The sequence below is a fragment of the Ascaphus truei genome, chromosome 20 (assembly GCF_040206685.1).
Source record: "Ascaphus truei isolate aAscTru1 chromosome 20, aAscTru1.hap1, whole genome shotgun sequence".
NCBI classification, from domain to species: domain Eukaryota; kingdom Metazoa; phylum Chordata; class Amphibia; order Anura; family Ascaphidae; genus Ascaphus; species Ascaphus truei.
The window spans coordinates 30,826,028-30,898,116 of NC_134502.1; the positions used below are offsets into that span (position 1 = coordinate 30,826,028).

At 42.1% G+C, this 72,089-nt stretch overlaps 4 protein-coding genes across 4 annotated transcripts; all 4 read right to left on the minus strand.

Annotated features, from left to right (window-relative positions):
* Positions 1-10,509: 10,509 nt before the first annotated feature.
* Positions 10,510-11,498, minus strand: LOC142471419 (olfactory receptor 6B1-like). The gene has a single exon (XM_075578225.1). The coding sequence runs from the start codon at positions 11,496-11,498 to the stop codon at positions 10,542-10,544; it is 957 nt and encodes a 318-aa protein (XP_075434340.1). The 3' UTR covers positions 10,510-10,541.
* A 14,787-nt stretch (positions 11,499-26,285) lies between these two features.
* On the minus strand, positions 26,286-27,242 carry LOC142471170 (olfactory receptor 11A1-like). Its single transcript, XM_075577957.1, has one exon. It carries the CDS (start codon positions 27,240-27,242, stop codon positions 26,286-26,288), a length of 957 nt encoding a protein of 318 aa, XP_075434072.1.
* Positions 27,243-38,950: 11,708 nt separating this feature from the next.
* On the minus strand, positions 38,951-39,907 carry LOC142471171 (olfactory receptor 6B1-like). Its single transcript, XM_075577958.1, has one exon. The coding sequence runs from the start codon at positions 39,905-39,907 to the stop codon at positions 38,951-38,953; it is 957 nt and encodes a 318-aa protein (XP_075434073.1).
* A 29,938-nt stretch (positions 39,908-69,845) lies between these two features.
* Positions 69,846-70,802, minus strand: LOC142471172 (olfactory receptor 11A1-like). Its single transcript, XM_075577960.1, has one exon. It carries the CDS (start codon positions 70,800-70,802, stop codon positions 69,846-69,848), a length of 957 nt encoding a protein of 318 aa, XP_075434075.1.
* Between the last annotated feature and the right edge of the window lie 1,287 nt (positions 70,803-72,089).

Genomic DNA, 72,089 nt, shown 5'->3' on the forward strand with positions numbered 1-72,089 from the left:
CATGAATAACTGTTCAGTCTTAAAAAAACATCTACTAGATAGAAAAGGTCAACATTCTGGAATAATGAGTACAGATGCAGAAGGCTTCATTGTTCCTCCCGATAACACAAAGTGTCTTATGATAACTCATAATATAAGTTTCCATATGGTTTAACTGCAGTGTTTGTGCATAATATCCAAACGTATCCCACAATATCCAACACAGAGGGGACAATAAAGCCTTTCTGTATCTGTATATCTCCTCATAAACACTGTGGCAGTTACTAACCATCTAGGTGGGCTCTGATACACACTGATCTCCTGCTGTATCTGTAAGTTTCCCCAAACATAACATACTAATACCTGATAAATGGGTTATTTGCCTTTAAGAAAACTGTGAGAAAATAATGATACACAGAATCAAAGCAAATTTTTTTGTGTTGTTTCATAGATCCCAATGTAATATCAACACAGCTATTTTTTTAATAAAGGTTAGATACTTCAATTTTTCCTTATATCCCCAATTTGCCACCATGCAAATCAGTTTAATGTTACTTCCCTCTGTATCCCACACTTACCATCACTTATAACCACCACAGATATGATCAGACTCAGTCAGTATCAGGCTCAGCTTTCTCAGGGAATCAAATTCAGCTTCACTTGTAAACGTCCTCAGTGAGATGTATGTATCAAAGTGATACGTCTTTGTGATATAATTCTCTGTGTTTCATGTTGACCCTACAACATGGGAGCTTCTCCTAACGCCGGGCAGCGTGTCTGACAATGGCAGGCTGTAATGTTAACTACACCCAGATTGATAGAGGTTTTTATACTCTTCACACAGTAGAGAGAACAGTCCCTGTGATACTCATTGTACAGAATCCCATGGAGACTCCATCTGGATGATGAAAGACATTGCAGGAGGAAAACACCAACTCCCATCCCAATCAGTAACTTACAGAACTTTGCTGAAGTTTGGTATCTCCACCTTGCAGATAATTTAACCTTTCCCCTGCTAGATTATTGTGATACTGTAAAGACCTGAGATGATTTAAAAGCTCCGTACATAATAATATAATTGATGAAGAACCAGTTTCTTGTCTTTGTATTACTTATATTGTGTTGATGTCTTTCTTGTGTTGAAGTAACCTCCAGATGTAGAAACTATGGACCATATTCACTGAGTGGTGTTATTCCGTAAGACACCTGGGGCTTGATTAAGAGTTGGTTATGTGACGCAATAATAGGTGGGATAATATTACCCCTGTGCCTACATTATTTAAATATGTATGACTTCGTTTGAGGTCACTAGCTTGTGGTCGAAAATGATGAATATTAGGACATCTCAAATGTGCGACAGCATACTGTACAAGAATTACATATGTCTTATCATCATCCCATACACACTAACTCAAGCCCTACAAATCCAAGCCCCCGAGCACATGGGTGAAGGGAAACATGACTGCCGGCCGAGTGATGGGGAGGAGGGACTAATTGTTGCTAGTTGTGGAATTAAGCTGAGGGGGTAGAAACTCTTATTAGTGCGTTGTGCACCTTGATCCTTCCTCTTGATTTCTGGACCGATACAGAAGATTTGGGATTCCGGGATCATGGTCCAGGAGAGGAGTTGCAGAAATCGGTCGAGAGCTCTGGTGGAAGATGCAGTCATGGAAGATGCCTGGCTGACCAACGTGAGAGAAGAGATGGCAAGACGAGGTTTTGCTATAATATCAATGGTCGTGGGTTGGCAGCAATAGAGGTAAGCAAAGGTGGAGAGATAGCGGAGGTGATAGGAGCGCCGGAGGTCCCATTTTTGCAGTACCGGGCAGAGGGAGCAAGAGACTCTTTCATGAGTGGTAGCATCGGCCTCTAGTCAGCTATAGGTGGTGGATGGGAGGGTGAGCAGCGGATGGTGGGGGCATGGCTGGAAGTGGGGTGGGGGCATAGGTCATCCCATCCCCCAGAGAGACAGCCCCTTGGATGGGAAGATGACAGCGAGGGACAGGACAGACCAGGCTATGTGAAAGAGGAGTGTAGGCAATCACCCAGGTCGGCCTTAGTGAGGCAGACCATAGCGGTAGAAGTATGCAGGATTTGACCAAAAGGGGAGCAGTTAGGGAGAGGGGGGCTGTTAGGAGAAGGATAGCTGCTGCTGGCAGACATCAGGAACAGAGGCAGAACCTATCTGGGAGTACTTACAGAAATGGGTCTCCAGGCTCTTCTTCTGGGGATGAAGGTCACAGTGTTGCACTTGGTTGGAGTACAAGGGAGGGAGGGATATTACTTTCCATGCTCCTCATTATAAGGAGGTAAGGGGCGGTGGTCAGGACACGGGGTCAGCGGAATGTCAAAAGCAGCTTGTCAGAGGCCGGAGCAGAGGAATTATGGGAAAGCGGTGGAGCAGTGGAATCTGGTGGTAGGTCTTTGGCGCGAACCCCTGAGGTGAGGTATCAGGGCCATGGGGTTGATGATCCAGGAGCAGTGTGTGGCTAGATTCATCACTAGGGAATTGATGGAATTGATGGCCAATTGGGGTCAAGGGGGGCAGTGTAGCGATCCCATCGAATGGTGTGTTTTGTGAGAAAGTGATAAATACCGGGGGCATGAGGTTGCCCGGTGGGGGGCAGGATGTGTCTCGCTTGTGGGTTTGCAAGGATGGAAAATTCCGGGCTTGGGACAGTGCCAACAGAAGGTTTGGTCAGTGCTGGAGGAACCGGGAGTGCAGAGCACACAGGGGCAGTGTCTTCAATGGCTGGAAGAATTGGGCTGGCTGGGGCAACCCTAGGTGAAGCGAGGGGGAGCACAGGACATTTCTGAAAGCTGGGGCATTGAGAAGATCAAGGAAGGGACGGTTAAAGTGACATTAAGGATGCATATTTTTGAGTCACAAGCCCCTTGGGGATGCCTCTTTCACAAGCGGTGAAGCAGAAGATATGGAAAGGGGTTGGAGAATGTGGACATTTTCTCATTTCTCCCCGATTATATGAAACCCCCATGGCCGAAAGAAGAGAATGCAGAGGAGGAGGAGAGGGAGAGAAGGCAGAGGAGGAGGAGAAGGAGAGAAGGCAGGCTAACACTGTAAGTTCTTTGGGGATTTTTTTCAAGCGTTCGCGAACTAAGCTAGCTTGATTCGGGACAAGGCGCCTTTTAGGGGTCTTTTACGTACGTAGCTCCTATGCTAAAACAGACACTTTTAGCATGTAGACTATGATAGATGATGGCAGTGAAAGGGTTAATCAGCTTGCACACTGCTAGTATTCAGCTCACGTGAAGGGTTAAGTTACAATGTTGCAGCTTCCAGGCACAAGCTTGCTTGAGTCCGAGCAAGGAAGGTTCTGGCGGGTCATGTGCCTGGTGGTGTGATGCTGTGCAACAGGGTGTGTTCTGCCCAGAGTCTGGGAGTGGAAAGGGTTACACCCCCTGGGTACATAAGTTGGGACCCTCCCCTTTTTAACAGAAGAGATTCTAGGGAGCTCCTGAGTTCAAGGGTCCTGATTCCTGGGGAGTCTTGTCCTGTCCAGGGAGAGAAGGATACGCCTGGGTTAGGATACTGGAGATTGAGAACTACCTGCCCAGGAAGGGGTGGGTGTCCTAAGGCCTGACAGTGAGTAATTGTGCATCTGCCCAAGTGAGTGGGTGGATCTGTATTGCTGTGTGCAGGATTCTACAAGGCTACAGTAAATCCCTGTTGCAATGGTCCTGGACTCTGCATTGTGTTTATGATCTACAAGTTCCTGTAAGGGATAACCCCTGCCGCTGGCCGGGCCCTTGCCGGTGGAGGCGCTGCACCAGACTCTATATCTACCCTCCAAGCTCCCTGTATGCAGAGGCCCAGGCTCTTGGGAACCCACAGATGAGCACCCTAACACCCTATTTACCAACATTCTCACTTACGGGGGGGAAGGGGCGTTGTTACACATATGTAGATAAGATCTGGGGGGCATGTAAGCTATATAAGGGCTCTGCCTGGTTGAAGTACAGTAGCAGTGGTCAATGGGTTTTTGGCTTTGTCCCATATCCAGTGGTTAGGCTTCTTGTGCATTTATTTTTTACTGCATGGAACATAATATTTGCTTGAAGGCAAAACTTGGACTGTTGGTTGAGAACAAGGTTTCAAGTGCATTGTCTCATTTCCAGTTAAGATGCATTTCTATATTAAGAAGTCATTAAATACATTCTAATGTCGCAAATCTCCAGCTGGGCAGCACGGCTCCATGATCCAAAGGAGAGGACTGAGATCAGTAAGACAACAGTAAACAACACATCCAAATAAAAAACAGGAATCACCTACGCGTTTCACACATGTCGTTGCTCTCTCAAGGAGCGCCAACATCATCACTGAAGTGATCTTTATATACACATACATAATTAGTTCTCATTAGAAACAGCTGTGAGTTTCAATTAATATATCCAATATTGTATGGATAAAAATAATATACTCCAACTTTGTTCCCTTCAGGTACTGAAAAGGTTAAAGCACTATATGCCAGCTTTATTTTTCACAGGGACCGAAATGGTTAATATAATATGCTAGCTTTGTCAGTTTTAGATAAACTGTTTCAGTGTGTCTCAAACACGGGAAGTAAAACCACAGAACTTCCTGTCACCCAGCTAACAACTGTCTTACTTTTCAGGAATGGCATTTCCAGACAGGATATGCAACCACAAATGTCTACTCTGTATGGGTGGTATGCACTAAGCTCAATGGCTTTGCGTTCTGATGTTCAAAAAAAGCACGTCCGTTAAAATGTGAGGCCAGGGACGCGATTCACTACGGCCTTGAGCTCATTTTTTAACGTACCTGCTCAAAACACCCACAGCGTTTGTGTTGCTTTATTTCCCCCTGCTAGCGTTCTGAAACTTCACGTACGCTAGCTGATAGAAAAAAAAGCAGCATGTAAAATTTGCATGGAGATTTGCCATCTCCATTCAAGGCTGTTACAGGCGATCGTACACTAAATAAATACATAAATACATAAATACAATTCCACACTCTGATTGGCTGAAATACCATGTGACGCCGGCCATCTTGGATTTAGTGACGTCATCTTAAAGGGAAATGAAGCATAGCCATTCTGATTGGCTGGCATCATTCCCTTTAAGTGACGTCATGTAAAAAAAAAACAATTAAAGTCGGAACATGGTTTGAACAGCCAATCAGGTTAACCATTTTGAGGCTAAATGTGACGTCACAAGCCCTATTTAAGGCCGTGACGCCTCATTTGAGCCCAAGAAGACGACAAGACATCGGTTGGGATTTACCATGTGGCTTTTTGGATTGACAGATGAAGAAAGAAGATACAGAAGATCATGAAATGGTGACAGATGAAGATAGAAGAAGGTGATTAAAGAAAGAAAAAAGAAGATTGGGGTACCTGATCCGGATCTTCATGGCGGATGGCATCGGATGCTGTTGGAGGCCTCCAAGGTACGTGAGCTTCCTGTTTCCCCGGGAGTCAGAGGGCCACCGCTTCTAATGGTAAGTAAGATATTCAATGTTTGTAAATGTCTCTTTTTACAGGTTTATTCTTTGGATGTGTTTTTTGATTTTTTGGGGGAGGCACATTGACTGATAATATATTAATCTGTACCACTTTAGGGTACAGATTAATACATTATTAACAATATTTGGGGGGCATTTGTGGCTTGGTATTGCTGTTGGTGTTTTTAATGTCAGTTTTTTATGTGGATGTCATTGTTTGTTTTTTTCCTGCTTAATGTAATAAAATGTTTGCGATTGGTGTTCGTTTGTAGTTAATGTATTCTGTTAGCTAATGCGTTTTATGGTTACTTCAGAGATTGTTTGAATGTATTTCTTTGTCTGTTAGTGTTTACATTCATTAATGTTGTATTAATTCATTGTTTTGATTGTTTAGTGTTACTATTCATTTTGAGTTGGTTTAGGAATTAATTGGTTTGATTGGTTAATGGTTTAATTAATTCATTGTTGATGTTGTTACTGCTTATATTCATTGGATTAGCTGGCTACTGTTTTTATTTAGTGAAGTGTGTTTTTTTGGAGTTTAGTTTTATTATTGTGTATCTGGTGCATTAAAGTATTGTAATTAGGGTGCCCATTGAGTGCTATAGAGGCTTATCATGCCCATATTATTATTATATGGGTATGATGTACCACTATACTACTCAATGGGTACAGGGTGGGTATAGTCAGTTCAGGGTGGGTGCTTATTGTACTTTATGTGTTAGGGGGGTGTATTTAGTTAGAAACAAATGTTTATTATTTTTGGAGGCACAACATTGGTACCGCAGGACCGCGGGTACTCCGGGACGGCCGCGGGGTCAGCCGGGGACACCCGCGCGACCCCCGGCCTCCCTCGGGGACCCCCACGGGGTCAGCCGGGGACACCCGCCGGCCTGTTGTAAGGGTGTAGCGCATGCAAAAATGTAAAGCAAGAAATTTTTCGAAGTCCAGCTTTTTTTGCGTCTACTTTGAGCTGATGTGTTCTGTTGAACGCAACTTTCGCGTACGCTAAGGTTGCGTTGCTTAGAGCATCCCGCTTAAGGGCAGAATTTAACACAAACGGTAACGAACGAGCATAGTTGGACTTATGAAAAATTCCTGAAAAAGTCAGTTTTAGAGCGCAAAGTGCCTGTTTGCGTGGCTTAGTGCATCGTGTTCAGCGCAACATCACGTTCTAAGAGCACTTTGCGCTCTAAAAACGACTTAACGGAGCTTAGTGCATGAACCCCTATGACTCAATTTAGCTTGTAACTGCAGATGTATAGAACTGATAATGTTTTTTCTGCCTTTCTGTATAAATATACCGCTCGCCCAATCATCAAACAGATGTAAGAAACCAGCAGCTTTTGTGTTTCTGTGTTATTACTCTCAGAGCTCGTGCCGTCATATCCGAGAAACCGAGAATATTCAGTGCCAGGGTAAAATCTCCCCCGGTGGAGTTTAGTGTGCGGTGTGCCTGCCCTACGGATCGATCAGTTGGATCGGATCTAACAAATATACATTTAGGTAGATAATAAACCTTCTGAATCCCATCTGAAAACATATACTCTACTAAATACATATTATCATAGAAGATCTCGACTGATATATATATATATATATATATATATATATATATATATATATATATATATATATATAAACACACACAAAGAGTGTGTCAGGATTTAGTTACTATTCATTAATCTGTGACTGTTTGTATAATAACCATGCAGATTTTAAATTCTTCTTTAATCATATATTAATTTACAAGCTACAACATAGGGGATACGTGAGGAGAATTACAGAACTAAAAATAAACCTCCAGTCATATTCAGATCCCACAATATTCTCAATGTAAAAAAATGTTTAAGATCCCGTTCCATATTTTAACCCTTTAGGGAATCAACGTCCTTAGATTAAAGATGCTTCTCTTAGTAATCGGACTCAGTCACACCCTCTATTTAAAGGGACAATGTATTCCACACCCAAAGGGAAAAGCTTTGTTAAATTACCTTCCAAACATGGAGGAAAGGGTTTAGACACTGGATGGATTAGATCTTTTTGCTTAATTACTTCCTCGTGATCCGAACGTTTAACATCTTACTCGTCAGCCCCAAAATAAAGTTTGGAACATCCACATCGCAAAACATATGTATCCCACATTGTGAGTTACGGTTAATATATGATCTCATTTTATATACTGTATGTTCTGTCGATTATAATGAAGCTTTTAATGGCTTTTGCATACTGTATACTGTAGACACATCTTTCATCTTCCAAGGGGAATGACCCCGCAAAGCTGATCTCTCTCATTATCCAAGTTTTTGAGACAACGCGGTTCAATTATATGAGTGAGTGTAATTACTTCATTTATAAAAATACTTTATTTATATTTATACACATTTATAAAACCCCTTTAAGTTCACAATTTGCAATGTGCATTAGATCTGGGTCCAAAGTGAGTCTGTCCCAATGATTCCTTAATATAGACACAATTTGCATGCATTGCATATATTTGCATATGTTTATTATACTGTGTAATAAAAAGAGGATTTGTATTCTTTGAATCGTGACTTGTTGTCTCTACAACGTGGTCCCCTGTGGTCTACTTTATGTGAGCAATGTCTCTCTATCGAGGATGGGGTCTTGGTCAAACACTGGTCTCAATGTCTCACCTGGAAATCCTCTCTGTTTAAAACATTGCTGTAAATCCTCTGATCTTAATTGGAAATCTACGTAAATTGCGGGGCAGACACAAGAATTGTCCATTCGTTGCTCCCTTCACTACTGCTCCTGGGTGACAACTGTCCGCTCTTAGCAGTGGTTTCTGAGAATTAGGTTTCAGGCAATTATCTGTTTGAACCTCCAGTGATGTGTCACATACAGTTCCAAGTCCAAGAAACGTATGTGATGGCAATTGTATCCGTACGTACATGACAATCCCAGGGTATAACGCCAATAGTGGTTCAACCCCACCATGCCAGATGATAAGTATGATTTCAGTATGTGTGTGCCAGACGGCACAGTGGAAATGTATTTTTGTAGATAGCCGCGGGGAGGTTGTGGCACGGCATAAGTACTTTAAAGCACATTGTAATATTCAATTACAATTGCGTTTGGATATACACACAGATATGTTTAATGCTCTGTGGCTGTTGTAGAGCTCATTCTAAGATAATAAAACTTCTCTTAAGAGAGCGGAAACATATATTACACCCTATATAGTGTACATAAACACCGTATGTATAGTACATATAGTACATCTGAATGCTTTCAGTTTCAGCCTCGGCCTAAAGACATTTTAAAACATTAACAGTCACAGCAATGTGGCATTCACAATGATTTATTTTTACTTATGTTTGTGTGTACATATAATCTATATTTATATAATGCACACACAGTGTTCTGTGCGCCACACCAACGATACAGAACAGGGAATTCTAATACAATAAGTGCAATAACACTGACACTACCTGTGAATATTTACCTCTACAGTGGAGGGAGAAATGTCTCAATAGGCCAGTCTTCCACAGGTGCACGAAATAAGCAGCTACTTAAAAAGTGGGGAGGGGTGAGCTTAAACCCTGGGAGGAGGGAGGGGTCAGCAACCTCCAAACACCTGATACCAGGTGACAATTAACAAACACACAAACCCTGCAAGCTGTAACCGCAACACGCACCACATCATATCATATACTGATGCAGCCACCAACATCCGACCACATCTCGGGATGAAAACGGCAACTATGCAGCAATATCCCGAGAGGAGGACCGAAGCAGACTGGAGTGGCCCATCGGATTAAATCAGCAGGGGTCGCTGCTTTGTGAATTTATTTCATTTTAACATTACAGTATTGTAACCGGGGGGTCTCCGGAGCTGAACCGCATTGATTTCAGCCTTGGGGACCCCCCGCTTCCCGAGATACAGGCCCCCGCCATGTTAACAGCCTCCGGTCACGTGACGCAGAGGATACCGGGGCCTGTATCACGGAAAGCATAGGGTCCCCGAGACTGAAATCAACTTGGTTCAGCTCAGGAGACCCCCTGCTCACGCACACTATTAATAAAAATACAATTTAAGCAGCTTCATTACCTTAGCAGCTAACCGCTAAGGCAATGAAAGGGCTAAGGCAGACTACCAGGTTTACTGGGGGCAGAGGGGGTGAGTGAAGGGGGTAATAGCCCCAGAGTGGGTGGTTAGGCCTACCGGCAAGGTTGCAGGAGGGGTTAGCCCCTTCATTACCTTTTATTGTAGTAACCGTTATGGTAATTAAAATGCTATCCCCTCCCACTACCCACCCGAGGCCTAACCACCCACCCTGTGGCAACTACCCCCTTCACTCTATCCCTTTACCCACAATAAACATAAAAATACCTACTACCTACTGTACCAATACACAACCCACCCCCTGTACCCCCAACAACCCCCCTAACACATACAGTACAGTAATGGGCAAAAGTACTATTATCCAGATATGGATCATAGTGCCTTTGCCCATTTAAAATAAATCATTAGTTTGTCTTTATCTTTTGTGTCAGTATGTCTTGTTAGTTTAAGTATTTGCTATCAGTATACACTTTGACTTTTCTATTTGCTATCTCACACATGTCCTGAGACCTTCTCCGAGGCCATTTGAAGCACATCAAGATCTTCCAAACTGGACTTTACTCTATGGTTTGACCATTTTTTTATATTCTTGATACCTGGACAATTTTGAGGCGCCGGAATATATTTGTAGCAATAATACAGATGGACTACAAAGCATGGAATAAACAAGTCATACAATTAAGAAGAGTTTCCACAGGAATTAATGGCAGTGATAACGCAGAATATAACAAAATATCCCACCCTAATGTGCCAGTGAGAGTAATAACTCTTTCTACATCTGTACATGTACCGGTACCAGCACACAGCTTTCTGATCATCTAACTATACAGTGACTCTTCCCATTGGGGAAACAGGACATCCTGAGTCAAATCTTATCAGGAAGAGGTCATCTTTCATCATACTAAGCAGTGACTACTCCTGAGGTCCCTACACAAATTCAATATCAATAATCTTACCATCTATATTGAACAAAGAGGTTCATATGTTGGTTTATCTCCTTCTACTTTCATGCCAGAAACCTGTTGAATACTGAAACCTTCTCCTCAGAGCTGCCCCGATCTCCTTGTTCCTCAGACTGTATATTAAGGGGTTGAAGAATGGAGTTACCACCGTGTACAGCAGAGATAGGACCTTGTTTATGGCAAATGAGTGTTCCCTGGATGGAACAACATAAATAATAATCAGAGTCCCATAATATGTGCAAACAACTATGAGATGGGAGCTGCAGGTGGAGAAGGCTTTCTGTTTCCCAGTGGTGGAGGGGATCCTGAGGATGGTGAGGAAGATACATATGTAGGTCACAATGATGAACACAAAGGGAAAGAGGGCGACAGGGAAGGATAGCACAAAGTCTTCAATTACTATGAAGGAGGTGTCTGAGCATGAGTGTTTTAGAAGAGGAGCAAAATCACAGAAGATATGGTCAATGACATTAGGGCCACAGAACTGTAACTGACTGATCGGAAGAATAAAGAGTAATACAATCATAAAACCCAAGAGCCAAGACCAGATAACCAGCTGCAGGCAAAGATTAAAATTCATAATGGTGGTGTAACGCAACGGGTGACAGATGGCCAGATATCGGTCGTAGGACATAGCTGTTAGGAGGAGACTCTCTGTTGCCACAGAGGAAGCAAAGAAGTTAAGTTGAGCGATGCAGCCAGCAACAGATATGGTGCCACCATCTCCCCATATGAGGCGTAGCACGTTTGGGACAATAACCGTGGTGAGCAGGATGTCAGAAAAGGACAAGTGAGCAAGGAAGAAGTACATGGGCGAGTGGAGTTGGTGACTGGTTAACACCAATGCGATAATCATGAGATTACAAATTATGGTCAGAATGTAAGTCACGAGGAACACAGTGAAGAGTAAAATCTTGAAGTTGTGAAGATTCTGGAATCCCAGAAGCAGGAATTCTGTGACTATTGTTTGATTCTTCCCCAGCATCGCCTAGTCATGGAGTAAACACAAATTAATTATTTGATACATGTGATATCCTCAGATGAGATGTGGTTAAAGGCTGTAAAAGAACCCTCTCCTCTGTCCCTCCATTTATGCCTTTGCTTCACCTTCACTCTACTCCCACCTGTCTCCTTTATACTCATTCTAGATAGAATTTACATCTTCTAGAAAGAACAGGTCAATATTCGGAAATAATGAGTACAGATGCAGAAGGCTTCATTGTTCCTTCCGATAACACAAACTATAATATGATTACTCATAATAAGTTTCCATAGAGTTGAACGGCAGTGTTAGTGCAGAATATCCCAATGTATCCCACAATATCCAACACAGAGGGGACAATAAAGCCTTCTACATCTGTACATCTCCTCATAAACACTGTGGCAGTTAATAACCATCTTGGCCAGACTCTGATACCCACTAACCTCCTGCTTTATCTGTATGTTTCCCCAAACATAGCATACCAATACCTGATAAATGTTTTTTTTGCCTTTAACAAAACTATGAGAAAAAAATGAGACAGAATCAAAGCTATTTTTTTTTCATGTTGGTACATAGATCCCAAATGTAAAAGCAACACAGCTATTTTTTAATAAAGGTCATACATTATAATTCATATTTTCCTTATAATATTGCCAATTCTCCACCCTAGAAATCAGATATAATATGCCTTCCCTCAGTATCCCACACTTACCATCACTTATAACCACCACAGCAATGATCAGACTCAGTCAGTATCAGGCTCGGCTTTCTCAGGGAACCACATTAGCCTTCCCTTGTACTGTAAACGTCCTCAGTGAGATGTATGCAGCATCGTGATAAGTCTTTGTGGTATAATTCTCTGTGCTTCTTGTTGACCCTACAACATGGGAGCTTCTCCTAACGCCGGGCAGCGTGTCTGACAATGGCAGGCTGTAATGTTTTCCACACCCAGGTTGATAGAGGTTTTTATACTCTTCACACAGTAGACAGAACAGTCCCTGTGATACTCGGTCTACAGAATCCCATGGAGACTTCATCAGGAGTTTGAAAATAATTCCGGGAGGAAAATACCAACTCCCATCCCAATCAGCAACTTACACAACTTTGCTGAAGTTTGGTATCTCCACCTTGCAGATAATTTAACCTTTCCCCTGCTAGATTCACTTCAGGTGGGGATACTGAAGAGACCTGAGATGATTTAAAATCTCTGTACATAATAATATAATTTATGAAGAACCAGTTATATTTTGTTGATGTCTTTCTTGTGTTTATGTGTCCTCTAGATGTAGACGCTATGACCCATATTTACTTGGTCATGCTTTTCCCTAAGACACCAGTGTGACGTTGGGATAAATATGGCTGCTATTAATAAAGGTAGTCTGCCATTACCCCTACCTGTCAGTAATACATTGGTATTGTATTATATGTTATGTATGTGTGCAGTCCTTGACAAATGCGTTTGCCCAGTTTTCCGGGGCAACTGCATTTTACCTGCTCGCGAAGTGTTGCTGTGGCAGCTGGGTATTGCGGGTGCGGCAGCGGGGTATTGCGGCAGCAGTGGGGTGGTGAGTAACGACATTTTCAGCATTGTAAATGGCCACGTGGCGCCAAATAATGCCACATCGCCATGCCAACGTGGACGGGGGGAGTAGGAGCTAAAGTAGTTGTATGGGTGGAAGGAGGAGAGGAAGCGCGGTAGGCTTCTTTTGGGTGTACCAAGTTGGTGGAATTGCTGCTGCACCGCTTGGTGGAGGAGTAGCCCTCAGGTTACAGGGAGCTACTGCCATAATAGTCACCGCATCGCCGGGGAGGTTATTGAGGAACGAGAGGGTTGCCAGCAAAGCAAGAGTAATAGACCGATGCTTTAAGTGTTCCCTCCGCAGCTATGCTTCGTCTGTGCCTGAGACTCGCGGCCCGGCCCGCCCCGTACTTCTGGGGAAGGGGGACAGCAGTTGCGCAGCTCCGGGGGTATGACATGGCAGGAGAACCAGGGTGCCAACTGAAGGCTTTGACAGGGACCCCAGCCAGGCCTGCGGTGAGAGGGGGTAGCTGGGGAACCCCCGCAGGGAGGAGGTGGTATAGTCTGCCACCCCATCAGAACGTGAGAGTGTATGGCAGGCAAACGTGAAGGAAATAAGGGTGTGGGGGTAAAGGGAGAGACCAATGAGAGTAACAATGGGAAAGGAGGGTGAGGAGTAAGATTCACCCACACAGACACCCACCCTGTCAATCAGTCAGTCAGTCAGTCACCTGCCCAGTCAGTCAGTCACCCACCCATTAAGTAACCCACCCAGTCAGTAAGTCAGTCACCCACCCAGTCAGTCACCCATGCAGTCAGTCAGTCAGTCACCCACCCAGTCAGTCAGTCAAGTCACCCACCCAGCCAGTCCGTCACCCACCCAGTCAGTCACTGGGCATTGATTAAGAGTTGGTTATGTGAAGCAATAATAGTTGGGAAAATATTAACTCTGTGCCTATGTTATTTAAGTATGTTTGACCTCATTTGAAGTCACTAGCTTGTGATCAAAAATAATGAAAATTAGGACATCTCAAATATGCGACAGCATATAATAATTCAGTGTGTCTCATTATCATTCCAAACACACTGAGTCAAGCCCTATAAAGCCAGCCCTGGAGCACATGGGTGAAGGGAAACATGACTACCAGACGAGTGGTGGGGAGAGGTCCTAATTGTTGATAGTGGGGAAAAGAGGTAAGAGGTTGGTGAGGGGGTATAAAGTTAGAAAAAGCAGCTTCAGTATAGTTTGAATTACGGGATCATCGCCCGGGAGTGGAGTTGCAGAAAATGGTCGGGAGCTCTGGTTGAAGATGCGTTCATGGAAGATGCCTGGCTGACCAACGTGAGGGAAGAGATGGAAAGAAGAGGTTTTGCCTGGCTGCTGGAAAGTATCAATGGTCGTGGGGAGGCAGCCATGGAGGTAAACAAGGATGGATTGATAGCAGAGGTGAGAAGAGCACTGAAGGTCCCTTGCTGCAGTGCCAGCCAGAGGGAGAAAGGGGCATGTGAGGAGTGGTGTCATCGGCCTGCAGCTAACTGTAGGCGGTGGATGTGAGGGTGAGCAGTGGACTGTGGGATCATCGCTGAAGGAGAGGTGGTGGAGTAGGCCTTCCCATCCCACAGAGAGACTTAGCCCATCGGGTTGGCAGAGGGCAGTGAAGGACAGGACGGATCCATCGAGGGGAAGGAGGAGTGCAGGAAATCACCCAGGTTGGCCTTAGTGAGACAGTCTGTAGGGGTAGAAGTATGCAGGACTTTACCAAAGTGGAGCAGTTAGGGAGCCGGGGGCTGTTGGGAGAAGGATAGCTGATGCTGGCAGGGAGCAGGCAGACAGGCAGACCCTACCTGGGAGTATTTGCAGAGAGGGGTCTCCAGGATATTCTTCTGGGGATGAAGGTTGCAGTGTTGCACATTGTTGAAGTACATGGGGGAGGATTATTACTTTTCCTGCTACTCATTATAATGGGGTAAGGGGCCAGTGGTCAGGGCACTGGGCCAGCAGGATGTCAGGGGTGGATTGTCAACGGCAGTAACTGAGGAATTTGGATGTGAGGTGGAGTAGTGGAAACTGCTTGTACAGTATTTTTTTGGCAGGAAGCCCTGGGGTGAGGTATCAAGACCCAGAGGTTGGTGTTGTAGGAGCTGTGAGGGTGTCTCAATTAGTTGCTAGTGAATCATACATGTTGCATTGATAGAATTGATTGCCAATTAGGATCAAGGGGGGCAGTGTAGCGATACCATTGAATAGTGGGTTTTCGAAGAAAGACATGAGTGCCAGGGTCATTGGGGGTGCCCAGTGGGGGCAGGATGTGTCTCACTTGTGGGTTTTATGGGGTTGAAAGCTCTGGGTTGTGCATGGCAAAGCCAGAAGGTTTGGTCAGTGCTGGAGGAACTGGTAGTGCAGAGCACACAGGGGCAGTTTCTTCAATGGCTGGCAGAAGTGGTCTGGCTGGGGCAGCCGGAGGTGAAGCGAGAGTGGCACGGGATACATTGTTGAAAGCTGGGGCATGGGATAAGATCAAGGAAGGGTCAGTTAAGGTTACATTACGGATGCATAGTTTTGTGTCAAAAGCCCCTTGGGGATGAATCTGTCACAATGGGTGAAGGAGAAGGTGTGGAAAGGGGTGGGAGCATATGGACATTTTTTCTTTGCTCCCTAACTATAAGAAACCTCCATGGCCAAAGGATGTGAATGCAGAGGAGGTTGAGAGGGAGAGTAGGTGGGTTCCTAAATTATTTGTGGATTGGATTCAGGCGTTCGCCATTTTAGCTATCTTGATTCAGGAGAACTCTTGTGTAGGTTGAGAACCTGAGAACTCTTTGTGTAGGTTCGATATGGGGGGCATGTAATTTATATAAGGGCTCTGCCTGGTGGAAGAATAGTAGTGGCAGGCAATGTGTTTCGGCTTTGTCCCATCCAGTGGTTAGACTTCTTTGTGCGTTTGTACTTTACTGCATGGAACATAATATTTCATGAAGGCAAACATGGACCGTTGGTTGAGAACAAGGTTGGAGATGCATTGTCTCATTTCCAGTTTAGAGAATTCTGGGTCCTTGTTCCAGGAGCAGAGCCGGTGGGGGAACCATGCCCATCGTTCCTGAGGGAATCAGCGCAGGACCAGTGATGGATCTGGTGTGAAGTTCACTAGCTCTGGGTATATGGTTAGCTTTTGCGCCGGCAATTGGGTTTCATAGCATCAGCTAATAGTGGCTACTGTACTGTAGCTTGAGCTGAATTGCAGCAGTGAAGGCACAAGGGAGCAACTAATGATATTTTTGGGGGGCTTATTGTTATAGGGGCTGATTTGGCAGCTTTGGTGAAAAGGTTTCTGGAGGGTTTTTCTTTAGGTTGTTTGAGTTGCGGGATTTGTCAAACGATTTTCTGGTACGGGTGGTTGTAGTGGGATAAAGGTGGCAGCCCGGAAGGGCAGAAGATAGGGTGCCAGTATTTGCCAAGATGTTGGTCAGGCTATGGAAGATTACTGAGGTAGTTTCGAGGAGAAATAATTTGGTGTTGCCTTCTCCTTTGCCTTTTATGGGGCAATGAGGGAGTTGGTTAGTGCCTCTAATAGAGGGGAAGGATATTGTATTGGATTACGGTCAGTTATTTCTTTAATAAGGTGGTCAAAAATAGACCAGCAGAGTAAAGGTAGCTGTGCGGGACCCTTATTTGTCTGGTAAGATTAGTGGGGGTTTATTGGGGTGTCAAGCCAAAGTTGGGAGGCCCATTGTTGCTGCATGAGGATGGGTCTGCTCTGTTACGCTTCCAACTTCCAGAGGTTCTGAAGTGGTGGTCAGCAGAGTTGTAGTTGCGGCATCTAAGGGTGACTTATAATTCCTTAAGAATGTCAGAGGCAGCAAGGATGGGTAGAAGAAGTGAAGAAGCCATTAATGAAGATGGCTCCTTTGTGGAGGTGTAGGGTACCCCCAATAGTTATTGTGGCAGAAGGACGCCGGTATGGGACATTCCTTTATGTGAAACCTAGTTGCTGTTCTGTAAATTTGCTGCTACACTGAGGTTGAACACAACGGAGGCATGAAGGCAGATAGCTGAGTCTGGCTTCTACATACGGGTGAAGCGGACCAGGAAGCAAGAGAACAGCACCGACAAACAGCTGATCCCAGAACACGGACGAGCTGTGGGAGACCAGCCCTGCTCCAAGCATCTCAACTACTAAGTGAACAGGCATTACGGACGTTTTGTACATCAATCCAAAGAACTACAGATTTCTGAATTGTAAGTGTGCACTTACCATTTGTTTTCTGTTGTAATATACTTCATTCTTACCTCCGGTGCGCTCTAGGTCTGTTTTTCTTGTCTTGTCCATGGAGTTTGTCTTCAGTGGATCTTGTGGGAGCTGGGAAGGCTCCCACGCACAGTAGCTGTAAGGAGGTGAAGCTGATAACATCTACCATACAACACTTTGAAGGCACGAGCGAGGATCAAACCCCCTTGCTTTCTGAACTTGTGTTTGTTTAATCAAGTGGCCTGGGTGACTATTGGCATATAGAGGTACAATCCAGGGGTATTCGTCAGGGCTATATGTTATGGACAGTGGCACTTAGTGGGGTACCTTAGTAATTATTTTTATATTGTGTGTATTAATAAAGCTGCAACCAGTTTTTCTTCCATGTTGTTGCATGTGTGCTATTTAAATGATGGTTCTGTGGAAGTGCCACAAATATCACCCACCATATCGAGGACTGGATAAGGTAAGTCTTTCCTATCTTCTACTGTCTCTAAGCATTTGATCCTGCAAACTGGACCATACCAGGTGACAACTGTGCAATTACAGGTATGCAGAAACCAAGGCAGATCTCATCAATATCCATGCTAATACTCATGTGTTCCTAACATCTTGTAGTGTAGAATGACTTGGATCTGGTCCACATTGGCTCACAAGTAAGATGCATGTCTAAATTAAGAAGTCATTACATAAACACTGAAAATCTCCAGCGGGGTTCCACTGCTCCATGATCCAAAGGAGAAGACTGAGATTATTAAAAGCAAGAATTTATTGGTCAGATTCTAAACAAAGATCCAAAAATAGCACAGGAATTTCTTATGCGTTTCACACCTGTCGTTGCTTTCTCATGGTGCGCTGACATCATCTCTGAAGAGATCTTTATATACACATACATAATAAGATCTCATTAAAAAAAGATGTAATATTTAATTTTTATTTATTTATTTATAAAATGTTTTTCCAGGAAGTAATACATTGAGAGTTAACTCTCGTTTTCAAGTATGTCCTGGACATAGTTAATATGACAAATAATACATGGTTACAAATACAGTTACATAAATGAACAGGGTATACATTATATACAATACATTGCATGCACAATTAGACAAGATGTATATTATAGGCTTATGTAACAGTTACAGACCAGAATAAAATGTGAGACAGCCTTAGTTTTGAAAGAACTTAAACTGGTGGTGGATGTGAGAGTTTCCGGTAGGTTGTTCCAGTTTTGGGGTGCACGGTAAGAGAAGGAGGAGCGGCCGGATACTTTGTTGAGCCTTGGGACCATGAACAGTCTTTTGGAGTCAGATCTCAGATGATAAGTGCTGCATGTGGTAGGGGTGAGGAGCTTGTTCAGGTAGCCGGGTAGCTTGCCTATAAAGAATTTAAAGGCAAGACAGGAAAGGTGAACTTTGCGCCTAGACTCGAGTGATGACCAATCTAGTTCTTTGAGAATTTCGCAGTGATGTGTGTTGTAGTTGCATAGGAGAACAAAACAACAAATTGAATTGTAGAGGGTGTCAAGTTTGCCAAGGTGGGTTTGAGGTGCCAAGCCATATACTAAGTCTCCATAGTCGATAATTGGCATTAGCATCTGCTCTGCAATACGCTTTCTGACCAGCAGGCTTAGGGAGGATTTGTTGCTATAAAGTACACCTAGTTTGGCATAGGTTTTGGATGTCAGGGCATCAATGTGCATTCCGAATATTAAGTGGGAGTCAAACTATATGCCCAGGTATTTAAAACTAGTGACAGGAGTTAGCTTTGGTTCTGATCTGGAGCTCAGTCACTGGAAGCTTTAAAAATTTAGTCTTGGTCCCAAATACCATTGTTACAGTCTTGTCAGTGTTTAAAAACAGTTTGTTTTGGGAAATCCAATTTTCGAGTCTCAAAAAGTCAGATTGAAGTACGTGTTCAAGGTCGGAGAGGCTATGGCTGTGTGCATATAGGATTGTGTCATCTGCATACATGTGTATTGAAGCTTCCTTACAAGCTGTGGGAAGATCATTGATGAACACTGAGAAGAGTAGGGGCCCGAGAACAGAGCCTTGCGGGACGCCACATGTGATATCCAGGGGGTTGGAGTTAGAGCCTGAGATGGACACATGTTGGGATCTACCTGATAGGTAGGACTGAAACCAGTTTAAAGCATGCTTCCCTATTCCAGAGCTCTGGAGTTTATTAAGCATGATAGCATGATCAACAGTATCAAAAGCCTTTGCAAAATCTAGGAATATTGCACCAGTGAGTTGACCACGTTCCATTCCACACTGGATCTCATTGCAAACTTTTAGCAGGGTGTTTGGGGCGAAAGCCAGATTGGAATGGGCTAGGGAACTTTGTCTTGGTATAGTAATCGCTTAGTTGGGAGTGGACACATTTTTCCATGACTTTGGATAGGATTGGGAGAAGGGGGATTGGACTGTAGTTTGAGACAGTGTTTTCCCCCCACTTTTGAAGATTGGGACAACTCTAGCAGTTTTCCAGGTCTTAGGGATATGGCCAGCAGACAGGATAGCGTTGACTATGGAAGCAATTGGTTTGGCAATTGCTGGGGCACCAAGTCTTAGGAACCTAGATTGTAGTAAGTCAGGTCTACATTGGCTGCTTAGTTTTAATTTGAGGAGCGCTTGTGTAATCTCCTCTTCAGATACTGGGCCAAATTGAAAATTGTGGGCAGTGTTGGGAGGGGGTGGGGCTATATGGGTGCTCCCAGGATGACATTCAGGTTTGTGGATTGGGTTGCGTTTCGCTAATAAGTTAGTAGCACACCCCACAAAGTAATCATTGAATGCATTTTCAATGTCAGTGGGGATTGTCAGAGTAATATCCCCCTTAGTGATGTTACTTGGTGGTTGATGGCGAGAAGGCTGGAATATATTGTTGATAACCTTCCTGAAGTTAGCTGGGTTTGATGTGTTCTAGAGGAGATTGTCAGAGTAATATTGTGTTTTTGCGTGCCTTGTTTGCCTTGTGCACATGTTCTGCAGGCATCTGTAGTGATTGAGATCCTTGGTAGTGCCAGTTACTTTGTGGCTTTTCCACAAGGCATCCCTGAGCTGGGAGAGTGCTATAAGGTCAGATGTAACCCATGGAAGGTGGGCACACCGTACCCTTATTCTGCGTAGTGGAGCATGGGTATCGCAGAGTTTTAAGAACTCGGATTGGAAATTAAACCTCTTCGGCATACATTTAGATAGAGAATAAACCTTCTGAATCCCCTTGTCTTTACATCAGTAATGAAGAATAAAACATACAGTATACAACACTTAATACACATAATCATAGAATATCTTCACTGATATAAATAAAATAAATAAATAAATATATATATATATATATATATATATATATATATATATATATATATCAAACAAAAACAAAAAAATCCAAAGTAGCGCCTCTATAGTATCCTGACAACTGTGATATAGTTTACCTAATTGTGAAGTACAATCAATGGGGTGGCAGAGTTGGGAAATAAATTTAAAAAACCTATGTAATCTTAAGGTATAACAGTAAATATGTTAATACTTTAATAGTAAAAAGTGTAAAAAATAAAAATAAAAGTTTAAAATATGTAAAAGTATTGGAAAAAGTCCATAAAAAACCTTAAAAAACCTTAAAAAACCTTAAAAACCTGTTCCAAATAAGTGCATCCAGGTATTAGGCAGCCCGTTAGGAAGGGATCACTACCCCCTGTTGATACCTATGAGAAAGAAAAGAAAGAAACAGGCGCACACATAGTGCATTAAAGTATAACAATTCGGTTTATGGAACAATAAAAACAGCCAAATTCCCACTCACAAGTGTACACGGTAAATAGGCAGGTATGAGATAGGCTCTCGTTAGCCAGTACAGCCGTCCGACTCAGCAATGGTGTCCTTCCTCTGTATGTTCTCCGTGTGGTCTCCTGCAACCCGAAATGACGTCCACCCAGTCGAGTGCCCTGCACAGGAAGTCCCTCCGGGAACCAAAACCTTCAGCTGCCTGCCTCTGGTAACTGCTCCACCGGGGGAAGGAAGGAACCAAGTCTCCGCTCTGCCTCTCAATGCCTGCAACAGCTCTCAGACCGCAATGAAGGAATTGGAGTACTTGGGAGTGGAACTCGGGCCTCCGGACCCGCGCACAGATGCAGGCCCGACTTTCTGCCAGGCCGAATTTCCGGTGCCAGGCCGAATTTCCGGTGCCAGGCCGAACTTCCGGCGAAGACGCAGAGCAGCAGAGAAGCTGGGCCTGCAGCAGCTAGGTTACTTACTCCAGCAGTTCAGCCTCTGCTGCTGGGCTCGGGACCGGTAGCTCCCACATAAAATACCTGGGGATAAAAATAGCGAGCTCATACAGCTCACTGTACCAAGCCAATTACCCCCCCCCCCCCCTCTTCCGCCAGATCATGAGAGATCTTGAGGCCTGGCAGACCCACCAGATCTCCTGGTTTGGCAGAATAGTACCCGCCAAAATGAATGTCCTCCCCCGCCTGCTCTATTACTTCCAGACCCTCCCTGTCCCTGTCCCACTATCAGAACTGAGGAATATCCAAGCCCATATTCTGCGCTTCATCTGGCAGCAACGGAGACCCAGAGTCCCACGGTCGGTACTTCTGGCGTCGAGGACGAGGGGGGGCCTGGGGGCGCCGGATGTAGTCCGATATTATCAGTCGGCCCAGCTGAGGCAGGCGGTGGTGTGGAACAACCCCCCGACCTCTAATTGCTGGTTAGAAATAGAGACGCATCACGCGTCCACCACCCCCCTCTCAGCCCTACTATGGGCCCAGACCCATAAAAGTGGAAAGCCCCTGAGACTCAGCCTGGGGGCGATGAGATGCACGTGGTCGACATGGTTAAAAACTAAAGGGAAATATGGCCTAGCTTCAACCCCCTCTCAACTTACCCCCTTATTCGGAAACCTGGATTTCCCGCCCGGTTGTTCCCGAACCCAATTCAGCCAATTTCAAGGCCTAAATATCAGAGTGGTTGCGGACTTACTGGAAGACGATGAGGTCATGCCCCTCCGGGAACTGCGAGTTAAATTATCGTCCCCCGATCTCCCCATATTCCAATACCTACAAATTAGGCACTTCCTGAGAGCCCAATCCCCTAGTCTTAAATTCCCAATGCACTCCAGATTCGAAACCCTATGTCTCAAAGGCGAATACCAAAGGGGCTTAATCTCTGAGATATACAAAACATTGGAGGCAGCCCAGCCCCCCCCCAACCACTCATATATGCAAAAGTGGAGCGAAGACCTGAACACCACCATGGACCTCGAGGACTGGGAGGATGTCTGGGAGGCTGCTACCAAAACATCAATTTGTACCGTCACAAAAGAAAACATCTACAAAATACTATTTCACTGGTACCTGACTCTGAGTAGACTGAGCCAGATCTATCCAGGCACCCCCGACGAGTGCTGGAGGGGATATGGTCAAAAGGGGGACATGTCCCACATTTGGTGGACATGCCCGGAGATCCAAAGGTTTTGGACCCGGATCCAGAGCCTCCTGACCGAGACCCTGGATGTGGAGATCCCGCTGGACCCCCTGACCTACGTGCTGGGAAAACCAGTTGATGACCTCCCTGCCCCTATAGCTAGACTCACATCGGCGATCCTAACGGCCGCCAGATGTTGCGTAGCAGCGGCCTGGAAGAAAGTTAAAGCCCCCTCCAGGAGAACGGTAATCACAAGGATAGACGGGGTCATGAATATGGAGAGACTGACGGCCATGCTGAGGCAAAAAATGCCACAATTTTATAGAACCTGGGAGCCCTGGCTGGGGTCGGGAACCCCGACTCTGGCACAAAGCTTACTGCAACACTAGACCCCACACTTCCAAATCTCAAATCACCCCACTCCCACCACAACCTCCCCCCCACCCCCCACTCTCTTCCCAAGTCGTTCCCAACTATCTACCTGCCCTTCGTCACCCCCTCTTTTTTCACCACTGTAAATGGGAAAAAGGCTTATTGTGTGTCATCAACTGCCCCCTTGTCATATACATGTAATGTACCTCGTTGACAAAATGTCCTGATAAGTTATGACTGTGAAATGTACCAATACGTTGAATGACACCAATAAAGGAAAAATATTAAAAAAAAAAAAAAAAGACAAAATTGGGACAAAAATAATATTATTTTTACAAAGAATAGAAATTGTATCTGGATATACCCTATTGCTATAATAAGTAAAAAATATATACTAAAGGCATGTGGAAAAGTATATAATCAATAATACTATGTACAAAAACATGAACATAGATAAAAATATAACTTAAAGCCAAGGGAAAAACACAGGGGAGAAAAAAGAAAATTCAAACCAACTCATACCCTGATCAGCAAATATGATGAATAATGAATGCAAAAATCCTGCAGCATGTAGGTATAAAGTAACCATGGTCATAGCACATAAAAAGATGAAAACAAAGTTAAGTACTCTTGGCACATAACATGTGCTAGAGAAAATGTGCAAAAATGCAAATTGACAGGAACCACAATAGATAGTATCACCAGACAGCAAAGAGAATTATACTCAGCTGTCGCCAAATCGCACATGGGTACAGTCCTCTGTGGTAAAGTAATCTCTGCCTTTGAAAAGTTTTTAGTCCATAGTTACTGTGCTGCAGGAATCACACCAGAAAATTCACATAAAGCTGCCAAACGAATACACTCAAATCATAGCACCATCAGTTTACCCCTTAATATTTTTACACTTTTTTGCTTTTTTGAGTATATATATTTTTTGTGTACCCTTTTAGGCAGTATCAATTTTGGGGTCTGAAATTACTACCCATTTATAGTGTTGAGCAACATACTTTTTTGTGTGTTTGATATATATATATATTTATATATAAGACACACAATAGATGCCGCAGTCAAATCACCCCTATTTGACTAAGTACTCAGTTAACCAATGGTCAGGGTAAAAAGTGACCCTCTGGTGGTGCTACCGACCCAAAGGAAATATATAACTAAAAATAATTTTTCCCCAAGTAGTGTAACTTAGATCGGCCGATCCAAAGCAATAGATAATGATTAATATGAATGGTAAGTAAGTCCAGACCACAGAAAAAATATATAATAAATATACATAAACCTCTTAATAATGGTGAGAGATGGTAAGACACATAGCTGAAAATGCATAAAATTGTGACCCTATTGCTTTGGATCGGCCGATCTAAGTTACACTACTTGGGGAAAAATTATTTTCCCCCTGGTTTTGTCATGGTATATTTGCAATAATATATTGTTACCTTGTTTTGGTTCTTACCAGACCTATTGTACTTCTTTGGTGTTTCTACGCTGTGTCACATTGAGATTTGTTATATGTCCTGTGTGGGTCTGTTTTATGTGTTTTTTATTCTTTTCGCTAATAAAGTCAATTTTTTTCTATTTTTCATTACACAGTGTTTGAGTGCACCTTTTTGATCCTACTTTTTCCTTTTCTTAGTTATATATATTTATATATATATATATATATATATATATATATACAGCTCAACACCATTATAATGCGATCCATTACAACGCGAATCCGCTTATAAAGCGATGCACGCGTAGCTCCTAATTTTTGTAATTATGAATACTTTACAACACGATTATTGGTACCTTAAATACTTTATTGTACAGTGCAAGCAATTGTACATTATTTCTGACGCGATCCGCTTATAACGCGATGTGATTATTTGGACCCCAAGCACAGCGTTATAAAGGGGTGTTGAGCTGTATTTATATAGATGTGCAGCCGTAGCCCGACCTAATATTGCTGGTATCGGGGTAAGGTGTGACATGCCACCAGCGTGAAGATATGGTTTAACCGAGGGGAAGCTGCAGGAATCCGATAAAATGACATTACCGCGGTTAAATGGCTTTATTGTTTAAGTATGATTTCAGTATCAGTATGCCAGGTGGCACAGGAAAAATCTATTTGTGGATAGGTGCGGTACATGTAATATTTAATTAGAATTTTGGGGGATATACACACAGATACATTTAATGCGCTGTGGCTGTTATAGGGTTCACGTTAAGATAATAAAACTTATTTTAAGTGTGTCTAAACATCTGTTACACCGTACTGTATATACAGTATCTCAATGTATATCTCAATGCCTTCAGTCTCAGCCTCTGCCTAAAGACATTTTTAAACAATAACATCCACAACATTGTGGCATTCTCAATGATTTATTTTTAGTTATGTTTGTGTGTCTGTAAAATCTATATTTATGTATAATGCGCACACAGGGTTCTCAGCGCATCACAATAGACACAATACAGGGAAATCTAATACATTAAATGCAATAAAGGAAATCAAACTATAGGAAATAAAATCTCTGCGCTGAAGAGCTTACAATCTAAGTGATAATGTGTGAGATTTACAGAGACAGCAGGTGTGTATTACACCTTTTTCCTGTAAGCAATAATACATTATGTATTGTGGTTGCATCCTCCATATACATGTACCACTTACGTTGCTGCAAGGATACCAATACTATACTAATAATAATATAAATATCTATAACGTTATTATTACTATTTATATGATTACAATCTAGTATTTTCTAATCTACTGTATATAAATGAATTATATCTATAAAATGATTTTCTCTAGTGACAATAATACAGATGGACTTTAATACATGGAATATACAAGGCATGGTGAGACTATGGGACATATGTAGTAAGCTTTATTTTACCTACAGATAACATAGAATTGCAGGTTATAAAGCAGAGTTTCCATAGGATTTAATGGCAGTGATAACGCAGAATATCACAGAATATCACACCATAATGTGCCAGTGAGAGTAATAACCCTTTCTACATCTGTACATGTACCGTTACCAGCACACAGCTTTCTGATCATTTACTGTAAATATACAGTGCATCTTCCCATTGGGAAGGCAGGACATCCTGATATAAATCTTATCAGGAAGAGGTCATCTGTCATCATACTAAGCAGTGACTACTCCTGAGGTCCGTGTATATCAATATTAATCATGTAACTTTCTATACTGTACAAAGAGGTTCATATGTTGGGTTACCTCCCTCTTCTTTGATTCCAGAAATCAGTTGAATATCGAAACCTTCTTCTCAGAGCTGCCTTGATTACCTGGTTCCTCAGGCTGTATATGATGGGGTTGAAGAAGGGAGTCATCACCGTGTACAGCAGAGATAGGACCTTGTTTATGGTAAATGAGTGTTCTCTGGATGGAACAACATAAATAATAATCAGAGTCCCATAATATGTGCAAACAACTGTGAGATGGGAGCTGCAGGTGGAGAAGGCTTTCTGTCTCCCAGTGGTGGAGGGGATCCTGAGGATGGTGAGGAAGATACATACGTAGGTTACAATGATGAACACAAATGGCAAGAGGGCTGAAGGGAAGGATAGCACAAAGTCTTCAATTTCTATGAGGGAGGTGTCTGAGCATGAGTGTTTTAGAAGAGGAACAAAATCACAAAAGATATGGTCAATGACAATGGGGTCACAGAATTGTAACTGACTGATCGGAAGAATTATGAGTAAAACAAACATAAAACCTAAGAGCCAAGACCAGATAACAAGCTGAAGGTGAAGTTTAAAATTCATAATGGTGGTGTAACGCAACGGGTGACAGATGGCCAGGTATCGGTCGTAGGACATCACTGTGAGTAGGAGACTCTCTGTAGCCACGGAGCAACAATAGAAGTGAAGTTGACTGATGCAGCCAGCAACAGACATGGTGCCACCTTCTCCCCATATGAGGCGTAGCATGTTGGGGACAATAACCGTGGTAAGCAGGATGTCGGATAAGGACAAGTGGGCAAGGAAGAAGTACATGGGAGAGTGAAGTTGGTGACTGGTTGACACCAATGCGATTATCAGAAGATTACTACTTAAGGTCAGAATGTAAATCACGAGGAACAGAGAGAAGAGTAAAATCTTAAAGCTGTGAAGATTCTGGAATCCAAGAAGCAGGAATTCTGTGACTATTGTTTGATTCTTCCCTAGCATCGCCTGTTAACAGAGTAAATACAAATTATTTCTTCGATACTTGGGATATCATGAGATGAAATGGGGTCAAAGGTTGTAAAATAAGCCATTCCAATGTCCCTCCTTTTATACCTTTGCTGTTACCCCTTCTCTCTGCTCACAAGTGTCTCCTTTATTCTCCTTTTTTGTGTTTACTGCTCTCGTTCTCCTAAACCCCAAGTTCCCCCACTGCCCCATACAGTACTTCTGGAAATCCTTTACCCTCAATATATGCATGGCTCCCTCTCTCCATGCTTAACTGTTCAGTCTTAAAAAAAACATCTTCTAGATAGAACAGGTCAACATTCTGGAATAATGAGTACAGATGCAGAATGCTTCCTAGTTCCTCCCGATAACACAAAGTTCTGATGATAACTCATAATATAAGATTCCATAAGGTATAATGGCAGTGTTAGTACAGAATATCCCAACGTATCCCATAATATCCAACACAGAGGGGACAATAAAGCCTTCTACATCTGTACATCTCCTCATAAACACTGTGGCAGTTACAGTACTAACGATCTTGGTCAGGCTCTGATACCCTCTGAACTCCTGCTGTATCTGTAAGTTTCCCCAAACATAGCGTACCAATACATGATTAATGGGTTGTTTGCCTTTAACAAAACTATGAGAACATAATGATAGACAGAATCAAAGCAATTTTTTTATTTGCGTTGTTACATAGATCCCAATGTAAAATCAACACAGCTATTTTTTAATAAAGGTCATATACTTCAAATTTTCCTTATTATACAGTGTCACCAATTCACCACTCTGCAAACCAGATTAATGTGACTTCCCTCAGTATCCCACACTTATGGGATACCCATACATATGGCTGTGTAACATCAAAAGTGTCATATCTAAAGTGTCTGCAAGAGTTAATTTTGGAGTTGAAATTGGAGGTGAAGAGTGGAGGAAGATCTGCACTCTGCATTACAACTTTGCCACTGTGAGACTTTCATTTTTAACATCTGCGATTATTTATTCATTTTTATCCTCCATTACCTGTGAAGTCTCTCCTCCTGCATCTTACTATGCCCTCCCTACTGCTTTTTCTGATTACAGTTTCCTCTCTCCTTTGTGAATGTCTCTGTTCTCTCCAACTTCCCCACTCCCCACTGCACTATTATTTATACACCTCTCTCCCAACAGCTTCTATACCCCTCAATAAAAAGCACCCACACAAATCCTCTATTCACACCCTCTATCTACTCCTTCCCACTGCTGGGAATCTCCCCATAGCCTGAAGCCAGACATACACACCTGATCTCACTCATGCCTCCCTGCCATCTATTCCCCTGTAAATGGTGTTAACCTTTTCATTTAATACTGACCAGCCTTAAATCTCACCCCACAAATCAAGTATCCCAATAGCCTGCACTCATGGCTATTGTCCCACACTCAGTCACTCCTACCACCCATTGTGACCAAGCACTGCCATCTACCGCACTTACTCCCTCACCTACTGTCTCTGTAAGTTTCCCATTAAACCTCTTAGATTGTAAGCTCTTCGGGCAGGGTTTTCCTTTCCTATTGTCTGATTTTGCTGCACTTATTGTATAATTATAATTCCCTGTAATGTATTGTTTGTGAAGCGCTGAGTACACTTTTGGCGTTTTATAAATAAAGACATACAATACAATACAATTCTTACCATCACCTGTAATCACCACCGCAATGATCAGACTCAGTCAGTATCAGGCTCAGCTTTCTCAGAGAACAACATTAGCCTTCCCTTGTAAACGTCCTCAGTGAGATGTATGCAGCATCGTGATAAGTCTTTGTGAGATAATTCTCTGTGTTTATTGTTGACCCTATAATATGGGAGCTTCTCCTAACGCCCGGCAGCGTGTCTGACAATGACAAGCTTTAATGTTTACTACACTCAGATTGATAGAGGTTTTTATACTCTTCACACAGTAGAGAGAACAGTCCCTGTGATACTCAGTCTACAGAATCCCATGGAGACTTCATCAGGAGGTTTGAAAGAAATTCCGGGAGGAAAACACAAACTCCCATCCCAATCAGTAACTTACAGGACTTTGCTGAAGTTTGTTCTGTATCTCCATTTTGCAGATAATTGAACCTTTCCCCTGCTAGATTATTGTGATACTGAAAAGACCTGATGAGATGATTTAAAAGCTCTGTACATAATAATATAATTGATGAAGAACCCGTTTCTTGTCTTTGTATTACTAACATTGTGTTCATGTCTTTCTTGTGTTGAAGTGACCTCCAGATGTAGAAACTATGGACCATATTCACTTAGGGGTGTTATTCTGTAATACACCAGGGGCTTGATTAAGAGTTGGTTATGTGAAGCAATAATAGGTGGGAAACTATTAACCCTGTGCCTACTTTTTCTTAAATATGTATGACTTCATTTGAGGTCACTAGCTTGTGGTCGAAAATGATGAATGTTAGGACATCTCAAATGTGTGACAGCATATAATAATTCAGTGTGTCTTATCATCATCCCAAACACACTGACTCAAGCCCTAAAAAGCCACGTGGGTGAAGGGAAACATTACTGCCGGCCGAGTGATTGGGAGGAGGGACTAATTGTTGCTAGTTGTGGAATAAAGCTGAGGGGGTAGAAACTCATATTAGTGAGGTGTGCACCTTGATCCTTCCTCTTCATTTCCGGACCGATCCGGAAGAGTTGGGATTCTGGGATCATGGTACAGGAGAGGAGTTGCAGAAATCGGTCTAGAGCTCTGGTGGAAGATGCAGTCATGGAAGATGCCTGGCTGACCAACGTGAGAGAAGAGATGGAAAGACGAGGTTTGGCCTGGCTGCTATAGTATCAATGGTCGTGGCGTGGCAGCAATAGAGGTAAGCAAAGATGGAGAGATAGCGGAGGTGAAAGGAGCGCCGGAGGTCCCTTTTTGCAGTGCCGGGCAGAGGGAGCAAGAGGCCCTTTCATGAGTGGTAGCATCGGCCTCTTGTCAGCTATAGGTGGTTATATGAGGGTGAGCAGCGGATGGTGGGGGCATGGCTGGAAGTGGGGTGGGGGCATAGGTCATCCCATCCCCCAGAGAGACAGCCCCTTGGATGGGAAGATGACAGCGAGGGACAGGACAGACCAGGCTATGTGAAAGAGGAGTGTAGGCAATCACCCAGGTCGGCCTTAGTGAGGCAGACCATAGCGGTAGAAGTATGCAGGATTTGACCAAAAGGGGAGCAGTTAGGGAGAGGGGGGCTGTTAGGAGAAGGATAGCTGCTGCTGGCAGACATCAGGAACAGAGGCAGAACCTATCTGGGAGTAGTTACAGAAATGGGTCTCCAGGCTCTTCTTCTGGGGATGAAGGTCACAGTGTTGCACTTGGTTGGAGTACAAGGGGAGGGATATTACTTTCCATGCTCCTCATTATAAGGAGGTAAGGGGCGGTGGTCAGGACACGGGGTCAGCGGAATGTCAAAAGCAGCTTGTCAGAGGCCGGAGCAGAGGAATTATGGGAAAGCGGTGGAGCAGTGGAATCTGGTGGTAGGTCTTTGGCGCGAACCCCTGAGGTGAGGTATCAGGGCCATGGGGTTGATGATCCAGGAGCAGCGTGTGGCTAGATGCATCACTAGGGAATTGATGGAATTGATGGCCAATTGGGGTCAAGGGGGGCAGTGTAGCGATCCCATCGAATGGTGTGTTTTGTGAGAAAGTGATAAATACCGGGGGCATGAGGTTGCCCGGTGGGGGGCAGGATGTGTCTCGCTTGTGGGTTTGCAAGGATGGAAAATTCCGGGCTTGGGACAGTGCCAACAGAAGGTTTGGTCAGTGCTGGAGGAACCGGGAGTGCAGAGCACACAGGGGCAGTGTCTTCAATGGCTGGAAGAATTGGGCTGGCTGGGGCAACCCTAGGTGAAGCGAGGGGGGAGCACAGGACATTTCTGAAAGCTGGGGCATTGAGAAGATCAAGGAAGGGACGGTTAAAGTGACATTAAGGATGCATATTTTTGAGTCACAAGCCCCTTGGGGATGCCTCTTTCACAAGCGGTGAAGCAGAAGATATGGAAAGGGGTTGGAGAATGTGGACATTTTCTCATTTCTCCCCGATTATATGAAACCCCCATGGCCGAAAGAAGAGAATGCAGAGGAGGAGGAGAGGGAGAGAAGGCAGAGGAGGAGGAGAAGGAGAGAAGGCAGAGGAGGAGGAGATGGAGAGAATGCAGAGGAGGAGGAGAGGGAGAGAAGGCAGGCTAACACTGTAAGTTCTTTGGGGATTTTTTTCAAGCGTTCGCGAACTAAGCTAGCTTGATTCGGGACAAGGTGCCTTTTTGGGGTCTTTTACGTACGTAGCTCCTATGCTAAAACAGACACTTTTAGCATGTAGACTATGATAGATGATGGCAGTGAAAGGGTTAATCAGCTTGCACACTGCTAGTATTCAGCTCACGTGAAGGGTTAAGTTACAATGTTGCAGCTTCCAGGCACAAGCTTGCTTGAGTCCGAGCAAGGAAGGTTCTGGCGGGTCATGTGCCTGGTGGTGTGATGCTGTGCAACAGGGTGTGTTCTGCCCAGAGTCTGGGAGTGGAAAGGGTTACACCCCCTGGGTACATAAGTTGGGACCCTCCCCTTTTTAACAGAAGAGATTCTAGGGAGCTCCTGAGTTCAAGGGTCCTGATTCCTGGGGAGTCTTGTCCTGTCCAGGGAGAGAAGGATACGCCTGGGTTAGGATACTGGAGATTGAGGCCTACCTGCCCAGGAAGGGGTGGGTGTCCTAAGGCCTGACAGTGAGTAATTGTGCATCTGCCCAAGTGAGTGGGTGGATCTGTATTGCTGTGTGCAGGATTCTACAAGGCTACAGTAAATCCCTGTTGCAATGGTCCTGGACTCTGCATTGTGTTTATGATCTACAAGTTCCTGTAAGGGATAACCCCTGCCGCTGGCCGGGCCCTTGCCGGTGGAGGCGCTGCACCAGACTCTATATCTACCCTCCAAGCTCCCTGTATGCAGAGGCCCAGGCTCTTGGGAACCCACAGATGAGCACCCTAACACCCTATTTACCAACATTCTCACTTACGGGGGGGAAGGGGCGTTGTTACACATATGTAGATAAGATCTGGGGGGCATGTAAGCTATATAAGGGCTCTGCCTGGTTGAAGTACAGTAGCAGTGGTCAATGGGTTTTTGGCTTTGTCCCATATCCAGTGGTTAGGCTTCTTGTGCATTTATTTTTTACTGCATGGAACATAATATTTGCTTGAAGGCAAAACTTGGACTGTTGGTTGAGAACAAGGTTTCAAGTGCATTGTCTCATTTCCAGTTAAGATGCATTTCTATATTAAGAAGTCATTAAATACATTCTAATGTCGCAAATCTCCAGCTGGGCAGCACGGCTCCATGATCCAAAGGAGAGGACTGAGATCAGTAAGACAACAGTAAACAACACATCCAAATAAAAAACAGGAATCACCTACGCGTTTCACACATGTCGTTGCTCTCTCAAGGAGCGCCAACATGATCACTGAAGTGATCTTTATATACACATACATAATTAGTTCTCATTAGAAACAGCTGTGAGTTTCAATTAATATATCCAATATTGTATGGATAAAAATAATATACTCCAACTTTGTTCCCTTCAGGTACTGAAAAGGTTAAAGCACTATATGCCAGCTTTATTTTTCACAGGGACCGAAATGGTTAATATAATATGCTAGCTTTGTCAGTTTTAGATAAACTGTTTCAGTGTGTCTCAAACACGGGAAGTAAAACCACAGAACTTCCTGTCACCCAGCTAACAACTGTCTTACTTTTCAGGAATGGCATTTCCAGACAGGATATGCAACCACAAATGTCTACTCTGTATGGGTGGTATGCACTAAGCTCAATGGCTTTGCGTTCTGATGTTCAAAAAAAGCACATCCGTTAAAATGTGAGGCCAGGGACGCGATTCACTACGGCTTTGAGCTCATTTTTTAACGTACCTGCTCAAAACACCCACAGCGTTTGTGTTGCTTTTTTTCCCCCTGCTAGCGTTCTGAAACTTCACGTACGCTAGCTGATAGAAAAAAAAGCAGCATGTAAAATTTGCATGGAGATTTGCCATCTCCATTCAAGGCTGTTACAGGCGATCGTACAATAAATAAATACATAAATACATAAATACAATTCCACACTCTGATTGGCTGAAATACCATGTGACGCCGGCCATCTTGGATTTAGTGACGTCATCTTAAAGGGAAATGAAGCATAGCCATTCTGATTGGCTGGCATCATTCCCTTTAAGTGACGTCATGTAAAAAAAAAACAATTAAAGTCGGAACATGGTTTGAACAGCCAATCAGGTGGCTGTTAACCATTTTGAGGCTAAATGTGACGTCACAAGCCCTATTTAAGGCCGTGACGCCTCATTTGAGCCCAAGAAGACGACAAGACATCGGTTGGGATTTACCATGTGGCTTTTTGGATTGACAGATGAAGAAAGAAGATACAGAAGATCATGAAATGGTGACAGATGAAGATAGAAGAAGGTGATTAAAGAAAGAAAAAAGAAGATTTGGGTACCTGATCCGGATCTTCATGGCGGATGGCATTGGATGCTGTTGGAGGCCTCCAAGGTACGCGAGCTTCCTGTTTCCCCGGGAGTCGGAGGGCCATCGCTTCTAATGGTAAGTAATATATTGAATGTTTGTAAATGTCTCTTTTTACAGGTTTATTCTTTGGATGCGTTTTTTGATTTTTTGGGGGAGGCACATTGACTGATAATATATTAATCTGTACCACTTTAGGGTACAGATTAATACATTATTAACAATATTTGGGGGGCATTTGTGGCTTGGTATTGCTGTTGGTGTTTTTAATGTCAGTTTTTTATGTGGATGTCATTGTTTGTTTTTTTCCTGCTTAATGTAATAAAATGTTTGCGATTGGTGTTCGTTTGTAGTTAATATTGTATTCTGTTAGCTAATGCGTTTTATGGTTACTTCAGAGATTGTTTGAATGTATTTCTTTGTCTGTTAGTGTTTACATTCATTAATGTTGTATTAATTCATTGTTTTGATTGTTTAGTGTTACTATTCATTTTGTGTTGGTTTAGGAATTAATTGGTTTGATTGGTTAATGGTTTAATTAATTCATTGTTGATGTTGTTACTGCTTATATTCATTGGATTAGCTGGCTACTGTTTTTATTTAGTGAAGTGTGTTTTTTTGGAGTTTAGTTAGGTTTTATTATTGTGTATCTGGTGCATTAAAGTATTGTAATTAGGGTGCCCATTGAGTGCTATAGAGGCTTATCATGCCCATATTATTATTATATGGGTATGATGTACCACTATACTACTCAATGGGTACAGGGTGGGTATAGTCAGTTCAGGGTGGGTGCTTATTGTACTTTATGTGTTAGGGGGGTGTATTTAGTTAGAAACAAATGTTTATTATTTTTGGAGGCACAACATTGGTACCGCAGGACCGCGGGTACCCCGGGACGGCCGCGGGGTCAGCCGGGGACACCCACGCGACCCCCGGCCTCCCTCGGGGACCCCCACGGGGTCAGCCGGGGACACCCGCTGGCCTGTTGTAAGGGTGTAGCGCATGCAAAAATGTAAAGCAAGAAATTTTTCGAAGTCCAGCTTTTTTTGCGTCTACTTTGAGCTGACGTGTTCTGTTGAACGCAACTTTCGCGTACGCTAAGGTTGCGTTGCTTAGAGCATCCCGCTTAAGGGCAGAATTTAACACAAACAGGGTAACGAACGAGCAAAGTTGGACTTAGAAAAATTTCCTGAAAAAAGTCAGTTTTAGAGCGCAAAGTGCCTGTTTGCGTGGCTTAGTGCATCGTGTTCAGCGCAACATCACGTTCTAAGAGCACTTTGCGCTCTAAAAACGACTTAACGGAGCTTAGTGCATGAAACCCTATGACTCAATTTAGCTTCTAACTGCAGATGTATAGAACTGATAATGTTTTTTTCTGCCTTTCTGTATAAATATACCGCTCGCCCAATCATCAAACAGATGTAAGAAACCAGCAGCTTTTGTGTTTCTGTGTTCTTACTCTCAGAGCTCGTGCCGTCATATCCGAGAAACCGAGAATATTCAGTGCCAGGGTAAAATCTCCCCGGGTCGAGTTTAGTGTGCGGTGTGCCTGCCCTACGGATCGATCAGTTGGATCGGATCTAACAAATATACATTTAGGTAGATAATAAACCTTCTGAATCCCATCTGAAAACATATACTCTACTAAATACATATTATCATAGAAGATCTCGACTGATATATATATATATATATATATATATATATATATATATATATATATATATATATATATATATATATATAAACACACACAAAGAGTGTGTCAGGATTTAGTTACTATTCATTAATCTGTGACTGTTTGTATAATAACCATGCAGATTTTAAATTCTTCTTTAATCATATATTAATTTACAAGCTACAACATAGGGGGTACGTGAGGAGAATTACAGAACTAAAAATAAACCTCCAGTCATATTCAGATCCCACAATATTCTCAGTGTAAAAAAATGTTTAAGATCCCATTCCATATTTTAACCCTTTAGGGAATCAACGTCCTTAGGTTAAAGATGCTTCTCTTTGTAATCGGACTCTGTCACACCCTCTATTTAAAGGGACAATGTATTCCACACCCCAAAGGGAAAAGCTTTGTTAAATTACCTTCCAAACATGGAGGAAAGTGTTTAGACACTGGATGGATTAGATCTTTTTGCTTAATGACTTCCTCGTGATCCGAACGTTTAACATCTTACTCGTCAGCCCCAAAATAAAGTTTGGAACATCCACATCTCAAAACATATGTATCCCATATTGTGAGTTACGGTTAATATATGATCTCATTTTATATACTGTATGTTCTGTTGATTATAATGAAGCTTTTAATGGCTTTTACATATACTGTAGACACATCTTTTATCTTCCAAGGGGAATGACCCCGCAAAGCTGATCTCTCTCATTATCCAAGTTTTTGAGACAACGCGGTTCAATTATTATTAGTGAGCGTAATTACTTCATTTATAAAAATACTTTATTTATATTTATACACATTTATAAAACCCCTTTAAGTTCACAATTTGCAATGTGCATTAGATCTGGGTCCAAAGTTAGTCTGTCCCAATGATTCCTTAATATAGACACAATTTGCATACATTGCATATATTTGCATATGTTTATTATACTGTGTAATAAAAAGAGGATTTGTATTCTTTGAATCGTGACTTGTTTTCTCTACAACGTGGTCCCCTGTGGTCTATTTTATGTGAGCAATGTCTCTCTATCGAGGATGGGGTCTTGGTCAAACACTGGTCTCAATGTCTCACCTGGATATCCTCTCTGTTTAAAACATGGTCGTAAATCCTCTGATCTTAATTGGAAATCTACGTAAATTGCGGGGCAGACACAAGAATTGTCCCTTCGTTGCTCCCTTCACTACTGCTCCTGGGTGACAACTGTCCACTTTCCAAGTCCCAAGTCCAAGAAACGTATGTGAGGGCAATTGTGTTCGTACGTACATGACAACCCCTGGGTATTGGCATTGATGAAACGCCAATAGTGGTTCAACCCCACCATGCCAGATGATAAGTATGATTTCAGTATGTGTGTGCCAGACGGCACAGTGGAAATGTATTTTTGTGGATAGTCGCGGTGAGGTTGTGTCACGGCATAAGTACTTTAAAGCACATTGTAATATTCAATTACAATTGCGTTTGGATATACACACAGGTATGTTTAATGCTCGGTGGCAGTTGTAGAGCTCATTCTAAGATAATAAAACTTCTCTTAAGTGAGCGGAAACATATATTACACCATATATAGTGTACATAAACACCGTATATATAGTACATATAGTACATCTGAATGCCTTCAGTCTCAGCCTCAGCCTAAAGACATTTTAAAACAATGACAGTCACAGCAATGTGGCATTCACAATGATTTATTTTTAGTTATGTTTGTGTGTACGTATAATCTATATTTATATAATGCACACACAGTGTTCTCAGCGCCACACCAACGATACAGAACAGGGAATTCTAATACAATAAGTGCAATAACACTGACACTATCTGTGAATATTTACCTCTACAGTGGAGGGAGAAATGTCTCATTAGACCAGTCTTCCACAGGTGCACGAAATAAGCAGCTACTTAAAAAGTGGGGAGGGGTGACCTTAAACCCTGGGAGGAGGGAGGGGTCAGCAACCTCCAAACACCTGCTACCAGGTGACAATTAACAAACACACAAACCCTGCAAGCTCTAACCTCAACACGCACCACATCATATCATATAATGATGCAGCCACCAACATCCGACCACGTCTTGGGATGAAAACGGCAACTAGGCCGCAATATCTCGAGAGGAGGACCGAAGCAGACTGTAGTGGCCCATCGGATTAAATCAGCAGGGGTCGCTGCTTTGTGAATTTATTTCATTTTAACATTACAGTATTGTAGCCGGGGGGTCTCCGGAGCTGAGCCGCATTGATTTCAGCCTTGGGGACCCCCCTGCTTCCCGAGATACAGGCCCCCGATATGGGGTGCCAGTATCTCCGCCATGTTAACAGCCTCCGGTCACGTGACGCAGAGGATACCGGGGCCTGTATCACGGAAAGCATAGGGTCCCCGAGACTGAAATCAACTTGGTTCAGCTCAGGAGACCCCCTGCTCACACACTATTAATAAAAATACAATTTAAGCAGCTTCATTACCTTAGCGGCTAACCGCTAAGGCAATGAAAGGGCTAAGGCAGACTACCAGGTTTACTGGGGGCAGAGGGGGTGAGTGAAGGGGGTAATAGCCCCAGAGTGGGTGGTTAGGCCTACCGGGAAGGTTGCGGGAGGGGTTAGCCCCTTCATTACCTTTTATTGTAGTAACCGTTATTGTAATTAAAATGCTATCCCCCTCCCACTACCCACCCGAGGCCTAACCACCCACCCTGTGGCAACTACCCCCTTCACTCTATCCCTCTACCCACAATAAACATAAAAATACCTACTACCTACTGTACCAATACACAACCCACCCCCTGTACCCCCAACAACCCCCCTAACACATACAGTACAGTAATGGGCAAAAGTACTATTATCCAGATATGGATGGATCATAGTGCCTTTGCCCATTTAAAATAAATCATTAGTTTGTCTTTATCTTTTGTGTCGGTATGTCTTGTTAGTTTAAGTATTTGCTATCAGTATACACTTTGACTTTTCTATTTGCTATCTCACACATGTCCTGAGACCTTCTCCGAGGCCATTTGAAGCACATCAAGATCTTCCAAACTGGACTTTACTCTATGGTTTGACCATTTTTTTATATTCTTGATACCTGGACAATTTTGAGGCGCCGGAATATATTTGTAGCAATAATACAGATGGACTACAATTCATGGAATAAACAAGTCATACAATTAAGAAGAGTTTCCACAGGAATTAATGGCAGTGATAACGCAGAATATAACAAAATATCCAACCCTAATGTGCCAGTGAGAGTAATAACTCTTTCTACATCTGTACATGTACCGATACCAGCACACAGCTTTCTGATCATCTAACTATACAGTGACTCTTCCCATTGGGGAAACAGGACATCCTGAGTCAAATCTTATCAGGAAGAGGTCATCTTTCATCATACTAAGCAGTGACTACTCCTGAGGTCCCTCCACAATTCAATATCAATAATCTTACCATCTATATTGAACAAAGAGGTTCATATGTTGGTTTATCTCCTTCTACTTTCATGCCAGAAACCTGTTGAATACTGAAACCTTATCCTCAGAGCTGCCCCTATCTCCTTGTTCCTCAGACTGTATATTAAGGGGTTGAAGAATGGAGTTACCACCGTGTACAGCAGAGATAGGACCTTGTTTATGGCAAATGAGTGTTCCCTGGATGGAACAACATAAATAATAATCAGAGTCCCATAATATGTGCAAACAACTATGAGATGGGAGCTGCAGGTGGAGAAGGCTTTCTGTTTCCCAGTGGTGGAGGGGATCCTGAGGATGGTAAGGAAGATACATATGTAGGTCACAATGATGAACACAAAGGGAAAGAGGGCGACAGGGAAGGATAGCACAAAGTCTTCAATTACTATGAAGGAGGTGTCTGAGCATGAGTGTTTTAGAAGAGGAGCAAAATCACAGAAGATATGGTCAATGACATTAGGGCCACAGAACTGTAACTGACTGACCGGAAGAATAAAGAGTAATACAATCATAAAACCCAAGAGCCAAGACCAGATAACCAGCTGCAGGCAAAGATTAAAATTCATAATTGTGGTGTAACGCAACGGGTGACAGATGGCCAGGTATCGGTCGTAGGACATTGCTGTTAGGAGGAGACTCTCTGTTGCCACAGAGGAAGCAAAGAAGTTAAGTTGAGCGATGCAGCCAGCAACAGATATGGTGCCACCTTCTCCCCATATGAGGCGTAGCACGTTTGGGACAATAACCGTGGTGAGCAGGATGTCAGATAAGGACAAGTGAGCAAGGAAGAAGTACATGGGAGAGTGGAGTTGGTGACTGGTTAACACCAATGCGATAATCATGAGATTACAAATTATGGTCAGAATGTAAGTCACGAGGAACACAGTGAAGAGTAAAATCTTGAAGTTGTGAAGATTCTGGAATCCCAGAAGCAGGAATTCTGTGACTATTGTTTGATTCTTCCCCAGCATCGCCTAGTCATGGAGTAAACACAAATTAATTTTTTGATACATGTGATATCCTCAGATGAGATGTGGTTAAAGGCTGTAAAAGAACCCGTTCCTCTGTCCCTCCATTTATGCCTCTGCTTCACCTTCACTCTACTCCCACCTGTCTCCTTTATACTCATTCTAGATAGAATCTACATCTTCTAGAAAGAACAGGTCAATATTCTGGAATAATGAGTACAGATGCAGAAGGCTTCATTGTTCCTTCCGATAACACAAACTATCATATGATAACTCATAATATGTTTCCATAGAGTTGAACGGCAGTGTTAGTGCAGAATATCCCAATTTATCCCACAATATCCAACACAGAGGGGACAATAAAGCCTTCTACATCTGTACATCTCCTCATAAACACTGTGGCAGTTACTAACCATCTAGGCCAGACTCTGATACCCACTGACCTACTGCTGTATCTGTAAGTTTCCCCAAACATAGCATACCAATACCTGATAAATGTTTTTTTTGCCTTTAACAAAACTATGAGAAAAAAATGAGACAGAATCAAAGCTATTTTTTTTTTCATGTTGGTACATAGATCCCAAATGTAAAAGCAACACAGCTATTTTTTAATAAAGGTCATACATTATAATTCATATTTTCCTTATAATATTGCCAATTCTCCACCCTAGAAATCAGATATAATATGCCTTCCCTCAGTATCCCACACTTACCATCACTTATAACCACCACAGCAATGATCAGACTCAGTCAGTATCAGGCTCAGCTTTCTCAGGGAACCACATTAGCCTTCCCTTGTAAACGTCCTCAGTGAGATGTATGCAGCATCGTGATAAGTCTTTGTGGTATAATTCTCTGTGCTTCTTGTTGACCCTACAACATGGGAGCTTCTCCTAACGCCGGGCAGCGTGTCTGACAATGGCAGGCTGTAATGTTTACTACACCCAGATTGATAGAGGTTTTTATACTCTTCACACAGTAGACAGAACAGTCCCTGTGATACTCGGTCTTCAGAATCCCATGGAGACTTCATCAGGAGGATTGAAAATAATTCCGGGAGGAAAATACCAACTCCCATCCCAATCAGCAACTTACACAACTTTGCTGAAGTTTGGTATCTCCACCTTGCAGATAATTTAACCTTTCCCCTGCTAGATTCAATTCAGGTTGGGATACTGAAGAGACCTGAGATGATTTAAAAGCTCTGTACATAATAATATAATTTATGAAGAACCTGTTATATTTTGTTGATGTCTTTCTTGTGTTTATGTGCCCTCTAGATGTAGACGCTATGACCCATATTTACTTGGTCATGCTATTCCCTAAGACACCAGTGTGACGTTGGGATAAATATGGCTGCTATTAATAAAGGTAGTCTGCCATTACCCCTACCTGTCAGTAATACATTGGTATTGTATTATATGTTATGTATGTGTGCAGTCCTTGACAAATGCGTTCGCCCAGTCGTCCGGGGCAACTGCATTTTACCTGCTCACGAAGTGTTGCTGTGGCAGCTGGGTATTGCGGGTGCGGCAGCAGGGTATTGCGGCAGCAGTGGGGTGGTGAGTAACGGCATTTTCAGCATTGTAAATGGCCGCGTGGCGCCAAATGACGCCACATTGCCATGCCAACGTGGACGGTGGGTGTAAGAGCTAAAGTAGTTGTATAGGTGGAAGGAGGAGAAGAAGTGCGGTAGGCTTCTTTTGGGTGTACCAAGTTGGTGGAATTGCTGCTGCACCGCTTGGTGGAGGAGTAGCCCTCAGGTTACAGGGAGCTACTGCCATAATAGTCACCGCATCGCCGGGGAGGTTATTGAGGAACGAGAGGGTTGCCAGCAAAGCAAGAGTAATAGACCGATGCTTTAAGTGTTCCCTCCGCAGCTATGCTTCGTCTGTGCCTGAGACTCGCGGCCCGGCCCGCCCCGCCCCGTACTTCTGGGGAAGGGGGACAGCAGTTGCGCAGCTCCGGGGGTATGACATGGCAGGAGAACCAGGGTGCCAACTGAAGGCTCTGACAGGGACCCCAGCCAGGCCTGCGGTGAGAGGGGGTAGCTGGGGAACCCCCGCAGGGAGGAGGTGGTATAGTCTGCCACCCCATCAGAACGTGAGAGTGTATGGCAGGCAAACGTGAAGGAAATAAGGGTGTGGGGGTTAAGGGAGAGACCAATGAGAGTAGCACTGGGAAAGGAGGGTGAGGAGTAAGATTCACCCACACAGACACCCACCCTGTCAATCAGTCAGTCAGTCAGTCACCTGCCCAGTCAGTCAGTCACCCACCCATTAAGTAACCCACCCAGTCAGTCACCCACCCAGTCAGTAAGTCAGTCACCCACCCAGTCAGTCACCCATGCAGTCAGTCAGTCAGTCACCCACCCAGTCAGTCATCCACCCAGTCAGTCAGTCAAGTCACCCACCCAGCCAGTCCGTCACCCACCCAGTCAGTCACCCACTATTTCAGTCACCAGGGCATTGATTAAGAGTTGGTTATGTGAAGCAATAATAGTTGGGAAAATATTAACTCTGTGCCTATGTTATTTAAGTATGTTTGACCTCATTTGAAGTCACTAGCTTGTGATCAAAAATAATGAAAATTAGGACATCTCAAATATGCGACAGCATATAATAATTCAGTGTGTCTCATTATAATTCCAAACAAACTGAGTCAAGCCCTATAAAGCCAGCCCTGGAGCACATGGGTGAAGGGAAACATGACTACCGGACGAGTGGTGGGGAGAGGTCCTAATTGTTTATAGTGGGGAAAAGAGGTAAGAGGTTGGTGAGGGGTTAGAAAGTTAGAAAAAGCAGCTTCAGTATAGTTTGAATTACGGGATCATCGCCCGGGAGAGGAGTTGCAGAAAATGGTCGTGAGCTCTGGTTGAAGATGCATTCATGGAAGATGCCTGGCTGACCAACGTGAGGGAAGAGATGGAAAGAAGAGGTTTTGCCTGGCTGCTGGAAAGTATCAATGGTCGTGGGGAGGCAGCCATGGAGGTAAACAAGGAAGGATAGATAGCAGAGGTGAGAAGAGCACTGAAGGTCCCTTGCTGCAGTGCCAGCCAGAGGGAGAAAGGGGCATGTGAGGAGTGGTGGCATCGGCCTGCAGCTAACTGTAGGCGGTGGATGTGAGGGTGATCAGTGGACTGTGGGATCATCGCTGAAGGAGAGGTGGTGGAGTAGGCCTTCCCATCCCACAGAGAGACTTAGCCCATCGGGTTGGCTGAGGGCAGTGAAGGACAGGACGGATCCATCGAGGGGAAGGAGGAGTGCAGGAAATCACCCAGGTTGGCCTTAGTGAGACAGTCTGTAGGGGTAGAAGTATGCAGGACTTTACCAAAGTGGAGCAGTTAGGGAGCCGGGGGCTGTTGGGAGAAGGATAGCTGATGCTGGCAGGGAGCAGGCAGACAGGCAGACCCTACCTGGGAGTATTTGCAGAGAGGGGTCTCCAGGATATTCTTCTGGGGATGAAGGTTGCAGTGTTGCACATTGTTGAAGTACATGGGGGAGGATTATTACTTTTCCTGCTACTCATTATAATGGGGTAAGGGGCCAGTGGTCAGGGCACTGGGCCAGCAGGATGTCAGGGGTGGATTGTCAACGGCAGTAACTGAGGAATTTGGATGCGAGGTGGAGTAGTGGAAACTGCTTGTACAGTATTTTTTTGGCAGGAAGCCTTGGGGTGAGGTATCAAGACCCAGAGGTTGGTGTTGTAGGAGCTGTGAGGGTGTCTCAATTAGTTGCTAGTGAATCATACATGTTGCATTGATAGAATTGATTGCCAATTAGGATCAAGGGGGGCAGTGTAGCGATCCCATTGAATAGTGGGTTTTCGAAGAAAGACATGAGTGCCAGGGTCATTGGGGGTGCCCAGTGGGGGGCAGGATGTGTCTCGCTTGTGGGTTTTATGGGGTTGAAAGCTCTGGGTTGTGCATGGCAAAGCCAGAAGGTTTGGTCAGTGCTGGAGGAACTGGTAGTGCAGAGCACACAGGGGCAGTTTCTTCAATGGCTGGCAGAAGTGGTCTGGCTGGGGCAGCCGGAGGTGAAGCGAGAGTGGCACGGGATACATTGTTGAAAGCTGGGGCATGGGATAAGATCAAGGAAGGGTCAGTTAAGGTTACATTACGGATGCATAGTTTTGTGTCAAAAGCCCCTTGGGGATGAATCTGTCACAATGGGTGAAGGAGAAGGTGTGGAAAGGGGTGGGAGCATATGGACATTTTTTCTTTGCTCCCTAACTATAAGAAACCTCCATGGCCAAAGGATGTGAATGCAGAGGAGGAGGAGAGGGAGAGTAGGTGGGTTCCTAAATTATTTGTGGATTGGATTCAGGCGTTCGCCATTTTAGCTATCTTGATTCAGGAGAACTCTTGTGTAGGTTGAGAACCTGAGAACTCTTTGTGTAGGTTCGATATGGGGGGCATGTAATTTATATAAGGGCTCTGCCTGGTGGAAGAATAGTAGTGGCAGGCAATGTGTTTCGGCTTTGTCCCATCCAGTGGTTAGACTTCTTTGTGCGTTTGTACTTTACTGCATGGAACATAATATTTCATGAAGGCAAACATGGACCGTTGGTTGAGAACAAGGTTGGAGATGCATTGTCTCATTTCCAGTTTAGAGAATTCTGGGTCCTTGTTCCAGGAGCAGAGCTGGTGGGGGAACCATGCACATAATTCCTGAGGGAATCTGCGCAGGACAAGTGATGGATCTGGTGTGAAGTTCACTAGCTCTGGGTATATGGTTAGCTTTTGCACTGGCATGGGAGAATTGGGTTTCATAGCATCAGCTAATAGTGGCTACTGTACTGTAGCTTGAGCTGAATTGCAGCAGTGAAGGCACAAGGGAGCAACTAATTATATTTTGGGGGGGCTAATTTGTTATAGGGGCTGATTTGGCAGCTTTGGTGAAAAGGTTTCTGGAGGGTTTTTCTTTAGGTTGTTTGAGTTGCGGATTTGTCGAACGATTTTGTAGTGGGACAAAGGTGGCAGCCCGGAAGGGCAGAAGATAGGGTGCCAGTATTTGCCAAGATGTTGGTCAGGCTATGGAAGATTACTGAGGTAGTTTCGAGGAGAAATAATTTGGTGTTGCCTTCTCCTTTGCCTTTTATGGGGCAATGAGGGAGTTGGTTAGTGCCTCTAATAGAGGGGGAGGATATAGTATTGGATTACGGTCAGTTATTTCTTTAATAAGGTGGTCAAAAATAGACCAGCAGAGTAAAGGTAGCTGTGCGGGACCCTTATTTGTCTAGTAAGATTAGTGGGGGTTTATTGGGGTGTCAAGCCAAAGTTGGGAGGCCCATTGTTGCTGCATGAGGATGGGTCTGCTCTGTTACGCTTCCAACTTCCAGAGGTTCTGAAGTGGTGGTCAGCAGAGTTGTAGTTGGGGCATCTAAGGGTGACTTATAATTCCTTAAGAATGTCAGAGGCAGCAAGGATGGGTAGAAGAAGTGAAGAAGCCATTAATGAAGATGGCTCCTTTGTGGAGGTGTAGGGTACCTCCAATAGTTATTGTGGCAGAAGGACGCCGGTATGGGACATTCCTTTATGTGAAACCTAGTTGCTGTTCTGTAAATTTGCTGCTACACTGAGGTTGAACACAACGGAGGCATGAAGGCAGATAGCTGAGTCTGGCTTCTACATACGGGTGAAGCGGACCAGGAAGCAAGAGAACAGCACCGACAAACAGCTGATCCCAGCACACGGGACGAGCTGTGGGAGACCAGCCCTGCTCCAAGCATCTCATCTACTAAGTGAACAGGCATTACGGACGTTTTGTACATCAATCCAAAGAACCACAGATTTCTGAATTGTAAGTGTGCACTTACCATTTGTTTTCTGTTGCAATATACTTCATTCTTACCTCCCGTGAGCTCTATGTCTGTTTTTCTTGTCTTGTCCATGGAGTTTGTCTTCAGTGGATCTTGTGGGAGCTGGGAAGGCTCCCACACACAGTAGCTGTAAGGAGGTGAAGCTGATAACATCTACCATGCAACACTTTGAAGGCACGAGCGAGGATCAAACCCCCTTGCTTTCTGAAATTGTGTTTGGTTAATCAAGTGGCCTGGGTGACAATTGGCATATAGAGGTGCAATCCAGAGGTATCCGTCAGGGCTATATGTTATGGAGAGTGGCACTTAGTGGGGTACCTTAGTAATTATTTTTATATTGTGTGTATTAATAAAGCTGCAACCAGTTTTTCTTCCATGTTGTTGCATGTGTGCTATTTAAATGACGGTTCTGTGGAAGTGCCACAAATATCACCCACCATATCGAGGACTGGATAAGGTAAGTCTTTCCTATCTTCTACTGTCTCTAAGCATTTGATCCTGAAAACCGGACCATACCAGGTGACAACTGTGCAATTACAGGTATGCAGAAACCAAGGCAGATCTCATCAATATCCATGCTAATACTCATGTGTTCCTAACGTCTTGTAGTGTAGAATGACTTGGATCTGGTCCACATTGGCTCACAAGTAAGATGCATGTCTAAATTAAGAAGTCATTACATAAACACTGAAAATCTCCAGCGGGGTTCCACTGCTCCATAATCCAAAGGAGAAGACTGAGAATATTAAAAGCAAGAATTTATTGGTCAGATTCTAAACAAAGATCCAAAAATAGCACAGGAATTTCCTATGCGTTTCACACCTGTCGTTGCTTTCTCATGGTGCGCTGACATCATCTCTGAAGAGATCTTTATATACACATACATAATAAGTTCTCATTAAAAAAAGCTGTAATATTTAATTTTTATTTATTTATTTATAAAATGTTTTTCCAGGAAGTAATACATTGAGAGTTAACTCTCGTTTTCAAGTATGTCCTGGACATAGTTAATATGACAAATAATACATGGTTACAAATACAGTTACATAAATGAACAGGGTATACATTATATACAATACATTGCATGCACAATTAGACAAGATGTATATTATAGGCTTATGTAACAGTTACAGACCAGATTAAAATGTGAGACAGCCTTAGTTTTGAAAGAACTTAAACTGGTGGTGGATGTGAGAGTTTCCGGTAGGTTGTTCCAGTTTTGGGGTGCACGGTAAGAGAAGGAGGAGCGGCCGGATACTTTGTTGAGCCTTGGGACCATGAACAGTCTTTTGGAGTCAGATCTCAGATGATAAGTGCTGCATGTGGTAGGGGTGAGGAGCTTGTTCAGGTAGCCGGGTAGCTTGCCCATAAAGAATTTAAAGGCAAGACAGGAAAGATGAACTTTGCGCCGAGACTCGAGTGATGACCAATCTAGTTCTTTGAGAATTTCGCAGTGATGTGTGTTGTAGTTGCATAGAAGAACAAAACAACCAATTGAATTGTAGAGGGTGTCAAGTTTGCCAAGGTGGGTTTGAGGTGCCAAGCCATATACTAAGTCTCCATAGTCGATAATTGGCATTAGCATCTGCTCTGCAATACGCTTTCTGACCAGCAGGCTTAGGGAGGATTTGTTCCTATAAAGTACCCCTAGTTTGGCATAGGTTTTGGATGTCAGGGCATCAATGTGCATTCCGAATATTAAGTGGGAGTCAAACCATATGCCCGGGTATTTAAAACTAGTGACAGGAGTTAGGGTGGTGTTAGCTTTGGTTCTGATCTGGAGCTCAGTCACTGGAAGCTTTAAAAATTTAGTCTTGGTCCCAAATACCATTGTTACAGTCTTGTCAGTGTTTAAAAACAGTTTGTTTTGGGAAATCCAGTTTTTGAGTCTCAAAAAGTCAGATTGAAGTATGTGTTCAAGGTCGGCGAGGCTATGGCTGTGTGCATATAAGATTGTGTCATCTGCATACATGTGTATTGAGGCTTCCTTACAAGCTGTGGGAAGATCATTGATGAACACTGAGAAGAGTAGGGGCCCGAGAACAGAGCCTTGCGGGACGCCACATGTGATATCCAGGGGGTTGGAGTTAGAGCCTGAGATGGACACATGTTGGGATCTACCTGATAGGTAGGACTGAAACCAGTTTAAAGCATGCTTCCCTATTCCAGAGCTCTGGAGTTTATTAAGCAGGATAGCATGATCAACTGTGTCAAAAGCCTTTGCAAAATCTAGGAATATTGCACCAGTGCGTTGACCACGTTCCATTCCACACTGGATCTCATTGCAAATTTAGCAGGGTGTTTGGGGCGAAAGCCAGATTGGAATTTGCTAGGGAACTTTGTCTTGGTATAGTAATCGCTTAGTTGGGAGTGGACACATTTTTCCATGACTTTGGATAGGATTGGGAGAAGGGGGATTGGACAGTAGTTTGAGACAGTGTTTTTCCCCCACTTTTGAAGATTGGGACAACTCTAGCAGTTTTCCAGGTCTTAGGGATATTGCCAGCAGACAGGATAGCGTTGACTATGGAAGCAATTGGTTTGGCAATTGCTGGGGCACCAAGTCTTAGGAACCTAGATTGTAGTAAGTCAGGTCTACATTGGCTGCTTAGTTTTAGTTTGAAGAGCGCTTGTGTAATCTCCTCTTCAGATACTGGGCCAAATTGAAAATTGTGGGCAGTGTTGGGAGGGGGTGGGGCTATGTGGGTGCTCCCAGGATGACATTCAGGTTTGTGGATTGGGTTGCGTTTCGCTAATAAGTTAGTAGCACACCCCCCAAAGTAATCATTGAATGCATTTGCAATGTCAGTGGGGTCTGTCAGAGTAATATCCCCCTTAGTGATATTACTTGGCTGTTGATGGTTAGGAGGCTGGAATATATTGTTGATAACCTTCCAGAAGTTAGCTGGGTTTGATGTATTTTGGTGGAGATTGTCAGAGTAATATTGTGCTTTTGCATGCCTTGTTTGCCTTGTGCACATGTTCCGCATGCATCTGTAGTGATTGAGATCCTTGGTAGTGCCAGTTGCTTTGTGGCTTTTCCACAAGGCATCCCTGAGCTGAGAGAGTGCTATATGGTCAGGTGTAACCCATGGAAGGTGGGCCCCCCGTACCCTTATTCTGCGTAGTGGAGCATGGGTATCGCAGAGTTTTAAGAACTCGGATTGGAAATTAAACCTCTTTGGCATACATTTAGATAGAGAATAAACCTTCTGAATCCCCTTGTCTTTACATCAGTAATGAAGAATAAAACATACAGTATACAACACTTAATACACATAATCATAGAATATCTTCACTGATATATATATATATATATATATATATATATATATATATATATATACAGCTAAACCCCGTTATAACGCGCCTCGTTATACCGCGATTCGGTTATAACGCGGTTTTCCCGTGGCTCCCGTTTTTTTTAAAAAAAAAAAAAAAAAAAAAAAAAAAAATTTTTTTAAAAAAATTTGTTTACATTTTTTTTTTTGCACACTGCACACACTCACTGCACACACACTGCTCATTGCTCACACTGACACACTGCACACACACTGCACACTGCACACACACTGCTCATTGCTCACACTGACACACTGCACACACTCACTGCACACACACTGCTCATTGCTCACTGCCACACTGCACACACACTGCACACTGCACACACACTGCTCATTGCTCACACTGACACACTGCACACACACTGACCACACTCACGCACACTCACACACACTTACGCACACTCACGCACACTTACGCACACTTACAGACACTCACACACACTCACACACACACACACACACACTTACACACACTTAGACACTCACACACACTCACACACACTTACACACACTTACACACACTTAGACACTCACAGACACACACTCACACACACTCACACACACTTACACACTCACAGACACTCACACACACTCACACACACTTAGACACTCACAGACACTCACAGACACTCACAGACACTCACAGACACTCACACACACTCACACACACTCACCACACTCACACACACTTACACACTCACAGACACTCACACACACTCACACACACTTACACACACTTACACACACACTCAGACACTTACCCACACTCACACACCCATATACACACACACACTTTCTCTCCCATATATACATACACACACACTCTCTCACTCTACACAGACGGGCCGCGACCAGCACCACCACCCGCTCCCCCCCCTCCTCCCGCGCAGGCAGCGGGAGCACCGGGGACAGCGGTGGGGAGAAGAAACCCCCCGCTACAACCTCCATGCAGGCAGCATGGTTCTGAGGTAAGCGGCGACCTGAGGGGACATCCCCACTCCCATCTCCTGCCCCGCGGCCTGTCCCGAGGTGACAGGGGGAAGCGGGGACAGGAGAGACATCCCCGCTCCCATCTCCTGCCCCGCGGCCTGTCCCGCGGTGACAGGGGGAAGCGGGGAGCGGAGGGACATGCCCGCTCCCATCTCCTGTCCCGCGGGATGAATATGCGCTAAAGCGCGGCGGCCATTTTTTTTTCTCGCGACCCCGTTAGTAACGCGGTGGTCTCGGGGTGGACCCCGAGACCCGCGTTATAACGGGGTTTAGCTGTATATATATATATATATATATATATATATATATATATATATTATATCACACATTTTAATGTGGTCTGTAACTGTTTCATATGCCCATAATACAAATTATCTTTAACTGTGCATGCTATGTCTTGTATATAATGTATACCCTGCTCATTATGTAACTGTATTTCTAAACATGTATTATTTGTCTTAACTCTGTGCCCAGGACATATACGTGAAAACGAGAGGTAACTCTCACAGTATTACTTCCTGGTAAAAATATTTTATAAATAAAATAAATAAATATATATATATATCAAACAAAAACAAAAAAATCCAAAGTAGCGCCTCTATAGTATCCTGACAACTGTGAAATAGTTTACCTAATTGTGAAGTACAATCAATGGGGTGGCAGAGTTGGGAAATAAATTTAAAAAACCTATGTAATCTTAAGGTATAACAGTAAATAATATATATTCAAAATATATATATATCAATATGTTAATACTTTAATAGTAAAAAGTGTAAAAAATAAAAAATAAAAGTTTAAAATAAGTAAAAGTATTGGGAAAAGTCCATAAAAAACCTTAAAAAACACAGAGTCCTGTTCCAAATAAGTGCATTCAGGTATTAGGCAGCCCGTTAGGAAGGGATCACTACCCCCTGTTGATACCTATGAGAAAGAAAAGAAAGAAACAGGCGCACACCTAGTGCATTAAAGTATAACAATTCGGTTTATGGAACAATAAAAACAGCCAAATTCCCACTCCCAAGTGTACACGGTAAATAGGCAGGTATGAGATAGGCTCTCGTTAGCCAGTACAGCCGTCCGACTCAGCAATGGTGTCCTTCCTCTGCATGTTCTCCGTGTGGTCTCCTGCAACCCGAAATGACGTCCACCCAGTCGGGTGCCCCGCACAGGAAGTCCCTCCGGGAACCAAAACCTTCAGCTGCCTGCCTCTGGTCACTGCTCCGCCGGGGGAAGGAAGGAACCAAGTCTCCGCTCTGCCTCTCAATGCCTGCAACAGCTCTCAGACCGCAATGAAGGAATTGGAGAACTTGGGAGTGGGACTCGGGCCTCCGGACCCGCGCACAGATGCAGGCCCGACTTTCTGCCAGGCCGAATTTCCGGTGCCAGGCCGAACTTCCGGCGAAGACGCAGAGCAGCAGAGAAGCTGGGCCTGCAGCAGCTAGGTTACTCCAGCAGTTCAGCCTCTGCTGCTGGGCTCGGGACCGGTAGCTCCCACATCAAATACATGGGGATAAAAATAGCGAGCTCATACAGCTCACTGTACCAAGCCAATTACCCCCCCCCCCCTCTTCCGCCAGATCAGGAGAGATCTTGAGGCCTGGCAGACCCACCAGATCTCCTGGTTTGGCAGAATAGTATCCGCCAAAATGAATGTCCTCCCCCGCCTGCTCTATTACTTCCAGACCCTCCCTGTCCCTGTCCCACTATCAGAACTGAGGAATATCCAAGCCCATATTCTGCGCTTCATCTGGCAGCAACGGAGACCCAGAGTCCCACGGTCGGTACTTCTGGCGTCGAGGACGAGGGGGGGCCTGGGGGCGTCGGATGTAGTCCGATATTATCAGTCGGCCCAGCTGAGGCAGGCGGTGGTGTGGAACAACACCCCGACCTCTAATTGCTGGTTAGAAATAGAGACGCATCACGCGTCCACCACCCCCCTCTCAGCCCTACTATGGGCCCAGACCCATAAAAGTGGAAAGCCCCTGAGACTCAGCCTGGGGCCGATGAGATGCACGTGGTCGACATGGTTAAAAACTAAAGGGAAATATGGCCTAGCTTCAACCCCCTCTCAACTTACCCCCTTATTCGGAAACCTGGATTTCCCGCCCGGTTGTTCCCGAACCCAATTCAGCCAATTTCAAGGCTTAAATATCAGAGTGTTGCGGACTTACTGGAAGACGATGAGGTCATGCCCCTCCGGGAACTGCGAGTTAAATTATCGTCCCCCGATCTCCCCATATTCCAATACCTACAAATTAGGCACTTCCTGAGAGCCCAATCCCCTAGTCTTAAATTCCCAACGCGCTCCAGATTCGAAACCCTATGTCTCAAAGGCGAATACCAAAGGGGCTTAATCTCTGAGATATACAAAACATTGGAGGCAGCCCAGCCCCCCCCCCCCAACCACTCATATATGCAAAAGTGGAGCGAAGACCTGAACACCACCATGGACCTCGAGGACTGGGAGGATGTCTGGGAGGCTGCTACCAAAACATCAATTTGTACCGTCACAAAAGAAAACATCTACAAAATACTATTTCACTGGTACCTGACTCTGAGTAGACTGAGCCAGATCTACCCAGGCACCCCCGACGAGTGCTGGAGGGGATGTGGTCAAAAGGGGGACATGTCCCACATTTGGTGGACATGCCCGGAGATCCAAAGGTTTTGGACCCGGATCCAGAGCCTCCTGACCGAGACCCTGGATGTGGAGATCCCGCTGAACCCCCTGACCTACGTGCTGGGAAAACCAGTTGATGACCTCCCTGCCCCTATAGCTAGACTCACATCGGCAATCCTAACGGCCGCCAGATGTTGCGTAGCAGCGGCCTGGAAGAAAGTTAAAGCCCCCTCCAGGAGAACGGTAATCACAAGGATAGACGGGGTCATGAATATGGAGAGACTGACGGCCATGCTGAGGCAAAAAATGCCACAATTTTATAGAACCTGGGAGCCCTGGCTGGGGTCGGGAACCCCGACTCTGGCACAAACCTTACTGCAACACTAGACCCCACACTTCCAAACCTCAAATCACCCCACTCCCACCACAACCTCCCCCCCTTCCCCCCCCCACTCTCTTCCCAAGTCGTTCCCAACTATCTACCTGCCCTTCGTCACCCCCTCTTTTTTCACCACTGTAAATGGGAAAAAGGCTTATTGTGTGTCATCAACTGCCCCCTTGTCATATACATGTATTAACATCACACTTATCTCAATATATAGATAGACAACTCCAGAAATATGTCATACAATTACCTTCTTACCTCCGGGATACTACCCACATACTGCAGACACTCCAGGACATTCAGTGGCAACCCCATTATATTTTTGTTACCGCAGACGTCAATTCATTATACACCATAATCAACCATGATCAAGGATGTGAATCAGTCTTAAACACCCTAAAAAATGACCCATCTGTTTCAAAAGAATTTAGAGATTTTTTGATTTTAGGAATTAAATTCATCCTTTGTCACAATTTTTTTCACTTTAATAAAGCTTATTATTTGCAGGTATGTGGCACCGCCATGGGCACCAAGTTTGCTCCTAGTTATGCTAATATATTTATGGGATATTGGGAGAAACAACATATATGGTCCAATTGTCCCTATGGTGCAAACTTGGTGCTGTGGCGGCGCTACATAGATGATATTATTTTTATCTGGTCAGGCACTTTAGCACAGTTAACACAGTTTCAGTTATATATGAATAACAACACTAATAATTTAAAATTCACGTTTGTCACTAATACTAATAAAATAGAATTGTTAGATTTAGAAATCACTATAGTTAATAATCACATACACACCAGCACATATTTTAAACCGGTTCAATCAAATAATTATTTACATGCACAGAGTCACCACAACCCCACATGGGTCAAAAACATCCCTAAGGGACAGTTCATTAGACTGAAAAGAAACAGCTCACATCCAGATACATTTAAAATTCAAGCCGAGGATTTAAAACAAAAATTTGTGGAGAGGAAGTACTCCCCACTAGAGTTGGATAGAACTATCTCTGAAGTTGCAGCGATCGACAGAACCAGTCTCTTACAATATAAAAATAAAAATATTAACTCATCAGGCAATTTGTCATTTGTCACTCAATATAACCAAATGGCACCCAACATACGCAAAACTTTAAGAAAATACTGGCCAATATTGAAAAAGGATAAAGAACTAGAGGGAATTCTACCCGAATATCCACATATTATATTCACAAAAGCTCCTAATATAGGACAGAGACTGGCACCCAGCTGTCCATCGCTGCAGCCAGTTCAAAGAGACACAACACTCTGTGGGGGATACTTCCTCTGTAACAAATGCACGGCATGCAAATACAGTAACAAAAAAATAAATTTTATATCAAATAAAACACATAAACAGTATAAAATTAAACAACATATTACATGTAGTAGTTCCTTTGTTATATATTTACTTGAATGTCCGTGTGGTCTGCAGTATGTGGGTATGACAACGCGAGCTATAAAAAGACGTTTGTATGAACATATATACAATATTAAAACTGGTTTAGTCACACACAATGTGTCTAATCATTTTCTTCAGGTGCACAATAAAGACCCAAAAGGTTTGAGGTGCGTAGGAATAGAGCGCATTGTACCACACTGGAGAGGAGGTAACACATTGAGCCTATTGGGGAGAAGAGAGTCCTATTGGATTTATGAGTTATGTACTCTGTCCCCAATGGGCTTAAATGTAGAATTCGATTTGAAATCCTTTTTGGTGGGTTAGTACCAAATACATCCACATAAGGTGACATGTCATATACATTAGTGTTTAAATTCGCTTATAGCAGTAGGTTCCTCCTACATAAATAAGCACACTATCACTGGTTTAATACATTTTATCTAATCATAATTCGCAATATTATATAAAATAATATTTTTTTTTTTTTTTTATGTCCTACCTTAAAATGATGCATTTTTTTTAAAAAAAAATTTTAAATTTTTTTTATTCATTTATTTTTTGTTTATATACATAAATATATATGTTGTTAGTAGTATATGTTCATTGTTTATTGTGTCATGTTTAAATATATATGTTGTTAGTAGTATATGTTCATTGTATATTGTGTTATGTTTAATGTTGTCATTATGTATAACAGCTGTACAAAATAGTAAGTCGCTTTTTTGTTCAAAGACATTCTCACTGTGCCGTGTCTGATTGCAAACACACTAAGAGCAACTTTATTACAAGCACAGCACATGTGCAATTAGCTACAGGTGGAACTATTTACCCAAATGGTGAAGTCAGTATTTAAAGGACATTTTGGACTTTTTTATTCATATACCCCTGAGGAAGAGAGCAGATCGCTCTTGAAACGCGTAGGGTGGAGGTTCAAGCCCCGCACACATTGGTGTAGTACCCCCCGTACATCGGTGAATCAACGTGAGCTGCCAGCTAACCATCTCTTATAGCCGCCGACGAGTTGAACCAGCTGTTGCGGTTTCCCATTATTTAAGCGCCCTGCTTGGCGCCCTGCAGGAGTACCTGCTGACAAGTTGCGTCCACGAGCGGATAGAGACGCCAGCTAGCAGTGAGCAGCAGATAGACGAGCTCACGGTGGTCCGTGGCTGACATCGTGCTGAATCAGCTGCAGCTGAGTTCCATCTGCTCAGACGTGCTTCCTGGAGCTGCAGGAGTCCCCGCTGATGAGCTGCACCCACGAGCCGACAGAGACGCCAGCTAAGCAGAGAGCAGCACACAGATGAGAGGGGATACTCTCTAAAATATCCACTGCCTGCAAACCTATTCCATCTGGTGAGTAGGCATTGCTATCATCAACATTGGTGCTACGGAGCAGTTGAACCACCTATTCAGATTTTTAATTGCTTAAATCTATATGTCCATGCAAATTGAGCATTATATTAAATATTAATTGTTATTAAATGATTTTATTGTCCTAAAAATACCATTTCAGTATTCAGCTGTTATATGTTGTCTTATATGTTGTTTGTTTAATGTTTCAACAGTATTACGCTATGTGTTGTGCTTTCTCTTTGTTTTCAAGCCCACCGTGAGGATCAACAATCTTCACAACCAACAGGCTTGGTTTTCGTATATCCTTTATAGTGGTAAAATTTTATAGGCGCCCACGGAACTATTCCCTGTCCATACTGTTTTCCTGACCAGGGGGTCAGGCTTTGTGTCCTAGGCAGCCCCTTATGTATAGTTTTATTTAATATATAAGGTAATAGTTACTACACCACACACATTGCGGTTAGCGCTACCTGTTTTGTTGTTTATGTGCATTTCCCCCTTTTAGGTTAGCAGCTTTCCAGGACAATTATGTCTCAATTGTTTGCTCAGAGAATCAGTAGGAATATTGACATTAATAGCATCTTTGCAGATGAGGAAATTCCCATCGCAGTTGATAATGTATCACATGATATGGAAAATATGGCTGATAAGTTAGAAAAACTACTGATTGATGAAAACAAGCAGCTGTGGGATGCGATAACCATTGAAAAATATATTGAACAAAAACGTATTCCACGAGGTCTGAGATTATTTAAAAAACCTACAACAGACTTCAAAAGTGAATCGTTTATTTTGGAATGGAATCGCATCCTTGACAGCTGTTCGTTTGAATTAATGCGTCTGTTAATATCAAAACGCAAAGTATGTCTTCAAACATTAGACAAGGAAATTAACGATATGAAGGGATACGTTGAAAAGTATAAAGATAATTGTGAGTTACCAATGCTAGAAGCTAGAATTAAAACAAAAATGGATAAATTACAAAAAGATACTATAATCTCAAAACAAACAAAGTTCCAAAGGGACAAAAATGATTATGTCACGGGATGTTATAGAAATTGGAAAAAACCCAGATATGATAACGAAAAATATAGGTATAATAAGGATTATTCACATAAAATTCCTTCAAATTATAAAAAAACTATTGTAAAACCTAATGAAATATCCTCTGATCCAGTACAATTTATAGCCCCTAAGAGGTCTAGAAGACCTTCAACACCATCTTCTATAAAACCAGTAACTGGCAGTACAAAAGCCAAACACCCGGCCCCTCCTGTTCCTCCAAGCCCTCTAGTCAACATACAGGGTAAAGATACTGACAATATCTTTGATCAATATCATCAGAATAAGTACCAACCTCTTATAGACCTAGATAGAGAACAATGTCTCCCTGGTCACAGTCGGGAAGAAGAGAAAAATACGTTCTCTTTTTTAGACTGGCGACAAACGAGGGAGCCCAAACAAGCAAGAGATGTAATAAGAGACTTATTGGGAAAAGAAAACTCGATGAAAGACAATCGAAAAAGAAAAAACACTCTAGAGGAACGAGAGGAGGGAGAAAAATTAGGCAAGGTACAAAAACAGTAAATCAAAGTGCTTATCAAAATATCTTTAATATAAGCCAACATCCAATTACCATCAAAGAAACTAAGCTATTATCAAAAGGTTTATCCTTTGCTCCAGTTACAGGGCCAGATAGTTTTAAGTTGTATGTTGATGTCCAAAGATATGTGCGCAAGCTTTGCCTCAAAAAATATTTTCAAAGAGACGCCATATCTAGACTGGACACCAACACTAACTTACCACTAAATACAAACAATTCAACGTTCAGAAATCCCTCAACATTCTTTCCTAGGTTTGTGAGTGGTCCCTTTGTGGACACATTCGCTAAAATGGTCACAGATGACCTAGAGACCCTAAGTAGAAACCACAAAGTTAGGACTGATAATCTTAGTAAAGATGAAAAAATAACTTTACGTGCACTTGAAGAAAATGCAGACATAATCATAAAACCAGCGGATAAGGGGGGGGGGGGGTTGGTAATCATGGATAAATCATATCACATCCAAGAGTCACTGAGAATTTTAAGTGACATATCCACTTACCAACTCCTCCCAACGAATCCTACTAAACATTACCAGCAAAAATTATTTAATTATTTAACATTTGGTTTAGATCAAAATTTAATTACTCCAAAAGAATTTGACTTTCTTTACAATAAACACCCCAGACTACCCTTGTTTTATATAATCCCTAAAATACATAAAAATATAAATTTCCCCCGCCCCATCATTTCGGGCATTCAATCATTAACATCACACTTATCTCAATATATAGATAGACAACTCCAGAAATATGTCATACAATTACCTTCTTACCTCCGGGATACTACCCACATACTGCAGACACTCCAGGACATTCAGTGGCAACCCCATTATATTTTTGTTACCGCAGACGTCAATTCATTATACACCATAATCAACCATGATCAAGGATGTGAATCAGTCTTAAACACCCTAAAAAATGACCCATCTGTTTCAAAAGAATTTAGAGATTTTTTGATTTTAGGAATTAAATTCATCCTTTGTCACAATTTTTTTCACTTTAATAAAGCTTATTATTTGCAGGTATGTGGCACCGCCATGGGCACCAAGTTTGCTCCTAGTTATGCTAATATATTTATGGGATATTGGGAGAAACAACATATATGGTCCAATTGTCCCTATGGTGCAAACTTGGTGCTGTGGCGGCGCTACATAGATGATATTATTTTTATCTGGTCAGGCACTTTAGCACAGTTAACACAGTTTCAGTTATATATGAATAACAACACTAATAATTTAAAATTCACGTTTGTCACTAATACTAATAAAATAGAATTTTTAGATTTAGAAATCACTATAGTTAATAATCACATACACACCAGCACATATTTTAAACCGGTTCAATCAAATAATTATTTACATGCACAGAGTCACCACAACCCCACATGGGTCAAAAACATCCCTAAGGGACAGTTCATTAGACTGAAAAGCAACAGCTCACATCCAGATACATTTAAAATTCAAGCCGAGGATTTAAAACAAAAATTTGTGGAGAGGAAGTACTCCCCACTAGAGTTGGATAGAACTATCTCTGAAGTTGCAGCGATCGTCAGAACCAGTCTCTTACAATATAAAAATAAAAATATTAACTCATCAGGCAATTTGTCATTTGTCACTCAATATAACCAAATGGCACCCAACATACGCAAAACTTTAAGAAAATACTGGCCAATATTGAAAAAGGATAAAGAACTAGAGGGAATTCTACCCGAATATCCACATATTATATTCACAAAAGCTCCTAATATAGGACAGAGACTGGCACCCAGCTGTCCATCGCTGCAGCCAGTTCAAAGAGACACAACACTCTGTGGGGGATACTTCCTCTGTAACTAATGCACGGCATGCAAATACAGTAACAAAAAAATAAATTTTATATCAAATAAAACACATAAACAGTATAAAATTAAACAACATATTACATGTAGTAGTTCCTTTGTTATATATTTACTTGAATGTCCGTGTGGTCTGCAGTATGTGGGTATGACAACGCGAGCTATAAAAAGACGTTTGTATGAACATATATACAATATTAAAACTGGTTTAGTCACACACAATGTGTCTAATCATTTTCTTCAGGTGCACAATAAAGACCCAAAAGGTTTGAGGTGCGTAGGAATAGAGCGCATTGTACCACACTGGAGAGGAGGTAACACATTGAGCCTATTGGGGAGAAGAGAGTCCTATTGGATTTATGAGTTATGTACTCTGTCCCCAATGGGCTTAAATGTAGAATTCGATTTGAAATCCTTTTTGGTGGGTTAGTACCAAATACATCCACATAAGGTGACATGTCATATACATTAGTGTTTAAATTCGCTTATAGCAGTAGGTTCCTCCTACATAAATAAGCACACTATCACTGGTTTAATACATTTTATCTAATCATAATTCGCAATATTATATAAAATAATATTTTTTTTTTTTTTTTATGTCCTACCTTAAAATGATGCATTTTTTTTTAATTTTTTTTTTTAATTTTTTTTATTCATTTATTTTTTGTTTATATACATAAATATATATGTTGTTAGTAGTATATGTTCATTGTTTATTGTGTCATGTTTAAATATATATGTTGTTAGTAGTATATGTTCATTGTATATTGTGTTATGTTTAATGTTGTCATTATGTATAACAGCTGTACAAAATAGTAAGTAGCTTTTTTGTTCAAAGACATTCTCACTGTGCAGTGTCTGATTGCAAACACACTAAGAGCAACTTTATTACAAGCACAGCACATGTGCAATTAGCTACAGGTGGAGCTATTTACCCAAATGGTGAAGTCAGTATTTAAAGGACATTTTGGACTTTTTTATTCATATACCCCTGAGGAAGAGAGCAGATCGCTCTTGAAACGCGTAGGGTGGAGGTTCAAGCCCCGCACACATTGGTGTAGTACCCCCCGTACATCGGTGAATCAACGTGAGCTGCCAGCTAACCATCTCTTATAGCCGCCGACGAGTTGAACCAGCTGTTGCGGTTTCCCATTATTTAAGCGCCCTGCTTGGCGCCCTGCAGGAGTACCTGCTGACAAGTTGCGTCCACGAGCGGATAGAGACGCCAGCTAGCAGTGAGCAGCAGATAGACGAGCTCACGGTGGTCCGTGGCTGACATCGTGCTGAATCAGCTGCAGCTGAGTTCCATCTGCTCAGACGTGCTTCCTGGAGCTGCAGGAGTCCCCGCTGATGAGCTGCACCCACGAGCCGACAGAGACGCCAGCTAAGCAGAGAGCAGCACACAGATGAGAGGGGATACTCTCTAAAATATCCACTGCCTGCAAACCTATTCCATCTGGTGAGTAGGCATTGCTATCATCAACATTGGTGCTACGGAGCAGTTGAACCACCTATTCAGATTTTTAATTGCTTAAATCTATATGTCCATGCAAATTGAGCATTATATTAAATATTAATTGTTATTAAATGATTTTATTGTCCTAAAAATACCATTTCAGTATTCAGCTGTTATATGTTGTCTTATATGTTGTTTGTTTAATGTTTCAACAGTATTACGCTATGTGTTGTGCTTTCTCTTTGTTTTCAAGCCCACCGTGAGGATCAACAATCTTCACAACCAACAGGCTTGGTTTTCGTATATCCTTTATAGTGGTAAAATTTTATAGGCGCCCACGGAACTATTCCCTGTCCATACTGTTTTCCTGACCAGGGGGTCAGGCTTTGTGTCCTAGGCAGCCCCTTATGTATAGTTTTATTTAATATATAAGGTAATAGTTACTACACCACACACATTGCGGTTAGCGCTACCTGTTTTGTTGTTTATGTGCATTTCCCCCTTTTAGGTTAGCAGCTTTCCAGGACAATTATGTCTCAATTGTTTGCTCAGAGAATCAGTAGGAATATTGACATTAATAGCATCTTTGCAGATGAGGAAATTCCCATCGCAGTTGATAATGTATCACATGATATGGAAAATATGGCTGATAAGTTAGAAAAACTACTGATTGATGAAAACAAGCAGCTGTGGGATGCGATAACCATTGAAAAATATATTGAACAAAAACGTATTCCACGAGGTCTGAGATTATTTAAAAAACCTACAACAGACTTCAAAAGTGAATCGTTTATTTTGGAATGGAATCGCATCCTTGACAGCTGTTCGTTTGAATTAATGCGTCTGTTAATATCAAAACGCAAAGTATGTCTTCAAACATTAGACAAGGAAATTAACGATATGAAGGGATACTTTGAAAAGTATAAAGATAATTGTGAGTTACCAATGCTAGAAGCTAGAATTAAAACAAAAATGGATAAATTACAAAAAGATACTATAATCTCAAAACAAACAAAGTTCCAAAGGGACAAAAATGATTATGTCACGGGATGTTATAGAAATTGGAAAAAACCCAGATATGATAACGAAAAATATAGGTATAATAAGGATTATTCACATAAAATTCCTTCAAATTATAAAAAAACTATTGTAAAACCTAATGAAATATCCTCTGATCCAGTACAATTTATAGCCCCTAAGAGGTCTAGAAGACCTTCAACACCATCTTCTATAAAACCAGTAACTGGCAGTACAAAAGCCAAACACCCGGCCCCTCCTGTTCCTCCAAGCCCTCTAGTCAACATACAGGGTAAAGATACTGACAATATCTTTGATCAATATCATCAGAATAAGTACCAACCTCTTATAGACCTAGATAGAGAACAATGTCTCCCTGGTCACAGTCGGGAAGAAGAGAAAAATACGTTCTCTTTTTTAGACTGGCGACAAACGAGGGAGCCCAAACAAGCAAGAGATGTAATAAGAGACTTATTGGGAAAAGAAAACTCCCTGAAAGACAATCGAAAAAGAAAAAACACTCTAGAGGAACGAGAGGAGGGAGAAAAATTAGGCAAGGTACAAAAACAGTAAGTCAAAGTGCTTATCAAAATATCTTTAATATAAGCCAACATCCAATTACCATCAAAGAAACTAAGCTATTATCAAAAGGTTTATCCTTTGCTCCAGTTACAGGGCCAGATAGTTTTAAGTTGTATGTTGATGTCCAAAGATATGTGCGCAAGCTTTGCCTCAAAAAATATTTTCAAAGAGACGCCATATCTAGACTGGACACCAACACTAACTTACCACTAAATACAAACAATTCAACGTTCAGAAATCCCTCAACATTCTTTCCTAGGTTTGTGAGTGGTCCCTTTGTGGACACATTCGCTAAAATGGTCACAGATGACCTAGAGACCCTAAGTAGAAACCACAAAGTTAGGACTGATAATCTTAGTAAAGATGAAAAAATAACTTTACGTGCACTTGAAGAAAATGCAGACATAATCATAAAACCAGCGGATAAGGGGGGGGGGTTGGTAATCATGGATAAATCATATTACATCCAAGAGTCACTGAGAATTTTAAGTGACATATCCACTTACCAACTCCTCCCAACGAATCCTACTAAACATTACCAGCAAAAATTATTTAATTATTTAACATTTGGTTTAGATCAAAATTTAATTACTTCAAAAGAATTTGACTTTCTTTACAATAAACACCCCAGACTACCCTTGTTTTATATAATCCCTAAAATACATAAAAATATAAATTTCCCCCGCCCCATCATTTCGGGCATTCAATCATTAACATCACACTTATCTCAATATATAGATAGACAACTCCAGAAATATGTCATACAATTACCTTCTTACCTCCGGGATACTACCCACATACTGCAGACACTCCAGGACATTCAGTGGCAACCCCATTATATTTTTGTTACCGCAGACGTCAATTCATTATACACCATAATCAACCATGATCAAGGATGTGAATCAGTCTTAAACACCCTAAAAAATGACCCATCTGTTTCAAAAGAATTTAGAGATTTTTTGATTTTAGGAATTAAATTCATCCTTTGTCACAATTTTTTTCACTTTAATAAAGCTTATTATTTGCAGGTATGTGGCACCGCCATGGGCACCAAGTTTGCTCCTAGTTATGCTAATATATTTATGGGATATTGGGAGAAACAACATATATGGTCCAATTGTCCCTATGGTGCAAACTTGGTGCTGTGGCGGCGCTACATAGATGATATTATTTTTATCTGGTCAGGCACTTTAGCACAGTTAACACAGTTTCAGTTATATATGAATAACAACACTAATAATTTAAAATTCACGTTTGTCACTAATACTAATAAAATAGAATTTTTAGATTTAGAAATCACTATAGTTAATAATCACATACACACCAGCACATATTTTAAACCGGTTCAATCAAATAATTATTTACATGCACAGAGTCACCACAACCCCACATGGGTCAAAAACATCCCTAAGGGACAGTTCATTAGACTGAAAAGAAACAGCTCACATCCAGATACATTTAAAATTCAAGCCGAGGATTTAAAACAAAAATTTGTGGAGAGGAAGTACTCCCCACTAGAGTTGGATAGAACTATCTCTGAAGTTGCAGCGATCGACAGAACCAGTCTCTTACAATATAAAAATAAAAATATTAACTCATCAGGCAATTTGTCATTTGTCACTCAATATAACCAAATGGCACCCAACATACGCAAAACTTTAAGAAAATACTGGCCAATATTGAAAAAGGATAAAGAACTAGAGGGAATTCTACCCGAATATCCACATATTATATTCACAAAAGCTCCTAATATAGGACAGAGACTGGCACCCAGCTGTCCATCGCTGCAGCCAGTTCAAAGAGACACAACACTCTGTGGGGGATACTTCCTCTGTAACAAATGCACGGCATGCAAATACAGTAACAAAAAAATAAATTTTATATCAAATAAAACACATAAACAGTATAAAATTAAACAACATATTACATGTAGTAGTTCCTTTGTTATATATTTACTTGAATGTCCGTGTGGTCTGCAGTATGTGGGTATGACAACGCGAGCTATAAAAAGACGTTTGTATGAACATATATACAATATTAAAACTGGTTTAGTCACACACAATGTGTCTAATCATTTTCTTCAGGTGCACAATAAAGACCCAAAAGGTTTGAGGTGCGTAGGAATAGAGCGTATTGTACCACACTGGAGAGGAGGTAACACATTGAGCCTATTGGGGAGAAGAGAGTCCTATTGGATTTATGAGTTATGTACTCTGTCCCCAATGGGCTTAAATGTAGAATTCGATTTGAAATCCTTTTTGGTGGGTTAGTACCAAATACATCCACATAAGGTGACATGTCATATACATTAGTGTTTAAATTCGCTTATAGCAGTAGGTTCCTCCTACATAAATAAGCACACTATCACTGGTTTAATACATTTTATCTAATCATAATTCGCAATATTATATAAAATAATATTTTTTTTTTTTTTTATGTCCTACCTTAAAATGATGCATTTTTTTTTAATTTTTTTTTTTTATTTTTTTTATTCATTTATTTTTTGTTTATATACATAAATATATATGTTGTTAGTAGTATATGTTCATTGTTTATTGTGTCATGTTTAAATATATATGTTGTTAGTAGTATATGTTCATTGTATATTGTGTTATGTTTAATGTTGTCATTATGTATAACAGCTGTACAAAATAGTAAGTCGCTTTTTTGTTCAAAGACATTCTCACTGTGCAGTGTCTGATTGCAAACACACTAAGAGCAACTTTATTACAAGCACAGCACATGTGCAATTAGCTACAGGTGGAACTATTTACCCAAATGGTGAAGTCAGTATTTAAAGGACATTTTGGACTTTTTTATTCATATACCCCTGAGGAAGAGAGCAGATCGCTCTTGAAACGCGTAGGGTGGAGGTTCAAGCCCCGCACACATTGGTGTAGTACCCCCCGTACATCGGTGAATCAACGTGAGCTGCCAGCTAACCATCTCTTATAGCCGCCGACGAGTTGAACCAGCTGTTGCGGTTTCCCATTATTTAAGCGCCCTGCTTGGCGCCCTGCAGGAGTACCTGCTGACAAGTTGCGTCCACGAGCGGATAGAGACGCCAGCTAGCAGTGAGCAGCAGATAGACGAGCTCACGGTGGTCCGTGGCTGACATCGTGCTGAATCAGCTGCAGCTGAGTTCCATCTGCTCAGACGTGCTTCCTGGAGCTGCAGGAGTCCCCGCTGATGAGCTGCACCCACGAGCCGACAGAGACGCCAGCTAAGCAGAGAGCAGCACACAGATGAGAGGGGATACTCTCTAAAATATCCACTGCCTGCAAACCTATTCCATCTGGTGAGTAGGCATTGCTATCATCAACATTGGTGCTACGGAGCAGTTGAACCACCTATTCAGATTTTTAATTGCTTAAATCTATATGTCCATGCAAATTGAGCATTATATTAAATATTAATTGTTATTAAATGATTTTATTGTCCTAAAAATACCATTTCAGTATTCAGCTGTTATATGTTGTCTTATATGTTGTTTGTTTAATGTTTCAACAGTATTACGCTATGTGTTGTGCTTTCTCTTTGTTTTCAAGCCCACCGTGAGGATCAACAATCTTCACAACCAACAGGCTTGGTTTTCGTATATCCTTTATAGTGGTAAAATTTTATAGGCGCCCACGGAACTATTCCCTGTATATACATGTAATGTACCTCGTTGACAAAATGTCCTGATAAGTTATGACTGTGAAATGTACCAATACGTTGAATGACACCAATAAAGGAAAAATATTAAAAAAAAAAAAAAGACAAAATTGGGACAAAAATAATATTATTTTTACAAAGAATAGAAATTGTATCTGGATAGACCCTATTGCTATAATAAGTAAAAAATATATACTAAAGGCATGTGGAAAAGTATATAATCAATAATACTATGTACAAAAACATGAACATAGATAAAAATATAACTTAAAGCCAAGGGAAAAACACAGGGGAGAAAAAAGAAAATTCAAACCAACTCATACCCTGATCAGCAAATATGATGAATAATGAATGCAAAAATCCTGCAGCATGTAGGTATAAAGTAACCATGGTCATAGCACATAAAAAGATGAAAACAAAGTTAAGTACTCTTGGCACATAACATGTGCTAGAGAAAATGTGCAAAAATGCAAATTGACAGGAACCACAATAGATAGTATCACCAGACAGCAAAGAGAATTATACTCAGCTGTCGCCAAATCGCACATGGGTACAGTCCTCTGTGGTAAAGTAATCTCTGCCTTTGAAAAGTTTTTAGTCCATAGTTACTGTGCTGCAGGAATCACGCCAGAAAATTCACATAAAGCTGCCAAACATAGCACCATCAGTTTACCCCTTAATATTTTTACACCTTTTTGCTTTTTTGGGTATATATATTTTTTGTGTACCCTTTTAGGCAGTATCAATTTTGGGGTCTGAAATTACTACCCATTTATAGTGTTGAGCAACATACTTTTTTGTGTGTTTGATATATATATATATATTTATATATATAAGACACACAATAGATGCCGCAGTCAAATCACCCCTATTTGACTAAGTACTCAGTTAACCAATGGTCAGGGTAAAAAGTGACCCTCTGGTGGTGCTACCGACCCAAAGGAAATATATAACTAAAAATAATTTTTCCCCAAGTAGTGTAACTTAGATCGGCCGATCCAAAGCAATAGATAATGATTAATATGAATGGTAAGTAAGTCCAGACCACAGAAAAAATATATAATAAATATACATAAACCTCTTAATAATGGTGAGAGATGGTAAGACACATAGCTGAAAATGCATAAAATTGTGACCCTATTGCTTTGGATCGGCCGATCTAAGTTACACTTCTTGGGGAAAAATTATTTTTCCCCTGGTTTTGTCATGGTATATTTGCAATAATATATTGTTACCTTGTTTTGGTTCTTACCAGACCTATTGTACTTCTTTGGTGTTTCTACGCTGTGTCACATTGAGATTTGTTATATGTCCTGTGTGGGTCTGTTTAATGTGTTTTTTATTCTTTTCGCTAATAAAGTCCATTTTTTCTATTTTTCATTACACAGTGTTTGAGTGCACCTTTTTGATCCTACTTTTTCCTTTTCTTAGTTATATATATATATATATATATATATATAGTATACACAAAGAAGCGAATACCGCATCACTACCAATAAGTGAAGCAAGGTCTAAACCTACCTAAGTCAGAAAAATATATCTGAAATAGTTATAACAAAAATGTAAGCTGTAGGTGGTGCTAGAGGAAGGAGATAGATATGGAAACACAAAAAAAAAACCTCTAAAATAGCACTCAGACAAATGTTTGCAAAGAATAAAAGGGGTACTTTAATTAAATTAGAAAAAAATAACAGACATACAAACAACTAACTGGAGAGCCTGCCTGACTAATGAATAATAAAAAAACCAATGGACAAAGAAAAACAGAAAAACATAGAATGCAACATATAATATGGACCCAAAAAGATATAATGCCCTTAAGAACCTAGCTTACTGTGGGAACAGAAGTTCCCACAATAAGGCAATATAGACCGGCCGGTCACCACATGTATAAGAGACTATAGAGCATCACAGGTCTACATATATATGCATGAAAAAATTCTTACAGAAAATAACATGAGTGTTATACTGATAGCAGTAAAAAATATCACTAGCAAGGTGTAAACCTATTGCAACTCAGGTAATGCTAGGGCAAAGGAGACATACAGGTATGTATATTTAGTGACCCAAATAATGTATTAAAGCAGATGGGAAACAAAAACAGGGAGGGATATAATAACCCAAGATACTCAGCTCCTTGATGTAAAGATACTGCTTACAAAGATCAGCACAGCACTGTCCACTGGAAAAGTCCAAAAATATAGGACTTAGTTGGTTGTCCAAAATAGGGCAGAGGCAGGCAGGATCAACAGCAGCAAAAATTAAAAGTAGCCCACTAACGCGTTTCGGCAACTAAGCCTTCCTCACGAGTGGAAGCTCAACACCATTATAATGCGATCCATTACAATGCGAATCCGCTTATAAAGCGATGCACGCGTAGCTCCTAATTTTTGTAATTATGAATACTTTACAACACGATTATTGGTGTCTTAAATACTTTATTGTACAGTGCATGCAATTGTACATTATTTCTAACGCGATCCGCTTATAACGCGATGTGATTATTTGGACCCCAAGCACCGCGTTATAAAGGGGGTTGAGCTGTATTTAAATAGTTGTACAGCCGTAGCCCGACCTAATATCGCTGGTATCGGGGTAAGGTGTGACATGCCACCAGCGTGAAGATATGGTTTAGCCGAGGGGAAGCTGCAGGAATCCGATAAAATGACATTACCGCGGTTAAATGGCTTTATTGTTTAAGTATGATTTCAGTATCAGTATGCCAGGTGGCACCGGGACAATATATTTGTGGATAGGTGCGGTACATGTAATATTTAATTAGAATTTTGGGGGATATACACACAAATACATTTAATGCGCTGTGGTTGTTATAGGGTTAATGCTAAGATAATAAAACTTATTTTAAGTGTGTCTAAACATCTGTTACACCGTACTGTATATACAGTATCTCAATGTATATCTCAATGCCTTCAGTCTCAGCCTCTGCCTAAAGACATTTTTAAACAATAACCTCCACAACATTGTGGCATTCTCAATGATTTATTTTTAGTTATGTTTGTGTGTCTGTAAAATCTATATTTATGTATAATGCGCACACAGGGTTCTCAGCGCATCACAATAGACACAATACAGGGAAATCTAATACAATAAATGCAATAAAGGATATCAAACTATAGGAAATAAAATCTCTGCGCTGAAGAGCTTACAATCTAAGTGATAATGTGTGAGACTTACAGGGACAGCAGGTGTGTATTACACCTTTTTCCTGTAAGCAATAATACATTATGTATTGTGGTTGCATCCTCCATATACATGTACCACTTACGTTGCTGCAAGGATACCAATACTATACTAATAATAATATAAATATCTATAACGTTATTATTACTATTTATATGATTACAATCTAGTATTTTCTAATCTACTGTATATAAATGAATTATATCTATAAAATGATTTTCTCTAGTGACAATAATACAGATGGACTTTAATACATGGAATATACAAGGCATGGTGAGACTATGGGACATATGTAGTAAGCTTTATTTTACCTACAGATAACATAGAATTGCAGGTTATAAAGCAGAGTTTCCATAGGATTTAATGGCAGTGATAACCCAGAATATCACATAATATCCCACCATAATGTGCCAGTGAGAGTAATAACCATTTCTATATCTGTACATGTACCGTTACCAGCACACAGCTTTCTCATCATTTACTGTAACTATACAGTGCATCTTCCCATTGGGAAGGCAGGACATCCTGATATAAATCTTATCAGGAAGAGGTCATCTGTCATCATACTAAGCAGTGACTACTCCTGAGGTCCGTGTATATCAATATTAATCATGTAACTTTCTATACTGTACAAAGAGGTTCATATGTTGGGTTACCTCCCTCTTCTTTGATTCCAGAAATCAGTTGAATATCGAAACCTTCTTCTCAGAGCTGCCTTGATTACCTGGTTTCTCAGGCTGTATATGATGGGGTTGAAGAAGGGAGTCATCACCGTGTACAGCAGAGATAGGACCTTGTTTATGGTAAATGAGTGTTCTCTGGATGGAACAACATAAATAATAATCAGAGTCCCATAATATGTGCAAACAACTGTGAGATGGGAGCTGCAGGTGGAGAAGGCTTTCTGTCTCCCAGTGGTGGAGGGGATCCTGAGGATGGTGAGGAAGATACATATGTAGGTTACAATGATGAACACAAATGGCAAGAGGGCTGAAGGGAAGGATAGCACAAAGTCTTCAATTTCTATGAGGGAGGTGTCTGAGCATGAGTGTTTTAGAAGAGGAACAAAATCACAAAAGATATGGTCAATGACAATGGGGTCACAGAATTGTAACTGACTGATCGGAAGAATTATGAGTAAAACAAACATAAAACCTAAGAGCCAAGACCAGATAACAAGCTGAAGATGAAGTTTAAAATTCATAATGGTGGTGTAACGCAACGGGTGACAGATGGCCAGGTATCGGTCGTAGGACATCACTGTGAGTAGGAGACTCTCTGTAGCCACGGAGCAACAATAGAAGTGAAGTTGACTGATGCAGCCAGCAACAGACATGGTGCCACCTTCTCCCCATATGAGGCGTAGCATGTTGGGGACAATAACCGTGGTGAGCAGGATGTCGGATAAGGACAAGTGGGCAAGGAAGAAGTACATGGGAGAGTGAAGTTGGTGACTGGTTGACACCAATGCGATTATCAGAAGATTACTACTTAAGGTCAGAATGTAAATCACGAGGAACAGAGAGAAGAGTAAAATCTTAAAGCTGTGAAGATTCTGGAATCCAAGAAGCAGGAATTCTGTGACTATTGTTTGATTCTTCCCTAGCATCGCCTGTTAACAGAGTAAATACAAATTATTTCTTCGATACTTGGGATATCATGAGATGAAATGGGGTCAAAGGTTGTAAAATAAGCCATTCCAATGTCCCTCCTTTTATGCCTTTGCTGTTACCCCTTCTCTCTGCTCACAAGTGTCTCCTTTATTCTCCTTTTTTGTCTTTACTGCTCTCGTTCTCCTAAACCCCAAGTTCCCCCACTGCCCCATACAGTACTTCTGGAAATCCTTTACCCTCAATATATGCATAGCTCCCTCTCTCCATGAATAACTGTTCAGTCTTAAAAAAAACATCTTCTAGATAGAACAGGTCAACATTCTGGAATAATGAGTACAGATGCAGAATGCTTCCTAGTTCCTCCCGATAACACAAAGTTCTGATGATAACTCATAATATAAGATTCCATAAGGTATAATGGCAGTGTTAGTACAGAATATCCCAACGTATCCCATAATATCCAACACAGAGGGGACAATAAAGCCTTCTACATCTGTACATCTCCTTATAAACACTGTGGCAGTTACAGTACTAACGATCTTGGTCAGGCTCTGATACCCTCTGAACTCCTGCTGTATCTGTAAGTTTCCCCAAACATAGCGTACCAATACATGATTAATGGGTTGTTTGCCTTTAACAAAACTATGAGAACATAATGATAGACAGAATCAAAGCAATTTTTTTATTTGCGTTGTTACATAGATCCCAATGTAAAATCAACACAGCTATTTTTTAATAAAGGTCATATACTTCAAATTTTCCTTATTATACAGTGTCACCAATTCACCACTCTGCAAACCAGATTAATGTGACTTCCCTCAGTATCCCACACTTATGGGATACCCATACATATGGCTGTGTAACATCAAAAGTGTCATATCTAAAGTGTCTGCAAGAGTTAATTTTGGAGTTGAAATTGGAGGTGAAGAGTGGAGGAAGATCTGGACTCTGCATTACAACTTTGCCACTGTGAGACTTTCATTTTTAACATCTGCGATTATTTGTTCATTTTTATCCTCCATTACCTGTGAAGTCTCTCCTCCTGCATCTTACTATGCCCTCCCTACTGCTTTTTCTGATTACAGTTTCCTCTCTCCTTTGTGAATGTCTCTGTTCTCTCCAACTTCCCCACTCCCCACTGCACTATTATTTATACACCTCTCTCCCAACAACTTCTATACCCCTCAATAAAAAGCACCCACACAAATCCTCTATTCACACCCTCTATCTACTCCTTCCCACTGCTGGGGATCTCCCCATAGCCTGAAGCCAGACATACACAC

Coding starts and splice junctions, on each gene's coding strand:
- LOC142471170 (XM_075577957.1), bottom strand. CDS start 27,242: ATGCTAGGGAAGAATCAAACAATAGTCACAGAATTCCTGCTTCTTGGA.
- LOC142471419 (XM_075578225.1), bottom strand. CDS start 11,498: ATGCTGGGGAAGAATCAAACAATAGTCACAGAATTCCTGCTTCTGGGA.
- LOC142471171 (XM_075577958.1), bottom strand. CDS start 39,907: ATGCTGGGGAAGAATCAAACAATAGTCACAGAATTCCTGCTTCTGGGA.
- LOC142471172 (XM_075577960.1), bottom strand. CDS start 70,802: ATGCTAGGGAAGAATCAAACAATAGTCACAGAATTCCTGCTTCTTGGA.